The sequence below is a fragment of the Salvia splendens genome, chromosome 20, assembly GCF_004379255.2.
Source record: "Salvia splendens isolate huo1 chromosome 20, SspV2, whole genome shotgun sequence".
Lineage (NCBI taxonomy): Eukaryota > Viridiplantae > Streptophyta > Magnoliopsida > Lamiales > Lamiaceae > Salvia > Salvia splendens.
Genome location: NC_056051.1, coordinates 17,746,439 through 17,818,527, shown reverse-complemented (window position 1 = coordinate 17,818,527; position 72,089 = coordinate 17,746,439). Strand labels below are relative to the sequence as shown.

The following is a 72,089-nucleotide window of genomic DNA, read 5'->3' as shown; positions in this document are numbered from 1 at the left end:
TCTTTCGTAAAAATAACAGTAAAATGTATGAACACGGGGCGTGGTCCTCTGCCGGAGGTATACAGCCTAACAAAGGGGCTATTATTGGTACCCCGTATAAATCCGTGAGTAATATGATGAATTAATTTCAACCACAGATTATGGTTTATGTTCCCAGTGATGGCATTTAGTGAGTTTCTATACTGACATGTTGGGCAGAGCAGGTGACCGTGGAAGGTGGCCACCTTCCCGGCACAAGAATACCTCTGACATGATGGGCAGAGAAGGTGACCGTGCGAGAACACCATCTCGACGGGCATAATGTGATCAGATATGGCTAAGTACCGAAAAAGGGTTGCAACCCAATGTGATATTTTTAGTAAGCTCGGGTCTTTTCAACAACTCCCCGAGTGTTACTGTGATGATGGCTTGATAATATTTTCAAATGTATATGTGTAATTTTTGGCAATGTGTTCACTGAGTACTTTTTGTACTCAACCCTGTATATATTTCTAAATGTGCAGGTTGAGCAGCGAAGTGGTGGAGGAAGTGCTATTGAGACAAGACAATTTATTCAGTCAGATTTTGACTCTCGGAGGTTCATGTCTTCACACATGGAACCGCGTTCATTTGCTTCCGTTGTGCATCTTAAAAGACTCAAGTCTATTTTGTTCAAAACTCTGATTTATTTCGAGTTATTCCCATTTGTTTCGAGCTATGGTCGAATTGTGTTTTCCCCTTTCTTCCCCGCTTCTTTAATCCTCCCCTAGTCGCGATCAACCGTGTTTCTATCCTTAGAAAATGCGGTCGTGACAGAGTGGTATCAGAGCATTCTTCCTAGTTCTGAACCGAGAGTCTTCTTTGAAAATCTTTGGTCTAGCCTTGTTCCACTAGACTGTCTAATCGATGAAAATGCTCTTAGCACTCCCACCAATCGCACTCAACGAGGAAAAAGGTAACTTGTTCTTTTTCAAAAGAAAGTCAAGATGTTTAAAAGTTTGAAATGGAGAAATAACTCATGCAGTTAATTTGAGTGAACAGATGAAAATACTGAGTTTAAAGAAAGATTTGATGTTTCTTGATTGGGTAACGTGCTTAAAGAAAGAGTTAGTATGTCTTTTCTTGGCTAAAGACTGCGAATGTATGAATAAAGAAGTAACTTTCCTAAATGGAAAAAGGTACTGAAATAGGAAAGATATAAAGTATACGAGTCTGGTACTAATTGTTGAAATGATGTCTCCTTTTGAGTTTGTGAAATGATACCTCCTCTTTTTGAGTTAGTCATTGAATCATGTTGCTAGAATGGGGAAATCGAAATTTCCAAAGAACATAGAATACTTAGTTATGCATTCCTTTTAGAACACAATATGAACTCGAACTTAGAAGTACAGTATGAACATTTCTCGCTTTCCCGAGGCGCGAAAGAAAGTACGTAATAAGAAAGAAACTTTGTCACGAGAAAAGCAATCCAGCATAGAACAAAACAAAACGATGTTTCTCGAAAGATGGTAGGGACTAAGGCCATTTTCTAAGTCCAATGACATGAATAATCTGGGTTAGCCATTGTCTTCTTGACAATCCAATCACTCTCAAGGATCGTACCTTTGATCCAACTAAGCGACGTACACATACATAGCAAGAGAATAGTGATTACAATGTAAACAAAGAACCTAGCTTTACAATATAAGTAAACAGAAATGACGTGTTACGAGGATGAGCGTTACGACGAGCCGGGATTACCAAAGAGTCATAATCCTCACATATGGTCATCTGACGTGATCGTAAGGTGCAAGTAGCTTGTGACCAAAGTTTTCCATAACTCATTTACCATCTATAAAGAGTTAAACAAGGGAATACCACCATTGTAATTAACCAAAAAGATTCATCAACAACGCTCACTTGGATTCCCATGAATTTCATTTTCTCGCCTCCTCCCTCTTGATTCAAAATACTTTTGTTGAATTAAGAACTTAAATGACTCCTTTTGCAGGGTAATATGCCATTATTTTTCCCTCTTCTATGTCAAGGTTGTGAATCACTTTCAGTTTTGAGCTTGCTCCCCTCGTGTTTCAGTTTCTACTCGTTCTCTGAAGAAGCAATATTTTGACTCACTGATTTCCTGCCACCAAACTCCTATGCTAGAAGTTGATTTAGTTATGGTCTTCAGAATGGTCACGCTTCTTAAGCAATTGTATCTTCAATGATACTATGTTCTTTAAAAATCGTTAGTAGACCTTTTGTGATTTCAAAAGTGCTTGTTGACAAGCTCTTTAATTTATAAAGAACAATCCCCTCTTCTTAATTCCACTATGATTATTCCATCAAGCTGTGAGATCTTCAGCAACTCCAGGTCCTAAAGCAAATTACTCTCTCCCTGAACTAGTTTGCTCTTATTTGTCTTCTCTACTAGTTAATTTCCGTGATTTGGTTATAAACTGTGAATTCGTTAAACATGATATAGTATCACGATATTGTTGACCCAAAAGGGTAGCTGTTTGTTATTCTTCTTTCTCAAATCCAATTGAGCCCCAGTCATTTTCAGTCTTACCATATTGGAGCAGCCATCTGGTGAGACCTTAAATTTTTTTTTAATTTGACCTTTTGTGTTTTCAGACATACTTATTGACAAGCTCTTTCTTTTATATGAGTACTCTCATCTTCTAAATTCAATTATGACTATTATCTCTTGATTTGAGCTTTTCTGCAGCTCATATTAAAGATGGCATATTGCTTCTTCCCTTGGCTAGTTTCCTCTTGTTGCCCTCTTTATTAGTTAGTTTCTCTGAATTGCTTATAAACTCTAAAATTTCGTTGATATGATCTTCTATCACAGTGTTGGTCGAAGCAAAATTGCAATTGTTTGTTTTTCCTATTCTTTTCAAATCCATTTGTAAACCAACCATCTCAGGTCTTCCTGTTATCATCTGGAGATACTGGAAACTTTCTACTTCACTGTTCATTTTGATATTTTATTGGCAACCTATTATTGGTATCTGCATTCTATTCATTATACCCCCCAATTTTGCAATTTTATTCCATCTGACAAGCTATTCCTACAATAAAATTTTCAAACTCTATGGGTATAGCTCAAGGCCTTTGAAGTTATATCTTTTTCTTTTCTGGGAGTGAGCATAATGAGTCCAATTGAGCCTAGTCTTTGCACTTCTCTGAAAATCTTTGTTGCAAGCTACTGATGATGTTTGCGGTGAACCAAACCCTCACGTAATTGAAATAATTATAATCCGTTTTATTTTCATGACTACTTTGGAGCCTACACAAAGCAAGAACGATACGAATATTTCTCTGGAATCCCAAATTCAGTTCCTATCAAAGTTAAACAGGTTAGATCAACTCCATATTTCCTCGCGTGAGACCCTCATGGGAGGCAAGACATTGACCACTGGCAGAAAACGCAAAAAAAAAAAACTAAATAATCTGAAGTTGACATCCATAAAAATAATGAGTCGACCAAATGTGTCAAGACTAAAACGACAAGTCGAAGGTACGTGTTCGACCCAAAACATGTGATTCGCCACGAAGAAAATCGCCCTACGAGGCCTAACCTGAGTTACGAAGAAATGCGGTAGAAATACTAGACCGAAAGGTTGCAGCAAGTTCGGAACAAGTTCAATTACTACATTGAAGGTTTTGTGGAAAAACCACGGACAGGAAGAAGCTATATGAGAGCTAGAAGAGAAAATGAAGAAGAAATATCCTGAACTTTTTGCCTAAATACTTCTAAATTTCGGGACGAAATTTCTTTAAGAGGGGTAGAATGTAACGACCGCTTAAACCAATATTATTAGAAACAATATTATTAGCCTGATTATCTATATAAGTGGCTTTTATGCGATTAAATCTGATATACGTTAGATTGTCGTTGTTCGTTTGACGATAGGGAAGTGAAAAAAAAATAATTAAGACCCCAAAATTTATTTATTTTAATGTCCGATACATCCAACAAAAGTCCAACAAAATATAATTTATACATTGTATGTTTTAAGAAAGCGGGTACTTCAACGCGGACGGCCACGAACTTGAACCGATTATACCTACACCAAATTAAATAAACAAAGTAAACAAATATTCAAATAATTATTTTTTTTAATAAACAAATAACATATTAAAAGAGAGAGGGCCGATCTTTTCGGACACAGCATTAAATGCTGCGTTAATGGTTTGCAGAGAAATCATATCCTCTGACACATATGGATAACATCCCTCTGACAAAGAATATTTAATGATACATGTCCCACTTGCCATCTTTTTCTATATATGTACAAATCATTTTTTCCAGTCACACACATCACCATTAGACATCCTAAATTCTCTATACACACTAACACCACATCGGATAGAGGAGTCCGAGTAGAGAGATTTGCACACAAGTCATGCACTACAATCTAACAATACTTTATTTCCACATCAAAAGGTAAATCACAAACCCTTCTTTTCCTTCAAATATGTAAGAGCATGCATATATAAATATGGTTGGAAGTAGAATCTGGCACATCAAGTTAAACAGCATATTTCAATTTTAAATCTTCATATAACAAGGCATATACCACTCCCAAATTCACCAAATTTAGTAAATCAAATAAAATAGAATCCTACTGCCTTAACAACTAGAAAGAAGGAGAAAAACTTACCTCTATGAATCTGCCGGATTTCGGCAGCGAGCTCGGCAGCCCGGAGACGACGTAGGCAGCCTCACACCTCTATGACTTTCAATAAAATCTTGACAAATCTATAAAGTTAAAACACAAAACAAATAAATGAAAGATTAAATCTTTTTAGAAGATAAAAAAAAGAGAGAGAGAAGAAGAAGAGAAGGAAATTTAAGTATTTACCTTCCGGGAGTTCGGCGAGGAGGCGGCGGCCGGGGCTGGAGTGACGCCGGGAAGCTGCTCCGGCTGTGCGAGACGTGGAGGAGGCCGAAGCCGCCACCTGTGCATGCACAGTGGCGGAGGCGGCGGCGGCTGATCTGAACGGGAGGAGATCTAGAGGTGGCGGCGGCGTCTGTGTTGCGCACGGTGGTGACGGTGCGTCGTCGGGCTCGCTGCGGTGGTGGTGGTGGAGTGGTCTCTGAGAGAGAGATAGGAGAGGGAGAGAGAGGGAAATCGACACAGAGAGAGAAGAGAGAAGAAAGAAGGTGAGAAGGGAGAAAGAGGGGAGGAGGAAGGAGGACCACCGCCGGAGGTGGCGGTGGCGCGACGGCGGCACCGGAGGGAGGCTGGCGGCGGCGGCGATGTGAGAGAGAGAGGGAGGCTGCTGTGTTCTTTTAGGGATTTCAATTATGAAGAATGTGATTTGGGGAAGGGAAAGTCACGTATAAGAGGCAGTGTAATTTGGGCTTCTCACAAATTAATTAGTTGGGCCTAGAGGTTATAAGTTGGGCCAAATTAATTATCTTTGGGTTAGTTCTTCTTTAACTTGGGCTAATGAATTAAATGGTTTTGGGCCATGAATATAATTAGCAATAGGCTATGCAAAATAAATCCGAGCTCAATCCCCTTCAAATTAATTTAGGGCTGCAATACATAGTGAGTGTGAGGCCCATTTTCGAATTTATTTAATTTCTGGGCTTAATAAATTAATTGGATGATCTATTTAAGTTGGGCTCCCCTTAAATTGTTTTGGTGCTTTAAAATATTAATTTGAGTGATAAGGTGGAGAATTTGGGTTTTGTAAATAAATCATTGGGTTGATAATTGAATTAATTGTGGGGACTTGTTTATTTAATTTTAGAATATTTTTCCAAGGCCGAAATAAATATATATTCTCGGTGGGAAATTATTACGATAAGTTAATCATGGGATTGAATAAATTTTTAGGAGTTATTTAATTAATTTCGAAATAATTTTGAAATGTGAATAATTTATCCCAAGCCCGGAAAACATATAATTTTTCTTAGCAAAGGGGAAATAGTTGCGATAATTCAATTATGCGCTTAAATAAATTTTGGGATTTTTGTTCGATATTATGATGGAAAATACGAGGAGCTAACGGAGGAATTATGAGCGTAAGCGGCCGACCGGCATCGCCCCGCGACGCCTCGGGCGGCCGCTAAGGAAATGGAAAGAAAGAGGGAAACGACGTTCTCAAGTCACAGAAATAATTAAGTTTAATAAAGAAGTGCTATTAATTAAATTTTCTAATTTAATTAATATACAAGTTTCTAAAATTTTCTAACGGTGAACAAATGATAAAAGAAATAAAGTAGGGGCATGCATTTCTATAAGTATGTGAATTTCTATTAAGTACGTTGTTTGTTTTCAAAAAGCTATCTCCGTGAGTTAAGGGTGGAGTCGGAACGAAAGATTCAAATGAAGGAGTTTTAAGCGAACGAGGTGAGCTTTCTTATACTAAAATACAAATCGTATTTTATGAAAACACGAATACATGTTCGTGATCTTTAAAGATGTTGTCATGCCATAAATGTTTTGTGTATGATGCCTATCTGTTTGGCTAAGGCCAAGTGAATTATGAACGATGGTATAAGTCGAATTCGGGTCCCAGTGAGGGTGATGTCCCCGCTCGGACTAGTGTACACAAGCTACCTCTGACATGTTGGGCAGAGCAGGTGACCGTGGAAGGTGGCCACAAGAATACCTCTGACATGATGGGCAGAGAAGGTGACCGTGCGAGAACACCATCTCGACGGCATAATGTGATCAGATATGGCTAAGTACCGAAAAAAGGGTTGCAACCCAATGTGATATTTTTAGTAAGCTCGGGTCTTTTCAACAACACCCCGAGTGTTACTGTGATGATGACTTGACAATATTTTCAAATGTATATGTGCAATTATTGACAATGTGTTCACTGAGTACTTTTGTACTCAACCCTGTATATATTTCTAAATATGCAGGTTGAGCAGGGAAGTGGTGGAGGAAGTGCTATTGAGACAAGACATTTAATTCAGTCAGATTTTGACTCTCGGATGTTCATGTCTTCACACATGGAACCGCGTTCATTTGCTTCCGTTGTGCATCTTAAAAGACTCAAGTCTATTTTGTTCAAAACTCTGATTTTATTTCGAGTTATTCCCATTTGTTTCGAGCTATGGTCGAATTATGTTTTCCCCTTTCTTCCCCGCTTCTTTAATCCTCCCCTAGTCGCGATCAACCGTGTTTTCTATCCTTAGAAAATGCGGTCGTGACATCGGCGAAGCGGTCGATGATGTTATTCCCATTGCGATTGCAGATAAATTCGGGGAGAGATTGGCCTAGCAAAGGGCCGAGACAAGTATCGCTCATGAAGAGGTTGAGCAGAGGAAGAAAAAAGGCTCAGCAAACAATATGTAGTGTGATTCTTGCAAACAAAATCATTTTTGGGTATTAGTGTATGATGACATTAACTCAAAATATATAATTGATGTATATTACCGAATAATGAAATGTCACTCCATAATAATGGCAAATAGGAAGACAATAAAGTAGAACAAGTTAACTATATTTTAATAATAATGTACAACAAACTGAATAAAATGGATGCAATAAACCGAATAATGAACGTAATGTGCTTATTAATTAACTGTACTAGAATATTAATGTACAGTACATTAAGTGCTTGTGAATAATAATGTACAACTGTAACATCCCAAAATTTTGCGACTTTATTTTAATATGTCGATTGGAAATTTCATTTATGGAATTAAATTGTTGCTACGGGATTGAGTTTGATTATGTGGAATAAATTGTCATGGATGTTTTGGAATGAAGTGCTTTATATTTTTTTATGTGGGGGATCAATTTAAATAAAATCATGCATTTAGTTCTAGCCAAGTAAAGTGGCTATTGTCGGCCACTCCCATTTATTGGAAATTTTATTCTTTCTTGGATTTGATTAATTGTTTTGGGATATTCATCCAAATCAAATTATCCCTAAATTGTGCGACATGAAATTCGAACTCTAACCTATCGTTTTTGTGAGTTTCGAATATTCTCTATTTTAATTAGGAGGATGGATTAGTTCTTTTGATTTAATTGGTACCTTGTTAATTTTCTTAGTTATTTTAAATCCAATTAAATCTTGCACATTTTATTCCCTCACCCCAAATTAAGTTAAGAGTTGAATTATTTCCTTGTGGCTAATTAAGCCAATTTTCGCCCCCCCCCCCCCTATTTGTAGAGGATAAAATATTTGTTTCCTATTTTGTGGAATTTCTTTTATTCAAATAAATACCCTATTTAATGCCTATGTCTAATTAATTGGGGATGTGAATATTTTCCTTCTATTGTGTCTCCATCCCACACGTTTTTTTGGCTTAATTTCCTTGTGGAAATTTATTTAATTGTTGCCTATTTTATGAGAGTCTTTTCCTATAAAGAAATTACCAAATTTAAATCCCATTCTATTTAATTGAGGATTTAAATAATTTTCTTGTGCACATCATCAAAATTTTTGCCCTCCCTCATTATTTTCCTACTTGGATATTTAATTTATTTTGTTCCCTTGTTTATGTAATATTCATTGGTTTATTTCCTAAATTGTGGATTTATTTCTCTCCAAGTAAATACCAAATAATTCTATGTTAATTCCCAGCCATAATTTTCAAAAATTAGTCTTCTTTAATTGTGGGATTTTAATTATAGGCCTCTATTTTATTCCCCCACAATTAATTAAATTTTGGATTTAACCTAGAACTATAAAATCACCTAAACTAAACCCTAGCCCCCATTTTTCTTCCTACCCTAGCCGTCCACCCCCTCTCTCCCTCTCTCACACGCCTCTCCTCTCCCTCTCCATATTCTCTCCAAAAATCCACCATTCATCCTTGTTCTTGCATCCGTTGGAATTGATTTTTCAAGAGTATCCGACGAATACATCAATTCTTGTTTCTACCGATTCGTTTTTATCAAGAAAGGTATATTTGATTCATTCTCCCTCTTTCTTTTCATTTAATCATTGTTCTTGAACCCTACATGCATATAGTGAGTGTAGGAATCATAGATCTCAAAGTTTTATTGGTGGGAATTTGTGTTTGCATGAGAACTTGGATGAATATGCGATTTTGAATGAGTTTATGTGGAGTTTGTTTTGAATCCTTGGTGAATAATGTGAGTTTATGTGAGAGCATGATAGTGATAAACTTTTAAGCATGATTGTGTGTTATAAGCATGGAAAAAATTGTGTTTGGATGATTGAGGAAGAAACCTATTTTCGAAATTCTTAAGCCTGAAATCTGTGATGTTCGGACAGTGGATTCCGACTTGTGTTTGACCAACCAAACGATTGAATTTTGACACGAAATTTTAACTGAGTAAAGTTAAGGTGTTTTCTGTGTTGTGTGTGAATTTCAGCCCTTGTTGATGAAAGATTAATTTTTAATAAATATTTGAAGTTGACTGCGCAAATCTGCCAGAAACTTGTATTCACTCCCAGAAAGTTTCGTTTTCTATTTGACCGACCAAATGGCCTCCTTTTTGATGTGAATTTTGTACTAGATGAAATTTGAAGTGTCTTCTGAGTTTTGTGAAAATTTCAGCCTCATTGGACATCGGATGAAGTTTTGGTAAATTTTTCAATGGAACTGCACAATGCTGCCAGAATTTTTGTGTTCCTACCAGAGAGTTACATTATTGTTTTGACTGACCAAATGACGTGATTTTGGTGTGGAATTTTAACTGGATGAACTTGAATGTGTCTTCTGTGTTGTGTCCAAATCTTAGTCTCATATGAGGTCGTATGGAGTTTTGGTGATTTTTACAAACCAACCGCGCAGTTCTGCCAGATTTGTTGTTATGTGGAAATATCACTTGTTGCCAAGTTTGAGTGAATTATATGATGCATGTATGATTTAGGAATGTATCCTATGACGTGATTATGTGTGACATGTTGAGAAATATTATGACATGTTCTCCTTATGTTGATGAATGTTTGGGATGGGTAAATTTAAGAGAATGATAAAAGGAACGATAGGACATGCATGATAATGTGAATTGATGGGAGGCTGATTTGTATTGTGGTTTGGCAAGGGTTATTGTGAGTACGTGAGGAAAAGGAACGAGGGTTGCCTTAAGTGGATATTGAATTGTTTAAGCAAACGAGGTGGGCTTTCTTTTTCAAATCTCTTTATTTTCCAAAAATACGATGTGGTGTTATAAGGGTGGTATAATTTGTTATGCCATGCCATGTTATTTTATTTGTGAGATTGTTGTCTGATGCCTAGTTCGTCTGAGCTTGCTCCGTTAGGCTATATGGTTGTGTTGTGAAACGAATTCGGGTCTAAGTAGGGCCGCAAACCCTATCAGGCTGTGTACACTAGTGGGATCGTGAGCCGTCCTTGCTAGTCGGCCGGTCTCGTGGGCGAATAGTGTGGCCACACTTTCGTCGCACTGTGATATGATGATTGTGATTGATGGATTGATGAGAAAAGTGGGGAGATAAATTGTCTGGCCAGACTTTGAAAAATTTTTGTGTTCTCGTGATATTTCTTACTACATATAAAACTCGAGATCACTGGTATGGATGACATAACTATATTAAAATGTTTTCGGCATGAGCCCATTGAGTACAAGAAGTACTCAGCCCTGCATATTCTTTTTCTTTATGTGCAGGTTGAGATGGATGTTGCGGAGGATGTTGAGTTGGCCCAAGAACTTAGGATGCGTTGTGTCTTCATAATATAGGCGTTATCCTCGACTCCCTTTAAACCTTAGTTCCGCTGCTATATTTTTTTAAACCATGCCTCAAGACTTTATTCCATTTCGTACTGTGTTTGAGAATGTTTAATTGTGTTAGGCTTTAATCTGATGTTTACCTTGATTCTCTAAAATGGTTTCTCGTGAACTAAACCAAATGTTATCTTTTGGAAGTTAATTGTTTTTTTTAATTTTCTCCGCTGCTTATTTTGAAAAACCTTTTTGTCTTAAGTCGTTGCTAATTAATAATAAATTTATAACATTAAGTTCGTTAAACTAAAAATTTGTTGTCTAAGCTTTTAACGAACCAAAAATATTATTCCTTTAAGCTAATTAAGCTTTCATAAACTGTTATCCTAGTAAGTTGTCGTTTTTGTTGTCCCTTGGTCACGATCGCCTCGTTTGTAGTACCCCTAGTATGGGCGGTTGTGACAACAACTTCATGAATAATAATGTACATTAACAGTTTCATAATGCAATGTATAATTTACAGAATGTGTCTAATAATGAACTGTACTCGAAAAATTGTGAACAGTAAGTTAAGTGCTAGTAACCAATAATGTACAACTTTAGTAATAATAATGTACGTTAACAGATTAATAAAGCATAAATATTATGTAGAAAATGTTGACAGTGGTAATACTAATAAGACTAAGACAACGAATTGATTCATAAGACTAAACCGAAAAAAATCCAATAATGTTGTGAGGTGCAAAATACATCAACTTGTACTCTTGCCCTTCCGTAGCTCATTCCTTATTTGCGCGTATCAAAACCAACAGAGCGGGCATATATATCGTAAAACGCGAAAGCGAAAGCTAGTGTTTGGAATTTCTGATCGAAGACTGGCTTCAATTCTGGAGAACATTAAGGTACAACCACCACTGTTTATGAGTTAAAACTACTCCCTAGCTGAGATGATATCTAAACCCTAGATGAATGACTGAAACACGTGAACATTGACGACGGTTTTGTTACTTACAACATACTACAACCTAGCCCCAAGGATTGCTAAACCCTTGGGGAATACACAAAACGTGCGCCGAACAATCAAACATGGCCAATGACAAAAAAAAGGCTCAGCAAACATATACATTACAGATCATAAATCATCCATTACTGAGTAAAAAAAGCATTACAATGTAATATATGTCCATTATGTTTATGAGTTAAAACTACTCCCTAGCCGAGATAATATCTAAACCCTAGATGAATGACTGAAACTCGTGAACATTGACGACGGTTTTGTTACTTACAACATACTACAACCTAGCCCCAAGGATTACTAAACCGTTGGGGAATACACGAAACGTGGGCCGAACAATCAAACGCGGCCAATCACAAAAAAAAAGCTCAGTAAACATATACATTACAGATCATAAACCATCCATTATTGAGTCAAAAAAAACATTACAACGTAATATATGTCCATTATGTTTATGAATTAAAACTACTCCCTAGCCTAGAGGATATCTAAACCCTAGATGAATGATTGAAACTCGTGAACATTGACGACGGTTTTGTTACTTACAACATACTACAACCTAGCCTCAAGAATTGTTAAACCCTTGGGCAATACATGAAATGTGCGCCAAATAATAAAAAACTGTCAATCTCATATTACTCATGAATTTGTGTAACACAACAAAACAATACATGTTGGCATATACTACAACGATCGATTACTCCAACAAATCGAAATTTCAGTTAACAACTCGGATTAATAATCAATGAAGGCAAAAAATTGATTACCTTCTTCCATTGTTCAGTAAATACGAAAGCAATGACCGAGACCTCCCACCAATCGGTATATTTAGTGAACGAAATATACCTGGTCTTCTTCGATTTAGAAAAACAGACAAACCTGTCTTCCTCAATGGAGAAGAGACGTTGAAAGTTTAGGGAGAGAAGACGGATTGCAGCTTGAAGTCGTGGAGAATAACCGCTGAGATCTTTGATAGAGATAATCAAGGAAGTTACCATAACAAACTAATTTGTGTATCCCAATTTTGACCTTTTTGAATTTTTTAATTATTTAAATTAAATTCAAGAGGCATTATATTCGGTCATCAGATCTTGAAAATGAAGGGCCGAGATTCAGTTGGATAATACAACAAAAAATAGAAAAATGATATGAATACATCCTTTTATATATATATATATATGAAAATGATCAATACAAAAATTGATTTCATTACAAAATCCAGACCAAATCCTGACCATGAGATTTGACAATCTAATGGTCAATAATTAAATAAAAACACGGAGGGTCATTATAAAGTAGTTTTAAGTCATATTATAAAATTCGGGTTTGGGTCATGTTAAGATCATTTTATGTCATCATTACTATAATGACGTAAAAATAAGCTTATGATGACTTAAAAATGACCTTTGTTAGCTTAGTTCTGTATTTTTGTATTAAGAATGACTTGCATAGATCAAAACCATATATATATATATATATATATATAGTTTCTCGTTAGTTTTGCAATTAAGAATTAAGGCATTGCAATTAATTCAAGAGTCGAGAAATTGTCTATATTAATAAATTTTCATATTTAAGAATGAGTTTTAAGAGCCATTTAAGAGCCAAGAAAGTGTTTATATTAATATATTTTCATATTTAAGAATGGGTTTTAATACACATTTAAGAGTCAAGAAAATGTTTATTATGTTTTCCCACCACTACAAAAAACTTTCTACTCCCTCGTTCCCTAAAAAGTATGAATATTCTTATTTTAAAAACTTTTTTACTCTCTAATGAATTGGGACTAATTATCCACAAACAATTTTTCAAAAACTTTTTCTATTTTTGTGTCTCTTATCTTACCAATAATACATTAAAACTCGTGCCAAACCAAATGTTCATACTTTTCAAATGACGGAGGTAGTATATTTTGGGAACATAAAACTTGAGGATTTAGGGTTTAGGATGCAAAAGAAAACGTCCTTAAGTTGGTCAAATTATTTTAATTTTTTGCTTTTTAGGACGTTTTTATTTGTGTCCAATTTTAGTTGAAACACTAATAACAAGGACACTTTATAAAACTTTGATGGTATAGTTAGAATCACAAGCGTTCTTAATAGCATTAAAAATGTTCTTTCTTAAAAATAACAGTAAATCTATGCAACAAGGGGCGTGGATCCTCTGCCGGAGGATACACAACAATGGCTATGGTCCCGTAAATCGTGGTAATATGATGAATTAATTTCAACCACAAGATTATGGGTTTGTTTCCGTTGATGGCATTTAGTGATTTTCTATTTCTTAGTTCTCTGCTGGATTTTACTTTTTATAACTAATTTAATTCTTATGACTAGTTTATTCTTTATATATTTCTCGTAACTAATTAATTAATATTATATATTTTTAAAAAATTTCGTACTAGTAAATTTTTTTATTTTATATATTTGTATAAATATTGTTATTACAAGATCATAATGTAATGATATTTCGCTTTAAAAACTCTATTCTTAATTATTTCACGTCGATATGTCATTGTATGGATAATCTTACAACTTAATCCTAAAGTGATAATCAAATGATATTGAGTCGTAGCAACCGAACGACAATATAATGTCGTGTAGTCTTAAGCATCTTCAATGGATTCTGATACTGTCTAATTAAAAAAATAAATAATTTAAAAATAGATAAATAATTAATGAAGTAAGTCTTTTATTATACGACATATAAGAAACCATAAATTAACAATCATATTTGCAAGTACACAATCTGGGGCCAAGAGTTCCAGAACAACTTGACTGGGGTCCGACATAAGAGTATTTTGTTTCACACTTAAATTTACAGCATGCTTCACCACAAATTCCTGCACCACAACATATCTTATCTCCACATGCACCCAATCCAATTAAACATTGTTTAGCACTTCCAACTTCAACTGCCAAAAAAATATCCATAATCTTCATATATCATAAATTCATCGTCTCACAAAATATTAATTTGAAATAAGAACTAAAAATTTATGATACATAGCATAGACCATGTCAGTACAATTTAAAACAAGTTTTATGAGCACAGAGAGCATTCGAAGATCAAAGCATGTATTTTGATTTCGATTTTCTTTAATGTCATTAATTTTCTTATTATAGTAGTTGACTTTAGTATAAATGTAATCAATATTTTTTTTTATATGTTTCGTTGTGATTAATTATAGAGGCATTTGCACGACGATTACACAAAATACCAAAATTGCGATAAGTATACAAATTATAAAAAAAATTAATAATAATAACTTGGCAATGCCCCTCATTTCTTGCATGTTTCTATTCCATTGGATGCAGGACTAAACACAAATAATATTTAAAAAAAATTATAAACAAGTTTTAATATACAACTCAAACCATAGACTGAAAATGACTGGATTAAAAAACTAGTATTGTATAATATGTTGAAAATGTGAATATCTTAATAACTTACATGTGGCAAAAGCAAGAATCGACAGAATGCAAATGAATTGATATATTGAAGCCATTTTCGTAATTAGTTGATTATATTTAAGAATTGGTAGACAATGATACCATTTATATAGTGTCTAGAAGTTTTGCAATTGAGAGTCAAGAAACTATTTAGATTAGCATATTTTTCCACATTTAAAAAATTGGATTTCTATTCAAATATTTCATAACCACATAATTAACAATTATATCTTTTTATCGTTGTATAAATTAGCTTACTAGTGTGAGTCGGTCTTCGTAATGATTGTTAGCTTCCTAGAATAATACAATAAAATCATAGTACTAACTTATTTAAAGAAGAATAAATTGAATATTCCATAACCACATAAATTAATAATTATATCTTTTTATCGTTGTATAAATTAGCTTACTAGTGTGAGTCAGTCTTCGTAATTATTGTTAGCTTACTAGTGTGTTGGAATAAATTATGTGTTTTAATTTTTTTTATTAAATTATGTGTTTTTTTCTAATTATTTTTAGTCCGAACCCTATATACATATGGAGAGAGAGTGTGTATTAAATTATGTGTTTTAATTTTTTTAAAACACAAAATTGTATGGGAATAAATTATGTGTTTTTTTCTAATTATTTTTAGTCTGAACCCTATATACATATGGAGAGAGAGTGTGTATTAATTTATGTGTTTTAAATTATGTGTTTTAATATTTTTAAAACACAAAATTATGTGGGAATAATGTCACGACCCAATTCTCATTAAGGATAACAAGAATGGGTGATTCGCGACTAATGGGGGATTAAAGAAGCGGGGATAGAAAAGGGGTAAAATCTGAAGAACTTGTCGAAGGACAAATGTGATATTACCAAGATAACAGTCGAGTATTTGGTACAATCTCAAAATAGAATGTTTGATATGTCAACTGAATCAGAGTTCAATGATGAGACAATACAATTCTCATTCAACAAAACACAGCGGAATAGGTCCCTCTGAACGACTTCGTGTATGGAGACACGAATCGTCGAGAAATCCTAAAGCTTATTTATTAGCATCGACTCCGATCAATCTTTTCTCCATCCTGACGTCCAACCTGCACGTTTATAAATACATGCAGGGCTGAGTACAGGAGTACTCAGTGAATACGTGCCGAAAACAAAACATACAATATAAGTTGTCACCCATCCACAGTATCACCCGGGGGTTTTTCTTAAAAGGCCCGAGCATACTAAATTCTTTTGTGATCTTAAAAGTCCGACTGCAGTCTAAGTTCTTTTGTATTCTGCCATGTCTGAGAAACTAGTGTGCCGTGAAGGTGGCCACCTTCAACGAACACCCTCGCCGGCCAACCTCTCTCTAGGATGGCTCACAGCTCTTGTGCACTTTATTCCGAATAGGATTTGCGGTCCTATTGGGAACCGAATTCGTTACTAAAACCTTTTGGCATCGCCAAAAGTCTCGGCATATAGCCCTATCAGACAGGTCTCAAAAACAAATATTTTCTGGCATGACAACAACTTTAAAAGAGATGATCACATTCTCATTTTTTCAGAAAAGATATTTCATACTTCAAAACATTTGCTTTATATCCACACTATAGTGCTGGATATTAAAAGAAAGCCCACCTTGTGTGCTTATCTTCACTTAAATTCCCTAGTTAGGCCTCACTTGCCCTTGACTGTTTTCTCCCTTGAAAATAGCGTAACACGCTAATTAGTACTTGAACTATTTTCCTGAGAAAAGAATGCATGCATCCTATCTCTTAGTCTCGGCTTACAGGATTTCTCTTTAAATCCTAACTCGGCTTTACTACTCTGCAGCACTTAATTATTTTCTTTACTTCCTTTGGAGAAATTCTATTTTCTCAATAGTTTTGGATTCTTAAAATCCCTCCTTAAATTCCTTTTTCTTCGGATTTTTTTCTTAAGGCCGCCCATGGCGTCGCGGGGTGACGCCGGTCGGCCCTCGCTTCTCCGCCTTAAATTTTCCATCCCCAGGAACCCAATAAATTATTCAGGAATTAATTAAGCTTCAAGCTCAATTTCTTAAATTAATTCCACTCCACAATATAATTTTTCCCAAGTCCACTAAATTAATTAAGTAGCCCATTCCCATAAAATCTCATGGCCCGAAACCTTTTTAATTCCAGAGGCCCAAATCCTCAATTTAAATTCTTGGGCAGCCCACTTATTTCCTCCATCTAATTTCAAGCCCAAATTAAATAAATGGCCCCATTAACTAACTAAAGCAAGAGGCCCAACTCAATAATTCCAATGGCCCAGTTCAATTTATTAGTGGCCCAAGAAAAAAAAATAGAAGGAAGTCCACCATATACTCCCTCCTACCCACCGTATTCCTCCAGAACCCCTCCCCAATTCTTATTCCAATTCTGGAATCACAAAGAAGACAGCGGCGCCCATCTCTCTCCCTCGCGGTTTCCGGTGAAATCACCGCTCCACCGCGTCGCCGTCTCCACCGTTCACTCCTCACTCCTCTTCTCCAATTTCCCCCAAATTTCCAAATTCCTAAATTGGGGATCACAGCAGCGGCGCTCTCCTCCGTCGCGGCCTCCGGCGAAAATGCGCCTACCTCGACGGAAATTTCGGAGTCCCGTCAGCGGGTACTCTCTCCTCCATCGTTTTCTCTCCCTCCGTCGAGTTCGGAGGAGTCCTCAGCTCCTCGACGAGCAGGGCTGCCGCCTGCTGCGTCGCTCGGCGCCAGCTCCAGCAACTCGCCGCCTTGCCGGTCGCTGCTCTGGCAACGTCTCTCTCCCCCGTAATCAAGCTAAGTCCCCTACCCCTTCTCCCGATGTGCTCTTCTTTTAATCGGAGCACGCAAAGTATCGTAGGCTATATTGTGGTATTATTCCATTGGGCTTGATTTCTTGGTTATGGTGTTAATGATTCTGACTTTTTTTTTAATTGGGAGCATTTTGGCTTATTGCACAGAGCCCTTATGCTTAGTCTTAATCCGTGTGGGGGAGTCTCTGGTGGTTTGCTACTGTTTTCTGGTTGGTGTGAGAGTCCTATGGAGAACTCTATGTTCTTGAGTTATCTACTTGTCTATATGATGCAAGGAGTGTTGTTGAGGGGGTTACCTTGCTTGGTGATCCCTCTCGGTTCTCCCTCCTCACTGCCGCTACTCCGCACCGTCGCTCCTCACTCCGTCGTCCCTCGCTCCGTCGCACTCTTGTGCGAATTTGGCAGCAGAAGAGTGTGGAGTGGGGAGGGAGTGACAGTGGTATTTATAGGCAATTTCCTCATCCTTGGTGGCAGGTTTTGGGGAGTGTAACTTGCTACTTTGAGCTACATGTTTCTCCTTCTTTTGAGCTTGTTGTTTAGGCTTCCCTGCCTACTTTGGTGAAACTCTTGAGAATAACAAAAGGGCTGATTCCTAGCTCTAATTTTGGGCGTGTACAGTGGCTCCTTCCACTATGATCCCTTGTTTGACTCCTTCTTTGGTGTAATTGGAATGGTCAATATGGCTGATTTCACAGCCAATTTCAGCAGCCTCTTGGCTGTGCTATTTGCCTATTACTTCTATCCTCTTAATCGAGCTTGCCTCCCCCTCCCCCTTTTTTATGTTTCAATTTCTGACCCCTTTTTCATGCTAACTTTGCAGGTTTTTAGGGCTGCCATTCTTGGAGTTTTGGGGCTGGAAATCGAGAAGAGAAGGGGGTGGAAAAGGAGGGAAAAGATTCCTTGGTAGCTACTTGGTTTCCCCCACCAAAAGAGCTAGCTTCTAGTCCTTCCGACTAGAGTGGTTAGGATGTAGGATGTAGTGTAGATATGTGATGTCTCTTTCCCTCACATAACTTGTATAACTTGTATTGTTGACTTGTATTTTGTTACACAAGTATTCTTCTTTTCTCTAATATAGCATTTCCTTTACTTTCATCCTTGGAAATTTTTCTTCTGCACATAATTTCTTCCAACGAGCTTTATTTATTCCAAGGCCGGAAGCCATAACAACATCGTATACCTCTAGACGAGGATTAAACAATCTAATCAATTCGGCTTAATCAAATTAAAAGGATTAAAATTTTCGGGGCGTCACAAATAAATTATGTGTTTTAATTTTTTTGTATTAAATTATCTGTTTTTTTCTAATTATTTTTAGTCCGATAATTTTAATTCTAATTGAATTAAAATATACAATCAGTTGATAAAATAATGTGACTTGTGGCTTGGGAGTGTCCACTACTCTCTAACTCCCACGTGGCCTCTTCTTGCCCGTGGTGCCCCCATAGCACTTTCACTGAAGGAATGGATTTATTTCTTAACTGTTGTACTTTTCTGTCCAGAATTTCCTTCGGCTTTTCCTCATAGCTCAAGTCTGGGTTTAATACCATCTCTTCCTGATGAATCACATGCTTCGGGTCAAACACATATTTCCTAAGCTGTGATACATGGAAAACGTTGTGAACGTTTCCAAAGCTTGGCGGTAACGCCAACCGATAAGCTACCGGTCCGACCGCTTCTAGGATCTCATACGGTCCAATATATCGGGGTCGGAGTTTTCCCTTGACTCCAAATCTGGCTATCCCCTTCGAGGGTGATACTTTTAAGAACACTTTATCTCCCACCTTAAACTGCAAATCAGTCCGTCGGACATCTGCATAGGACTTTTGTCTGTCCTGAGCCTCTTTGATTCTCCCTCTGATCTTTCTGAAAATTTCTATCATTTCTTCAATTACTTCCGGACCCAAAATTTTCCTCTCACCGACCTCGTCCCAGTAGAGGGGCGATCTACACTTTTTCCCGTACAGTGCTTCGTACGGAGCCATATCAATCGTTGCCTGATAACTATTATTGTAGGAAAACTCTATTAGTGGCAGTACTTGTTCCCAATTGCTTCCTCTATCAAGCACTACTGCTCTCAGCATGTCCTCGAGTGTCTGAATTGTTCTCTCCGACTGTCCGTCGGTCTGTGGGTGGAATGCCGTGCTAAAATTCAATTGTGTCCCTAGCTCTTTCTGTAAGCTCTTCCAAAATCGGGATGTGAATTTGGCATCTCTATCCGACGTGATCGTTGCCGGTATACCGTGCAGGCGAATGATTTTCTTCACGTATATCTAGGCTAACTTCTCCGATCCGTATGTGATAGGGATTGGTATAAAGTGAGCGCTCTTAGTGAGACGATCGACTATCACCCAAATTGCAGTATTTCCTCTCTGAGACTTTGGCAGTCCCGTGACAAAATCCATGGCTATGTGTTCCCACTTCCATTCGGGAATTTCCAACGGCTGTAGCTTTCCATATGGTCGCTGGTGTAGTGCCTTAACTTGTTGACAGGCAAGACACTTCTCGACGTAGGAATCTATATCTTTTTTCATGCCGTCCCACCAGAATTTCTTCTTTAAGTCTTGATACATTTTCGTACTCCCTGGGTGGGCAGTGTATGGGATATCGTGCGCCTCGCTCATTATCTCATTTCTGAGCTCCTCTTGGTCGGGCACACACAGTCTCCCTTCAAACAGGAGCGCATTGTCTGCCTCCTCCTGGAAATTCCCTTGTTTGCCTGTTCTTGATTTCAAACGCCATTTCTCTAGAGTCTCGTCCCGTCTCTGGGCCTCCACAATCCTGGCCCTTAAATCGGGAACAACTACTAGAGTCGAAATTATACTTTCCGTCGTTTCGAGCGCTTGCACCATCTCCAAACTCATCCTGTCAAATTCTCTTAGCAGTTCTTCTTCCTGGGTGAACATGACTGCTAATTGGTGCTGACCTTTACGGCTCAACGCGTCTGCCACGACGTTAGCCTTGCCCGGGTGGTAGTTTATACCACAATCGTAATCTTTTACTAGTTCGAGCCATCTTCTTTGTCTCATGTTCAAGTCCTTTTGTTCGAAGAAATATTTGAGGCTCTTGTGGTCCGTGAAAATCTCACACCTAACCCCATAGAGATGGTGTCTCCAAATTTTCAACGCGTGAACCACTGCTGCTAGTTCTAGGTCGTGTGTTGGGTAGTTGAGCTCGTGTGGTCTGAGCTGTCGTGATGCATAAGCAATCACCTTTCCATTCTGCATCAACACACATCCAAGTCCACTTTTGGAAGCATCCGTATAGACAACGTAATCCGTCCCTGATTCGGGGACTGCTAGTACGGGTGCACTGGTCAATTTCTCCTTTAGTAGCTGGAAGCTTTCCTCACACTCGGGAGACCATGAGACTTTGGTTCCCTTCTTGAGTTGCTGAGTCATTGGCCTGGCGATTTTTGAAAATCCTTCAATAAACCTTCTGTAGTAGCCAGCTAGTCCGAGGAAACTTCGGATCTCATTAGGCGTTGTCGGCGCCTTCCAATTCCGTACTGCTTCCACTTTAGCAAGATCCACTCGGATTCCTTCTGCTGTCACAATATGTCCGAGAAAATTCACCTCCTTGAGCCAAAATTCGCACTTACTGAATTTGGCGTACAGCTTTTCTGCCCGTAGTGTTTCTAGGGCAAGCCGCAGGTGTTCCTCGTGTTCCTTTTTGTTTTTAGAGTATATCAACACATCGTCGATAAAGACTAGGAAAAACTTGTCGAGATATGGATGGAAGAAGCGGTTCATCAAATCCATGAATACTGCTGGTGCATTCGTTAGTCCAAATGGCACCACAGTAAATTCATAGTGACCGTATCTAGTTCGGAAGGCCGTCTTGGGCACATCCTCTGGCTTAATTTTCAGTTGGTGATATCCTGACTTCAGGTCCATTTTGGAGAACACACTGGCTCCCTTGAGCTGATCAAACAGATCATCGATCCTGGGTAACGGGTACTTGTTCTTGAGAGTCAACTTATTAAGCTCTCGGTAATCTACACACATCCTCATGGTTCCGTCTTTCTTTTTGACGAACAGTACAGGTGCTCCCCATGGTGAGACGCTGGGTCTGATGAATCCCAGGTCCAGGAGTTCTTTCAACTGCACCTTAAGTTCATCCAGTTCCTTTGGAGCCATTCGATATGGTGCTTTCGACACCGGGGCGGATCCTGGTTCTAGATCTGTCACGACCGCCCATACAAGGGGTACCACAAACGCGGCGATCGTGACCGACATGCATGGATTACAATTTAAAAAGAACAACTTAATTGATTTGAAGAAAGGAAAACAACTTAGTTTAAAGATTTTAAGGTTATATTTTTTTTTGAAAAGACATAAGATAAAATACTTTTAAAAAGACAAGGGAAAAATTGGACTTAAGAAAATATAATAACTAAAAACTAAAGTAGAACAAGCACTTAACTTAAATTCGGAGAATACCATTTTCAAAAGACAACGTAGATGCACGTTTAAATCCTAACACCACCATACATGTCCCAACACCAAAACGAAAAGCTTACGGTCTTAAGACATAAACTAAAACATAGCAGCGGATAAATAAGGTTCAAGGAGAGTCAAGGATCACGCCTATGTATGACGACACAACGTATCCTAAGGTCTCTAGCCAGCTCAACATCCACCGCAACATCCCGCTCAACCTGCAAAATTTTTAAAAGAAATTGCAGGGATGAGTACTTGTTGTACTCAATGGGCTCATGCCGAAAACATTTATCAAGTTATGTCATCCATACCAGTGATCTCGAGTTTTATACGCAGTAAAGAAAAAAAAAATCACGAGAACACAAAAAAATGTTTCATAGACTGGCCAGTCAAATAATCTCCCCACTTTTCACATCAATCCAACAGTCACAACCACAGTGCGACGATAGTGTGGCCACACTATTCGCCCACGAGACCGGCCGACTTGTAAGGACGGCTCACGATCCCACCAGTGTACACAGCCCGATAGGGTTTACGGCCCTACTCGGACCCGAATTCGTTTCACAATACAGCCATGTAACCTAACGGAGTAAACTCATACGAACTAGGCATCAGGCACACAATCTCATAACAAAAACATCATGGCATGACATAACAGTTAAACCATTCTTATATCTCCACATAATATTTTTCGGAAAAGTAAAGAGGTTTGAAAAGAAAGCCTACCTCGTTCTCTTAGCAAAATCACAACCCAACCTAGCAACTCTCGATCCTCGAGTTCACGAAAACACAACACCCTTGTCAACGACAACACAAGTCAGTCTCACACAACAACATATCACTATGCATGTCCTATCGTTTCTCTCTCATCGTTCTCCTCAATCCCAAAACCCAACATGCATCACAAGGGTATAAAACACACGTAACACCTTTCAACTTATCGCAAGTGATTTCAACAATTAAACACGTTCCTTGCACATACATGCATCAAATAACACTTTTAAACTTGAAACTAAGTGTCATTTAATCAAGGCAGAAAATTGGCAGAATTGCGCGATCGTTTTGTACAAATCACTTTAAATTCACCCGACCTCAAAACATGCTAAATTTTGGTCAAGATACAGAGGACACATTCAAGTTCATCCATGAAAATTTTCATATCGAAATCACGTCATTTAGTCAGTCATATCACATATTGAACTCTCTGGTCGGAACATATAATTTCTGACAGTATTGCGCAGTTCATTTGAAAAATTCACCATAAATTCATACGATGCCCAAAAAGGCTGAAAATTTAAAAAAACACAGAAGACACTTCAAATTTTCATATAGTTCAAGAATTACATCAATCGGAGTTCATTTGGTCAGTCAAACAGAAAACGAAACATTCATGGCGAGAACTCACGTTTCTGGCAGATTTGCGCAGTCGTCTTCAAATATTTATTAAAATTTCATTTTTCGATAAAACAGGCTGAAATTCACACGAGACACAGAAAACATCTTGAAGTTTACTCAGTAAAAATTTCGTAGCAAAATTCATTCGTTTGATGGGTCGAATACAGATCATAAGTCACTGGTCGAGCATCACAGAATTCTGGTTCAAATTCGAAAATAGGGTTTTTAAATTTCCACAACGAAAACACCGATTCTTCATGCTCGAAAACACATCATCATGCTTACACATTCCTCAAACACATATTTGCATACCAACTCATATTTTTCACAATTATTTCGATCCAATCACACGTGAATTCAACCAACAACGCAAAACCAAACAAGTTCATACGAACATACAATTCCCTCCCGTTAAAACTTTCGATCTATCAAACCTACACTCTCTACATGCATGTAGGACTCAAAACATGGTGCAAAAGAGAAGGAGGAGGAAAAGTGTGCGATTATACCTTCCTTTTGATAAAACGAAAACGGTAGAAATGTAGAATGAAGTGATCCGTCGGAGGTTCTTGAAGATAACTTCAATGGATGCAAGATCAAAGCTTGAATGGAGGTTTTTGGAGATGGGAGAGTGGGGGAGGAGAGAAAACCGTGTGAGGGAGAATGAGGGAGAGGGTGGCGTTTTTTTTTTAGAGAATGGGGGGCTAGGGTTTGTTTAAGTGTCTTTTTGTAGTATTAGGTTAAAGTTTAAGGAATATTTAATTAATTATGGGAGAATAAAATAATGGTCAAGTGAAATAAAAGTCCCATAATTAAAAGAATAAAATAGGCATGTGGGAGATGAGGGAATTTTCGAAAATTCCATGTATACACAACAAGGAATTTATTTGGTATTTACTTGGAGTATATATTCATAAATTAGGAAATAAAAATAATGAATACAAGGGAACAAATAAATTAAATCTCCAAGTAGGAAATAATATGGTGGGGCCGAAAATTTCAAGAGGAAATTTGTACAAGGGACTTATTTAAATCCCCAATTAAATAGAATAGGATTTAAATTAGGTAATTTCTTTAGGAAAAAGACTCCCACAAAATAGGCAACAATTAATTTAAATTCCCACAAGGAAAAAACATAAGCATAGGGGCGTGTGATATGGAGGAATATAAAAGGAAAATATTCACACCCCCAATTAATTAGACATGGGAATTTATTTGAATAAAAGGGGGTTCCACAAAATAGGAACAATTAAAATATTCTCCAATTTTATTGGAGGGGGCCGAAAATGCTAGGCTAAACAGCCAAGGAAAAATATTCCAACTCTCTATTTATTTTGGGTGAAGAAATACATTATCACATGATTTAATTGGATTAAATTCAAAGGAAGGGAGTCAATAAAGCACCAATTAAATCAAAAGGAATTAATTCTTTCTCCTATAGGAAATTTTCGAACACTCCCAAGGAAAAAAAATAAAATGGAGTTCGAATTTCATGTAGTACAACTTAGGGGCCATTTGGTTTGGATTTAATTTGGATAAGTATCCCAAAATAATTAATTAAATCCACAAGAAGAAGTATTATTTCAATAATTAGGAAGGGCCGAATATTTCAATGAATCGACTCGAGAAAGGATAAATGCATGATCGTATTAATTATTTCCCCACATTGGAAAAGTATAAACTCAAGCTCACCAATCACATTAAACACGATAATTCATTCCACGTAAGGTCACTTAAATCACATAGAAGCAAACGTTTCTAAAATTCCAAAATTCCAATTACATAAAAAGAACTCACAAAAGTTTGGGATGTTACAAGATCTATCGTGAATTCCACTTGTCTGTCTGGCGGTAGGCCAGGTAGAGTGTCAGGGAATACCTCCGGGAATTCACGAGCGATCTCGACTTCTTCCAATTTCCTCTCTTCTTTCTCTTCTTTGTTCAAGTAAACAAGGTATGCCGGGCATCCCTTCTTTATCAACTTGCTGGCTTGCAGCATTGATACTACAGACTTTTGGGTTCCCATGGAGATTCCATGTAAACGAGTGGTTTCTCCTTCGGGGTTTCTAAAGGAAATTTGCCTTTCCTTGCATAAGATGGTGGCATGGTTTTTAGCCAGCCAGTCCATTCCTAGGATTATGTCTACATCCCACATAATCATAACACTGAGGTTGTCTGCTACAACCTTAAGTTCGCCCAGAGTGATTTCTAAGTTCGAGCAAGTGCGAGATATTTCTATCCGCCCTCCTACTGGGGAAACTACTTCCATCCTATGTTCAGATTCTTTTGTATCGAGTTTCAGAGTAGTTACACAATGAGCAGATATAAAAGAATGTGAAGCACCAGTATCAAACAGAAGCATAACGGGTGTGTTGAAAAGCTTACCCATGCCTGCCAAATTTCCCTAGTTCAGCTCGGGCTGCTTCTGCCTCATTGCATAAGCTCGAGCCTGTGTTGGGAGTTTCAACCTCTGCTGCTGATTCATTGGTATCTGCTGTGAATTTGATCCATCCTGGACATTCATTGCGCGCAGTTGCGGGCGCTGAGTTGACGGGTTAGATCTTGCTTCCGTCCCTGAGTTCTTGCTTGGACAGTTCTTAGCAAAGTGTCCATCTCATTCACAATTGAAGCAGGTATCAGCCCCTGCCTTGCAGATGCCACCATGCAGTCTGTTGCATCTAGGACACGGACTGGTTTTTGACGGGTTCCCCTTGTAAGGTCTAGGGGTAGTCTGGTACCCGCCATATTGTGGCCTGCTTGGTCCATATCCCCCTCTTTTTAAATCAGGTTGAGCCTCTGGTCCTTCCCACTTTCTCTTGTCCCTATATGGTTGGGACTGAGTAGGGTTCACGGCTGGGGCAGTCTTTTCCCCTGGCATGGCTGCCTCGATGTCCAGTGCTCGTCCCAGAGCCTCAGTGTAGGACAGTCCTACGTGGCTAGCCAGCGTCATGCGTATCTCATGTCTGAAGCCAGTACAGAATTTCTCAGCCATCTTGGCATCGGTTTCTACCTGATCTGGGGCGTACCGTGCCATTTCACAGAACATTCGGTCATAGTCTGTCACCGACATTCGTCATTGCTTCAGATGATAGAATTCAACCTCCTTTTTCTTCCTGTAGCTCTTGGGAATATACTTCTCATAGATCTCAGTTTTAAATTCTTCCCAAGTCATTTCCTCTACATGCATTGGACCCATAGTCTTTTTCCTTGCTTCCCACCAGAAATCTGCGGGTCCAGTTAATTGGAAAGTCACGCAGGACAACCGCTCCTGGTCCGTGCAGTGTAAGAAGTTAAAGACGCGTTCCAGTGCACGGATCCATGTTTCTGCCACCATTGGGTCTCCCAACCCGTTAAACGTTGGTGGGTTCTGTCTCAGAAACATTTCCTCAATCCGACGATCCTGTGGTTGTGGTGGTGGCGGGGGTGGAATTGGCGATGGAGGTGGTGTTACTTCATCCCATTCCTCTCGTACTTCCTCGTCATAAACCGGAAGGTTGTTTTGGGCTTGTCCTCGGCCCCTTCCACGTCCTCGGCCTCGTGGTCTGCCAACTCTTCGTGGTGGCATCCTGGTGGTTTATGAAACTCCTTTAATAAATGCACAACATTCGCGATGGCTAAACAGAAAAACATGGATTTTCCGAGATATAAATGAACACTGCTTTTCAAGATAACGAGATTTCATATATATCGTAAATCGAGTACATCATCAAGAAGTTTGCTTCGAGAGGTCTTTTTACAAAAGAACGCACATCCAAGTACGCATCATGAAGTCCCGGTACTACGGAACATCACCAAAAGTACTTAGCCACTGCCCTTCTAACAGCTCGGGCCTTACGTGCTAATCAAAACAGTCTGCTCAAATCTCCAAAAGAAAATACTACATCAGGACGTCGTCATGCTAGGACGTTTCTGATGTTACAACCCCCCTACCACTCCTCAGTACCAAACCCACTTCCCAGAAGGGGTGTAGTAGCCACAATCCCGGATATCATCACTGTCGCTATCGCTATCGTTGTCCGGTGAGCGCTCCCTTTTTGGCACTCGCTCCTCCTCACTGTTGACGAGTATGGGGTTGTTCTCGTCCTCTCCGCATGCCCACTCCCAGAGGAGGTGCGGGTCCTCCCTGCTCTCCTCAGTGAAGGCTGGGGGCACGGCCTCATTCCCGGCCTTCCTGAGGTGCGGCCATATATCATCCACACGCACCATACGCCTCCCCATGTCTGGGTGGTCTTCCTCAGTTGCCGATCGGATGTGCGAGTAACTGCTCGGAACTGTGATAGCCTGCAGACGGGAGCTCCCGACTGGTGCGACCACTGGCGGGCGTTCCTCCTTATCCTCCTCTGAGACAGCCGCAGGGGCCTTCCCCTTTCGGGCAGCCTCCTGCGCCTCACGCTCTGCCTCCATGGGGAAAGTGGGGTCCCGCATAGAAGGTGGGCGTGCCGGCGGTGCCCTCGGAGTCCTGCTCCCAACTGGTCGCCGAGATGGCCCTGCTTCGGACTCCCACTGGCTGGGACGTCCTGGCTCCCTTGGCGCCGGAGGGTCCTGTACCTCAGGTGCTGGCGAGTCGATCAACAAGGGTGAAACCGACCCGTAGCACACAAAGCGAGTGAATACTGCTAACAGGAATCTAGGAAAATCCCCTACCAAGTCATAAGCAGGGTAGGCAGTGATTATGTACTTATCGGCCACCATGGTAGCCCACTCTCTCCATCCATCGGGGAGCAAACTCAGCAGACGAACTATGCCGTCATATCCGGTGACGCTGCCATGGAAGGCCGCATCCCACCATAGACGCTGGTAATGCGCCAAAAACTCACGCAGTGAGTCACCATAGCACCTCTGGTAGGTCTGGTAGGCCCTCACATACTCCTCGGGGCTAGCACCTCTCCTCGCCCGTTTCCGGGCGGTAAAACGATGACGAGCCATCTACACAAGGACACGTCTCGAGTCAGAGAAGGCAACGCAAGAGAACAGAACGTGAAAACACAACGTAAAGCGATGCATGCGAGTCTAAGGGGGTCATCCTCTAGGGCCACTATACTGCGTGATCTAGAGTCATCAGACTAAGTTCTCATCTCAAACTATTGTTCCATAAGGCTTTTGTGGTGAAGAACACCAATTTCTTTGGATTTACGGGTGACTTGGTCACCGTGAGGATCTATCTCGCACCATTCCATCTTGTGCTATTTCCTTATAGCTCCGTTCCTTGACTTTATGTCTCAACCGTTGCCCCTCTTGTGCTCTTTATGCACTGGGCGTTGGATTTTCTGGTGAAACTCGTGTTTCCTTAGCTCACACTTTCGTACTCAACCTTGTCTTTTCATCCTTCCGAAAACAAATTGCTCGGGAAAGCAATAATAGGATTTATGGTTCATCCCTCGTAGTTCCAGTTCGAACTACATTCTCTAGGAAAGTTCTTATCCTTTCTCAGTCCTTTCCCTTTGCCTTACGAGGTGGGCATCCTCATCGTACTTTGTGTGGTTATTTCAAAAAGTTTTCTTTCTCTTTCGGCTTTCAACTTGGTTGAACGTCCTGGAGCATTGATCGAGTCGATTGCTTGGAAGGATCTAGCGAACAAGTCTAGATCTTGACTGAAGGAGTGTGTGGATATCAGAGTAAGAAAGAAACTGTGGCTCTGATACCACTCTGTCACGACCCAATTCTCATTAAGGATAACAAGAATGGGTGATTCGCGACTAATGGGGGATTAAAGAAGCGGGGATAGAAAAGGGGTAAAATCTGAAGAACTTGTCGAAGGACAAATGTGATATTACCAAGATAACAGTCGAGTATTTGGTACAATCTCAAAATAGAATGTTTGATATGTCAACTGAATCAGAGTTCAATGATGAGACAATACAATTCTCATTCAACAAAACACAGCGGAATAGGTCCCTCTGAACGACTTCGTGTATGGAGACACGAATCGTCGAGAAATCCACAAGCTTATTTATTAGCATCGACTCCGATCAATCTTTTCTCCATCCTGACGTCCAACCTGCACGTTTATAAATACATGCAGGGCTGAGTACAGGAGTACTCAGTGAACACGTGCCGAAAACAAAACATACAATATAAGTTGTCACCCATCCACAGTATCACCCGGGGGTTTTTCTTAAAAGGCCCGAGCATACTAAATTCTTTTGTGATCTTAAAAGTCCGACTGCAGTCTAAGTTCTTTTGTATTCTGCCATGTCTGAGAAACTAGTGTGCCGTGAAGGTGGCCACCTTCAACGAACACCCTCGCCGGCCAACCTCTCTCTAGGATGGCTCACAGCTCTTGTGCACTTTATTCCGAATAGGATTTGCGGTCCTATTGGGAACCGAATTCGTTACTAAAACCTTTTGGCATCGCCAAAAGTCTCGGCATATAGCCCTATCAGACAGGTCTCAAAAACAAATATTTTCTGGCATGACAACAACTTTAAAAGAGATGATCACATTCTCATTTTTTCAGAAAAGATATTTCATACTTCAAAACATTTGCTTTATATCCACACTATAGTGCTGGATATTAAAAGAAAGCCCACCTTGTGTGCTTATCTTCACTTAAATTCCCTTGTTAGGCCTCACTTGCCCTTGACTGTTTTCTCCCTTGAAAATAGCGTAACACGCTAATTAGTACTTGAACTATTTTCCTGAGAAAAGAATGCATGCATCCTATCTCTTAGTCTCGGCTTACAGGATTTCTCTTTAAATCCTAACTCGGCTTACAGGATTTCTCTTTAAATCCTAACTCGGCTTTACTGCTCTGCAACACTTAATTATTTTCTTTACTTCCTTTGGAGAAATTCTATTTTCTCAATAGTTTTGGATTCTTAAAATCCCTCCTTAAATTCCTTTTTCTTCGGATTTTTTTCTTAAGGCCGCCCATGGCGTCGCGGGGCGACGCCGATCGGCCCTCGCTTCTCCTCCTTAAATTTTCCATCCTCGGGAACCCAATAAATTATTCAGGAATTAATTAAGCTTCAAGCTCAATTTCTTAAATTAATTCCACTCCACAATATAATTTTTCCCAAGTCCACTAAATTAATTAAGTAGCCCATTCCCATAAAATCTCATGGCCCGAAACCTTTTTATTTCCAGAGGCCCAAATCCTCAATTTAAATTCTTGGGCAGCCCACTTATTTCCTCCATCTAATTCCAAGCCCAAATTAAATAAATGGCCCCATTAACTAACTAAAGCAAGAGGCCCAACTCAATAATTCAAATGGCCCAGTTCAATTTATTAGTGGCCCAAGAAAAAAAAATAGAAGGAAGTCCACCATATACTCCCTCCTACCCACCGTATTCCTCCAGAACCCCTCCCCAATTCTTATTCCAATTCTGGAATCACAAAGAAGACAGCGGCGCCCATCTCTCTCCCTCGCGGTTTCCGATGAAATCGCCGCTCCACCGCGTCGCCGTCTCCACCGTTCACTCCTCACTCCTCTTCTCCAATTTCCCCCAAATTTCCAAATTCCTAAATTGGGGATCACAGCAGCGGCGCTCTCCTCCGTCGCGGCCTCCGGCAAAAACGCGCCTACCTCGACGGAAATTTCGGAGTCCCGTCAGCGGGTACTCCCTCCTCCATCGTTTTCTCTCTCTCCGTCGAGTTTGGAGGAGTCCTCAGCTCCTCGACAAGCAGGGCTGCCGCCTGCTGCGTCGCTCGGCGCCAGCTCCAGCAACTCGCCGCCTTGCCGGTTGCTGCTCTGGCAACGTCTCTCTCCCCCGTAATCAAGCTAAGTCCCCTACCCCTTCTCCCGATGTGCTCTTCTTTTAATCGGAGCACGCAAAGTATCGTAGGCTATATTGTGGTATTATTCCATTGGGCTTGATTTCTTGGTTATGGTGTTAATGATTCTGACTCTTTTGTTCATAGGGAGCATTTTGGCTTATTGCACAGAGCCCTTATGCTTATTCTTAATCCGTGTGGGGGAGTCTCTGGTGGTTTGCTACTAATTTTTGGTTGGTGTGAGAGTCCTATGGAGAACTCTATGTTCTTGAGTTATCTACTTGTCTATATGATGCAAGGAGTGTTGTTGAGGGGGTTACCTTGCTTGGTGATCCCTCTCGGTTCTCCCTCCTCACTGCCGCTACTCCGCACCGTCACTCCTCACTCCGTCGTCCCTCGCTCCGTCGCACTCTTGTGCGAATTTGGCAGCAGAAGAGTGTGGAGTGGGGAGGGAGTGACGGTGGTATTTATAGGCAATTTCCTCATCCTTGGTGGCAGGTTTTGGGGAGTGTAACTTGCTACTTTGAGCTACATGTTTCTCCTTCTTTTGAGCTTGTTGTTTAGGCTTCCCTGCCTACTTTGGTGAAACTCTTGAGAATAACAAAAGGGCTGATTCCTAGCTCTAATTTTGGGCGTGTACAGTGGCTCCTTCCACTATGATCCCTTGTTTGACTCCTTCTTTGGTGTAATTGGAATGGTCAATATGGCTGATTTCACAGCCAATTTCAGCAGCCTCTTGGCTGTGCTATTTGCCTATTACTTCTATCCTCTTAATCGAGCTTGCCTCCCCCTCCCCCTTTTTTTTATGTTTCAATTTCTGACCCCTTTTTCATGCTAACTTTGCAGGTTTTTAGGGCTGCCATTCTTGGAGCTTTGGGGCTGGAAATCGAGAAGAGAAGGGGGTGGAGAAGGAGGGAAAAGATTCCTTGGTAGCTACTTGGTTTCCCCTACCAAAAGAGCTAGCTTCTAGTCCTTCCGACTAGAGTGGTTAGGATGTAGGATGTAGTGTAGATATGTGATGTCTCTTTCCCTCACATAACTTGTATAACTTGTATTGTTGACTTGTATTTTGTTACACAAGTATCCTTCTTTTCTCTAATATAGCATTTCCTTTACTTTCATCCTTTGAAATTTTTCTTCTGCACATAATTTCTTCCAACGAGCTTTATTTATTCCAAGGCCGGAAGCCATAACAACATCGTATACCTCTAGACGAGGATTAAACAATCTAATCAATTCGGCTCAATCTGCCTCCCAGGCAAATAGCAATAGAAACGTAGGATTTATCAAACAACTTCACACCATGCCACTAAACTAAACTCCCTTCTCAACTTCACAAACAATTTTAGAATACTTAAATCCCCAACACCACATGCATACTCAAAAGAAAGCTAAGTATAGGGGGGTTGGTGAATACTCCTCCTCATTTTCCTTTGTCTTTGGCTGGTGTATTATTTTAGTTTGGGCTACACTCTTTTAATAAAGAGTTGGATTAAGAAAATTGGGCTTGTTTAATTTATTAGACTGGTCCGAGTAGATTTAATATTGTGATTTGCCTTGCTCTAATTATTAGACTAGGCCTGATTATTTATGTGTGAGCTGTTGGAAGCCTGGTTATTCAACGTGCGGTTGTTTGTGAATTTCCGAAGATGGAAGATATTCAAGTTGGAGCTAAGAAAAGAAAGAAAGAAATAGAAAAGATTTTCAAGAATTCATATTTTATTAAATGATTACCCAAGTAATTAATTTCGAGAATAGAATTTCTACGGATTTAGTTAAGCAAATAATTAAATCCTACCTCCTCCGTCCCATGGTAGATGTCACACTTTCCCTTTTAGTTTGTCCCACAAAAGTTGTCACATTTCATTTTTTACAAAAAATTCCTTCTCACATCAATTATAAAATTATATTTTCTCTCACCACTTAACACACAAAACAACATCTCCTAAAATCTCGTGCCATCTCCCAAGTGTGACATCTACTATGGGACGGAGGGAGTACAACTTGGTAAAGCCCGAGAGAGGATTAGAGATCCTATGAGACGAGACTAAGATATAGGTGCTATCCAATAGGATGCATGCATTTTTTTTCTCAAGAGAATTTAATTCAAATGCTAATTAGCGTGCTACACTATTTAATTTTCAAAGGCAATTTCCCTTGAGAGCAAAGAGAAGCCAACACGAGAGTTGTTAATTGAAGATAAGCACATCAGGTGGGCTTTCTTTTAATATCCAACACATTAGTGTGGATATAAATCAAATACTTGCGAAATTATGAAATGTCATATTTTTCTCAAATAGAGTTGTGATTCTTTTCAAATTGTTGTCATGCCATAAATATTTGTTTTGATGCCTATTTGCGGGCTATATGCCTATTTATTTTGGTTACCCCAAAACGTTATAATCGAATTCGGGTTTGAGTGTAGGTAGAATCTCAACACAGACTTGTGTACACGACGAGAGCCGTGAGCCATCGAGAGGGTTGGCCGGTTCTGTGTCCGTGGAAGGTGGCCACCTTCCCGGCGCGACGAAGTAGATGTTGACCGTGGGAGGTGGTCACCTCCCCGGTGCACGAATGTTCAGATATGGCGAATTATGAAAGAACTTAAACTGATCAGTCGAACTTTAAGCTCACAAATGAATTTAGTAAGCTTTGGCCTTTTAGGAAAACACCTCGTATGTTACTGTTGATGGCTTGACAACTATAATGTATGTTTTGATTTTCAGCACGTATCCACTGAGTACTCATGTATTCAGCCCTACATGTATTTCTAATGTGCAGGTTGAACGTCAAAACGGAGGATTGATGATCGGAGTCGATATGTATTAAATAACCAAGTGGATCTTCCAACTCTGATTTATTTGACGAGATATTATTTCCGATTCCAAGACCATGTAATCAAGTACTTGGCTTCCGTTTTATAATATTATTCGATTTGGCCTTTGGGCAAATTTCTCAAGTTTCTAGCCCTTTCTTGCCCTGGCTCTTTATTCCTTCTTATTAGTTGCGGTTTACTCGTCTTCGCTATCCTTAGCAAAGTGCGGTCGTGACAGAGTGGTATTAGAGCCTCAATTTCTTTCCTTCTCTAAGATCCCAACATTTCTACAGTCAAGATCTAGACTTGTCCATTAGATCATCCAGAGTAATCGACTCAATCAACACTCCAACAAGAGACGTTCAACCGAGCTTGAAAGAGTGAAGTTTGAAGTACTTGGAACAAAGTGTGACATGAATTTTACCTAGTCAATAAAATAAGAAAAACCTAGAGGAAATAAGTATTTTCTCTGCAGAATATAGTTCAAGACGTAACTACAAAGGATGAACCTTTAATCTTATTATTGCTTATCAAAGCGACGATTTAAAGACAATGCTATATAGACTCGAACATGGAAGCGTGATCCTCAGCGACACGGTTTATCGTATGAGAAGGACCAACACCCAGTGCAAAAGAGCACAAGAAGGCAAATATCGAAAAGGATAAAAACAAGGAATGATGCTATAAGGGAATAGCACGAGATATATCCTTACTACGACCGACCGTTCGATTAGACCCCAATAGATCTTTGAGTTCAGCACGACTCGTGAGGCTTTATAGAAACGCTAGAATTGGGATATGAACTAAGCTTTGATGACGATAGATCACATGTTATAGTGGCTCTAGTAAATGATTCCTTTCACGTAGACTCTCATGCATCGATCTTTACGCTTTACTTTCACGTTACGTATTCCTGTGAGTACCTTTTTTTCACTCGAGACATACGCTTGTGAAAATGGAGAGGTAGGACCCCGCTAAGCCCCCGCCGAGTGCACACCAGGTCATGGCAGGATTCGCATTCCACGCGTACCGATCTTACCGACCGCTCGTGGGAGAGAGCGTATTGCAGATTATATGTAGGTTCTATGAGCTATGGGAGTGGGCCCACTCTTACGGCGTCTCTGGATTGGACGGCATACACCGTCTGACTTTCGTACTCTCCGGGCAGTGGCAAACATGGGCCGCTAGATGGCGAGTAGCTACATATACAGGCGGGTTGACACCCAGGAGGAGGAGGGGAACTTTCGTGGCTTCCTGACCTTTATCTTCCTACAATACGTATACTACCAGGATGTCCTAGCTGTCGGTATGGACGACGTGCCACCACCCCCGCTCCAGTGGAGGGTGTCACTCCCTCTGGAGAGCAGTACGCGCGAGCGCCACGACCATGAGGTCGGGTCATCCCGTCAGCCAGGGATGGACCTGCTCCCAGGACCCAGTCGATGGCCAGAGATGCATCGGGAAGATGGCGCCGAGCTTGACCACGAGGGCGGGGCAATGCCCCGATGATTGCTCCGGACGAGGACCCGATGGAGCTAGAGGTGGGTACTGCAGTGGTCGCTCAGGAGAGGATCCCCAAAATGGAGGAGCAGATGTTAGAGAGGCGTGAGCCACCGCGGGCCAACTTCTTCGACGAGGACTTTCATGCCGGCCTCCGCCGGCGGTCGGAGGAGAAGATGGCCTGGCTGGAGGCCATACTGGCCGAGATGGAGCTCGAGGAGCCTCTGTTCCCAGTAGATGAGGTACCCCCTCATGCGCATGAGGACCTGCTAGGGGCGGCCTAAGAAGACCTCATCCTAGTCGAGGACAGTGACGATGACTTCGAGGGGAGCTCTAGGATGAGCTCACTAGGATCAGATGAGGAGCAATAGAGGGGTTGTACCATCAGAAATTCACTAGGATCAGATGAGGAGCAATAGAGGGGTTGTACCATCAGAAGCGTTGGAGTGTGATGACGTTCTGATGTAGCTATCTTTTTCTTTTCCTAGGATTTTCAGTAGATCACTTTTTGATTAGCACATAAGACCCGAGCTGTTAGGAGGGCAGTGGCTAAATACCTTAGTGATGTCCCGCAGTATTGTGGCTTCACGACACGTACTTGGATGTACGTTTTAGGATTCACTTTTTGTAAAAAGTCCTTTCAAGGTAAACTCTTTTATTCCCAGGATGATGTATTAATTTGCAGTATCTATGAAACTTCCTTATCTTTGAAAAGTTGTGCTCGTTTTTATCTTATGATCCAGTTGTTTGTTTCGTTATCGTGTATGCTAGTACTTAATTAGAAATTGCACAAACTATCAGGATGCCACCAAGAAGAGTTGGCAGGCCGTGAGGCCGAGGACGTGGGAGAGGGCCGAGGCCAAACCCGAGGTGAACTGCTAGTGATTAACATGCGCGATGCACAAATTTTTAAACAGAGGTTGATAAAGTAGATCGATCCACAAATTTTTAAACAAAGGTTGAAAAAGTAGATTACCATGTCATGAGAAAGATCTGTGCATCGCACATGTGAATCACTAGCAATTCACCTCGGGCTTGGCCTCGGCCTCTCCCACGTCCTTGGCCAAGCAGCCTGCCAACTCTTCATGGTGGCATCCTGATAGTTTGTGCAATTTCTCAAGTACTAGCATACACGATAACGAAACAGACAACTAGATCATAAGATAGAAACGAGCACAACTTTTTAAAGATAAGGAAGTTCCATAGATACTGCAAATTAATACATCATCCTAGGAATAAAGGAGTTTGCCTCGAAAGGACTTTTTACAAAAAGTGAATCCTAAAACGTACATCCATGTACGTGTCGTGAAGCCCTGATACTGCGGAACATCACTAAGGTACTTAGCCACTGCCCTCCTAACAACTCGGGTCTTACGTGATAATCAAAAAGTGATCTACTGAAAATCCTGGTAAAAGAAAATGATAGGTACATCAGAACGTCATCATACTCCAACATTTCTGATGGTACTACCCCTATACTGTTCCTCATCTGATCCTAGTGAGCTCACCCTAGAGCTTCCCTCAAAATCATCGTCATTGTCATCGACTAGGATAGGGTCTTGTTCGGCCGCCGCTGGCAGGTCCTCATGCGCAGGAAGGCGTACCTTATCGACCAAGAATAGAGCCTCCTCGAGCTCCATCTCGGCCAGTATGGACTCCATCCAGGCCATCCTCTCCTCCGACCGCCGGCGCAGGCCGAAGTGAAAGTCCTCATCGAAGAAGTTGGCCCGCGGTGGCTCATGCCTCTCTAACATCTGCTCCTCTCTTTCTGGGATCCTCTCCTGAGCAACCACCATTGTACCAACCTCTAGTTCCATCGGGTCCTCATTTGTAGCAATCATCAGGGCCTTGCCGCGCCCCTCAGGGTCGTGCTCGGCGCCATCTGTCCGATGCATCTCTGGACGTCGACTGGGTCCTGGGAGTAGGTCCATCTCGGGCAGACAGGATGACCCGGCCTCATGGTCGTGGCACCCACGCGTACTGCTCTCCGGAGGGAGTGCACCCTCCACTGGAGCGGGGGTGGTGGCATGTCGTCCATACCGATAGTTGGGACATCCTGGTAGTGTACGTATAGTAGGAAGATAAAGGTCAGGAAGCCACGGAAGTTCCCCTCCTCCTCCTGGGTCTCAACCCATCTGTATATATAACTACTCGCCATCAGGCGGCCCATGGCTGCCATTGCCCATGGAATCCAAAGACGTCGTTAGAGTGGGCCCCTCCCATAGCTCACAGAACCTCCATACAATCAGCACTACGCTCTGTCCCACGAGTGGTTGGTAAGATCGGTACGTGCCGAGCGCGAATCCTGTCATGGCCTGGTGTGCACTCGGTGGGGTCCTAGCGGGGTCCTGCCTCTCCATTTACACAAGGGTATGTCTCGAGTGAAAAGAAGGTACTCACAGGAAAACGTAACGTGAAAGCAAAGAGTAAAGATCGATGCATGAGAGTCTACGTGAAAGGAATCATCTACTAGGGCCACTATAACATGTGATCTATTGTCATCAAAGCTAAGTTCATATCTCAATTCTAGCGTTTCTTTAAAGCCTCACGAGTCGTGCTGAACTCAAAGATCTATAGGGGTCTACTCGAACAGTTCGGTTGTAGTGAGGATATATCTCGTGCTATTCCCTTATAGCATCATTCTTCGTTTTTCTCCTTTTCGATATTTGCCTCCTTGTGCTCTTTTGCACTTGGTGTTGTCCTTCTCGTACGATAAACCGTGTCGCTGAGGATCACGCTTCCATGTTCGAGTCCATCTAGCATTGTCTTTAAATTGTAGCTTAGGAAAGCGATAATAGGATTTAAGGTTCATCCTTTGTAGTTTCGTCTTGTTCTGCAGAGAAAATACTTATTTCCTCTAGGTTCTTCTTATTTTCTTGACTTAGTAAAATTCATGTCACACTTTTTTCCAACTACTTCAAACTTCACTCTTTCAAGCTCGGTTGAACGATTCTTGTTGGAGTGTTGATCAAGTCGATTACTTGGGATGATCTACTGGACAGTCTAGATCTTGACTGAAGAAATGTTGGGATCTCAGAGCAGGAAAGAAACTGAGGCTCTGATACCACTCTGTCACGACCGCACTTTGCTAAAGATAGCGAAGGCCGGTAAACCGCGACTAATAAGATGGATTAAAGAGGTGGGGAAAGAAAGGGGTAGAAACTTGGGAAATTTGCCCAAAGGCCAGATCGAATAATATCATAAAATGGAAGCCAAATACTTGATTACATGGTCTTGGAATCGGAAATAATATCTCATCAAATAAATTAGAGTTCGACGATTATGTTTCTAACACAGCGACCGCTGAAAACGTCCAGCTGCCCGCTGAAATTTCACCGCAATCCAGTCTAAAAAATTTTAACTTGTTTTTTAATTTAGCTCGTACAGCCTTAGCCCAAAATTTCAAGGTATCTTTATTGCTTTCATAGATTTCTCACGTCCCAACCGACCCTACAAACTTATCATTTACTTAGTTTTGAATAAGTTTGGGGGGATGACGTGGTGGACCATGAGATTATGATTTTTATTGTTTTTCTTAGTTAAAATTTTTGTTTTCTTTTTGTTTTAAAAACCCGAGGTGAATTATGTCATAAACATAGCATGAAGAACTTAGAAACTCGCATGTATATGGACACATTAGACTGAGTTGCCAATGATATTAAATTCTTTCTATCTATGAATAAGTATGACTTAACGTTTTGATTTGATGGTTAGGTGAAAATGTGCATAATTAGTGAATTACTTGTTAGCCTTGAATCATGATTTTACCTTGTAAGATTTGAGCATTATTTCTTTCTTGTGTGATTTATCTGCATGCATGTATATGTTTCTAGAACTTTCTGCTCGTCTGCCTAAGTTTACATAGTGTTTAAGTTGATAAGTAGGCAATCTTTTCATAGCCTACTTTTATATCCAAATTTTTTTACACTTTCAAAATCTATTTTACCGTTTGGAGCCAATTTTGAGTCTTTAAACCTATTATTTGGAAGCCAAATTAATAGGGACAATTCCTTGGGTTAGTTGCTTAGAATTTTTATATCTTTTGTAAATGAATCGGAGAGATAAGGAGGAATGATATAAAATGGAAAAGTAGTGTGTTTAAATGTAAAAAAAGTGCAAGTTATGAAATAGAAAAATTCAAAGTGTGCTTGATCTAGAAAAGATGCCTTTGGTATAAAAAAAAGAAAAAAAGAAAAGAAAGGTAGGTTGTGTAGAAAAGAAAGAAAATCTAAGAATTGAGAAAGTGAGCTGAAGTTAGAATATATGTCAAAAGTGTCTTGGATTTGAAAGAAAGTGGAGTCTATTTTACTCTACTTGGGATTTTTATTTTTAATCATTTTTAGCCAAATATTCCTCACCTACCAAAGAGCCTACATTACAACCAAAATAAAGTCGAACTTTTGATGCTTAATCACACGTGGTAGAGGAAGGATTAGACTTTGAGCAAGCATATGGTAAACTTTGCATGATGTATGATATGAGTGCTTATATACATTGTCATATACACTTTGAGAGTGGGAGATAAACACACTTCCCATCTTTGGAAGTTTGCCCACTTGTGAGTGCATGAATTCAATGTGATATACGAGTTAGTTATGAAAGTGCACTAATATGCTTGCTTGATTTGATTGCGTTATTTCAAGCTTAATCTATTTCTTCCATACTTTGAGGCAATTACGACATCTAGTCCTTATGCAATCTGTGCGTCTATTCACGTTTCTTTTATAATTTGTTTGAGGACAAACAAAGAGTTAAGTTTGGGGGAGTTGATACGCTCGGATTTTGCATTGTTTTAAGGTCATTATTTGGTCCGTTTTGAGTGTCAAAGTTGCATTACATGTCCATTATTTGCATATTTTATCCATTTGATATTTTGACGTGTTGTGTGAGAAATGTGCAAAATAGAGCTGAAAAAGGCATTAAAAAGTCAAAATTCAGAAGTTGGAGAAGAAGCGCAACCCAATGACCCAAGCCAACGGTCGCTGAAACGAGTCTAGAGAGTTCTGAAGCTGTCCAGCGGCCCGCTGGCCATGACCAACTCTAACATGATATAATTGAATAAATTTGGACGCACTACAATCCCCCGATAAAGATTTTATTTCAATTGTGTAATTCTTATTTATCTGAATTCTTTATTTGAATTATGTCAATTTTTTATTTCAATTACATAGGAGTAGTTATTTTTTTATTTCAACTAAATTTTTATTTTTTGATTATTTGAATATAAATTTTATTAGTTTATACCCCCTTGGTTACACAATAAGCAAGTTGTATTCTTTTTTGGTCGCCACCTAAAATGAGTAATTTCCATTTTAGCAAAAAGTAACACTTTTCATCTCTCTTATTTTATTCTTTCTTCAACTTCTTTACTATACTTTCGGTTATACTTTACGCTTTCTTCACATAACTCCTTAAACATTAGAAGTGTCTTGTTTATGGCGGGACGGAGGAAGTATATCATAATTGCAAATTATATGAAATAAGAAATAATTTTAAAAATAAAAAATGAGAAATATAAATAGTTAGTAATTAATGAAAGTTCTCCCGATGTGTGATTATTAAGTGATGAATAGACTCAGGATCCATATCAATTGCTCCCTCCGTCCCATAAAAATATGGACAATGGATATGACACGGGATAAGATAAAATTGGTAATGTAAGAGAGATGAGGAAAATTGTATGGTAAAGTAAGAAAGAGGAGAAGAATGGTAGTTAAAGTAGAGTTAGTGGTTAGTGAGACCTACATTATTTAATTGATATAACTTTCTAAAAATGGAATGCACATATTTTTATGGGACAGACGAAAATGAAAAGTTCACATATTCTTATGGGACGGAGGGAGTATTATATATGGCTAGTGAATGCCCTAAATAAATGATGAAATTTTATTGGAGTTCTAACTAATGATTAATTATATAAGAAATTCGTGATATAAAGTTTCAAATTTTAAAATCGTTCACTAGTTAAAAGTGTTCCTACTTGTTCGCATACAACATAGACAAAAATAGCATATCAACGAAATTAGCGGGAACATATTTAAAAAATTAGCAGACAAAAAAAGGAAAAACAAAATACCAAAGAAATGAGATTTCAATGAACAACACCACACTTATATGTTCAGGTGATATGCTTAGCCAAATAAAATAACGAAAGAAATAAATAGAACACAAAAAAACAATTGGGTTTCCTATTAACAATCAAGGTTTTTTGAATGAAAACCTTCATTTTCCATTTGTTTTTGCTGCATCTGATCTATATTCCTTTCCACCACCATCTTCAGCTATCATTGGCTAAACCTTATCGGGTTTCTGCTGAATGTCGTTACGGTTCATCCCGAACCCTTCAAAATTCAGCAGATGTCTTTCCTTTCCATGAAACCTAAACCATTGATGATTTGTGTGTGCATTGTGAGCAGAAAAAATACTACTACCATATACTCCTTTCGTTCTATGTTAATTGAGTCATTTTTCTATTTTAGGAAGTTTCAAGATAAATGAGTCATTTCTATTTTTGGCAAAAAGTAACACTCTCTCTTACTTTATTCACCATCACTTAACACATCATTCTTAATCTCCGTGCCAAAAAGAAGTGCCTCTATTTACAAGGAACGGAGGGAGTAAGAAATAGGGATGGATCAATTCAGGCAAGTTGGTGAGGTTGTGGGCAGTGTGAAGGCGTTGATGGTTCTCAAACACGAGATTTGCATCAACCAAAGGCAATGCTCTTTGCTTGCAGACATGATGCAGTTGGCCTTTGACACAATCTCAGAGGAGATGAGGCAAAACTTGAAGCTCGACGAGAAGGCCACCAAGTGGAACTCTCTGGAGCTCCCGTTGGAGGAGCTCCACCGTGTCTTCAAGGATGCAGAGTGCTACATCAGATACTGCCTCGACATCAAGGACTGGTGGGGGAAGGCCATCAGCCTCCACATGAGCCGGGACTGCGTGGAGCTACACATCCACAACGTGCTGTCCTGCTTCACCGTGGTGGTTGAGGCTGTTGAGATGGCTGCGGAGATTTCAGGGAGCGATGAGGAGGAGAAGCAGAGAAAGAGGGTCGCTCTTCTTCACAAGTATGATCATGAATGCGATGATCTGAAGATCTTCCTGTGGAAGTTCAGGAAGCAGTTTCTCATCCCTGCAGAGGTGTGCAGCCGCATTGAGACTGCGTGGAGGGAGGACCGATGGCTACTGTTAGACAAGGTTGGGGAGATGAAGGCGGCAGATAGTGAGCAGAAGCTGGCTGAGCTGCTGCTGTGGAAACTGAATGATGTGGAAGCTTCCAAGAAGGTGATGTCAAGCAGCATTCTTGTAGGAGCGCATGATTACCAAGTGAGGCGTCGTCTGGGGTCAGCGTACCCCAACGGGCAGAGCCATCTCAAGGAGATCCATTGGCTGGGGGAGAGCTTCGCGTTGAGGACGTTCATTGGAGACGTTGCCCCTTTACTACCCGAGATCTCGTTTGTGCTTTCCCTCTCGCATCCCAACATATTGCAGCACCTCTGCGCGTTTTATGACAAAGTGAGGAAGGAAGGGTACCTCGTTATGGAGTTGATGAACAAGGATCTTGCTTCTCATGTGAAAGAGCACACGGGGCAGAAGAATCACGTGCCATTCACCATACCGGTGGCTGTAGACATCATGCTGCAGATTGCAAGAGGGGTGGAGTATTTGCACTCGAAGAAGATATGTCATGGAGATCTCAATCCATCCAACATCCTTCTCAGGCCGAGGAACGCCACCACCGGTGGCTTCCAAGTTAAAGTCTCTGGGTTTGGGATAAGCACAATCAGGAGCTGTCCCTCGAGAAGCCCTAGGGCGGTCGCTGCTGATGCTGATATCTGGTTGGCCCCCGAGTTGCTGGCTGAGCTTGGTGGGAAATGCAAGGGGAAATACTCTGAGAAGGCTGATGTGTATAGCTTCGGGATGCTCTGCTTCGAGCTACTAACGGGGAAAGTCCCGTTCGAGGATGGCCATCTTCAAGGGGAGCAGATGGTCAGGAACATTAGGGCAGGAGAGAGGCCTCTTTTCTCCCACCCTTCGCCAAAATACCTGGCTAATCTCACCAAGAAATGCTGGCAGACTAATCCCGCTCTGCGCCCCTCTCTCTCTTCGATATGCCGGATCTTGCGCTACATCAAGAAGATCCTCATCATCAACCCCGACCACGGCCACCCAGAGGCGCCCACGCCTCTTGTGGACTACTGTGACATTGAGGCGGCGTATCTGAACAAGTTCAACGCGGAAGAAGGGAGTGATACCCTCGTGCCCGTCATGCAGATCCCTTTCCAAATGCTGGCCTACAAGATTATTGAGAAGGAGAAAACCAATAACAAGAAATGGGACATGGTCACTGAAGCAAGGATGAAACCCCCTGCATCAATCTTTGATGAGGACCAGTTGTCGGCTATGGATGATCTCTTTCTCGTGCCAGCTGACCGAAGGTCAGTTTGTTCAGACATCATCGACTGCAAGAATTCAGTCGTTGATGTGGATCTTAGGACGGTTATATCAGAGACGATGCACCGCAAACTTTTCCAATCGGACTCATTTGTTCCAGAGGTCTCAAGGAAGAGATACACCAAACCTGCAGCAGCTGAATCTGTCTCACCAGAATATGATCGAAATCTCTCATCTGAATCAGAAGAAAATAGCAATTTCTTCTCAGACAGCAAAATTCCAGAAAGGAAAGGGCTGCAGCTTCAGAAGACATTAACAGCTACAGCCAACCTTTCAGAAGATTATGACAAGCCTGAAAAGAAGCCTACATTTATCAACAAACTGAAAACCATCAAGACCAAATTCATCCCAGGTCAGTTTCTCCTTAATTATTTATGTTTTCTGTTTCTGAGAATGGATTGATATCGATGATCTATATACACAGAATCGCCAAAATCACCAAGATGTGATGCACCATTGTATCCAACAGCCAGGGGAAAGAAGGAGTCGCTAGCAGCGGCCTCATCACCATCACGAGCATTCAACAAGACAGCGGTGCAGAGTCCAAAGAAGGACGTGAAGGGAACAGTACAATCTGGGATGAGGAGCAGTAACTCGCCAGCATCCTCACCCGCCAGAGACTTGAGAGCAAAGAACGAGAGTTCAATGTACTCACCGGGGAGAGTGATGAAGCCTCACTCTCCAGCTGCCTCGCCATCAAGAGGTTACAATGTATGCCCATCGCCAATGCATCCATCGTCTTATCACACAAATGCTTCTGCAATGTCATCACCCATAAATCCCAATATGCGGCCTTCAAGACTTGCTGGTAGGCCGACTGCACTGCCTTCGGATGTCAGCACTCGAACCTCAAAAATAGATCACATTCTCAGGTAGTGTGTAGACGGTTTTGTCCATCTCAAATGAAAAGAAGTGCAAGTATATTTTTTTGTTCTTCCCTTTTTTTTGTGTAACCAAGCCAAAACAGTTAGGCCATCGATTCTTGATTTCTTGGTGTACATTTCATCTCTCATCTCATGTTTCTCTCACTGGCTACATCTTCGTGTGAACTAGTTGAGCCTGCAATGCCATATCATGAACTACAATTTTCTTCAACTAGTTTTTAGATGAAGACAAGCTATGTAACAAAACCCATTGAAATCCACAGCAAATATGACACACGTGATAATTGCTTCATCCAAATGTACATGCAAAATCTTGCTCCAAATGTACATTGGTAAAGATAACTTAGCATATATGAAAAAAATTTCGTCACCTTCTCCTTTTTAAAGAGATAAGAAAAATGTAGTTAATCTAATTGAAAAAGTACTTTTTCAAAATAAAAAGTGTTGTAATGAACATTGATATCATTTGCTTCATGTGTGGTGCAAATAGTGAAACATAAATACCAATATGTGAAGCATTGAGAAGATTGTTTATATGTACTTATAATTTTAATGTGTATTGCATGTAAATTCTTACATGACACCAAATTTGTGTTGCTTAGCAACTTTCTATCTATAAATTACTGAACTATTAATTTGCTTTGTTTTGTAACCAATCAAGATTTCGACGTTGGCATAACTTAATGACTAATATGGTACATAAGTAAGTCACTAAGTTATGTCGGCGTTGAAATCTTAATTGGCTGCAAAATCAATAATTCAATAGTTTGGTAATTGAAAGTTGTTATGCAAACTCGAATTTGGCAAACTTTAAAATTTATAGAAAAATTACCCTCGTCTGAAATTAATCTAGATGTAGTCTGTTTGGTTCATGAGATTAAATCACACAACTCAATCTCAGATGGATAATCATGTGATAATTAGTCATAGCCAACCCCTCTAACTAAAATAATCTCACAATTCAATCTTAAATTATATCTTGGTACTATTTTATCTAGGAAACCAAACACCACAACTGAGTCTTGCTAAATTATGACTCGATGTTTATTCTTGATTTTAATTGATTAAAAATTAGTACTCCCTCCATCCATGAAAAATAGGCCCATGGATGGACGGCATGAGTTTTAATTAAAAATTGGTAAAGTAAGAGATGAGGAAAAATGTGTAAAGTATGAGAGAGAAACTTTTCCATTTTTGAAATGTGACTATTTTTTTAGTCACTCTAAACTGGAAAAATAATACTATTTTTCGTGAATGGAGGGATTATTATTTAAGTGGGAAAAGGAATTAGAATGGAAACAGTTAATTTGATCATCCACTAGTCGATCACCATAGAGGTTTTTGGTTGACCGCCGTAAGCTGTCATACGTCATTCATAACATTGATTTTTACAATATATAGTTTATAATAATAGTATTAGTACTCCCTCCGTCCCCTAAAAATATAAACATTTGAAATGATACTGGTTTTAATGCAAAATTGGTAAAGTAAGAGAGATCAAAAGAAAAATGTATTAGTGAAAAATGAGTCTCACCCCATTAGACAGAGAGAAATTTCCTAAAGAGGAAAGTTTCTATTTTTAGAGAACGGGCCAAAAAAGGACTTTCTATTTTTAGAGGTCGGAGGGAGTATAATTTTATTTAGATATTTCAAATAAAGTAATTACTAGATAATCCAATTAAACTTTTGATATATTACTAAGTAATTTCAAGATATATTAAGCTCAACTAATATCGTTACATTAATGAGTCAGTTATAAATTTTCAGTGCTCAATTATATAGCAAACTAATCGATCTTCAATTTGTCGACATTCATCTCAATTATTTAGACTGATCCTACGAAAATATTGACAGACAACTTCATCATCATGTCTAATTCCAATTACCATCCTAAAATTATAGGGTCAAGACTATAATTGTTGCCAATGTGGTGGTGGTGACAAGAGCCTCTAAAAAGGAAAAAAGTTAATTATGTAGCACCGCATGAGTTCATTATTAATCTTTTCATATAAATTAGAAGGGATTTCTTCTTCTATTTGTAACACAGTATTAGCACATAATGTTCCCTAAATTCAAGTAAACAAAAAGGGAATAGTACATAAATTGTGATCATTTTATTCAAGGACAATATTCAGACACAAAATCCTGATTTCATCTCTCCACCTTTCCTACACCCCTTTTGGTTTGAGGATTTGTAAATTCATTTGCATCTTCACCATTTTCTCTCTCATGATTAGGGTAATATTGTTCTTAACATGCATCTTCACCATTTTCTCTCTCATATTCAGGGGATTTGAATTTACTTAGGAATTGCCAGAAAACTTTTACCTGAAATCATGATAAATTCTCCTGATATTTTGTTCATATCCATTGATTTTATTTGAAAGGCATATTTATTTCAGATATAATAAATGAGGAATAGGTCTCTCAAGTCTCAGGTGATCCGTTCATGATATTAGTGAGCATTAAAGAAGATAAATTAATTCATGCAAAAGTGACCATAATCAAAATCATGCATTAATCTTTATAGGGTGGTTATTATTGTTGTGTTGTTGTAATTATTTGTTTAGATGGCTAAAATTGTGGAATATAATGCTGCAGGTTAACATAGCAGACGTTTGGTTTAAAGAGAGAAAATGAGATAAACAAAAGGGGTAAAGGGAAAGGCATACCTTCTTTAGCATTCTGGGTGAAGCAGAGATGGCAAAGCAACAATGGAGATCCAAGTCCTTTTGCAATCACATTGCTCCTGACAAGGAAGAACAGCTCAAACGAGTCAAAATAGGCACACCATCTTATCTTCAACTTTGATATTTTCATGAAATGTGATAGATCATTTTTATGGTTGTGTATTGAAGCAAGAAAATTGACATGTTCTATGCTGTGTGCAGCGGTTGAGGATCAAGTGAACAGCATTCTTAAGATCATGAATGATATAAACCACGGAAACAAAGAGAGGAACTTGAGGAAAAAGTCGGAAGCTATCAAACTCATCCAAGATTTCAACAAGCAGTATGAAAAACTCTACATCCTCTATGAAAATTTGAGAGAAGAGGTAAAAAAAAGTGTTGAAGTGGAAGACTCTCCCCCCGGTCAGGACTCGGATGCAGAGCCAAATTACTGGAATCGAAACGATGAAGTGAGCAGTGGCAGTTCAAGAATGTCAGCAAGAGAGAGCCAAGAATTTGAAGCCTCTGACATAGAAGATACTTTGACTAGTGTGAGTGAGGTGACTAAGATAATGAACAGCGAACCAGGGTCGCCTTTGGACATTCTGAGTGACCTTGAGATTCAACGGGAGAAGGCTGGGAAGACGAACCAGATGTTGGTCGAAATAAGAGATATGGAGGCACTGGTTGCTGAATTGAGGATCGAGGTTTCCACCCTCCGCACACACAAGAAGCGACTGGAAGAGCAAGTGGAGTTGAAGTCCAACGAAACTTTGCAAGCACAAGACACGATTTCTGGACTGGGGGCTCAGATAATGGAAATGGAAGCTGAGAGGAGAGAACAAGAAGACCTCCTTAGCTCCTTCAGAAAGCAGTTTGAGGATGACAAGCAGCTCAACAAGACTAGAATCACAGAGATCAAGACTGAGGCGGAAGGAATGGAGCTCGAATTGAATAGTTTGAAGCATCAGAAAAGTGAATTGCAAGAAGGATTGTTGGAGGAAACTAAACACTGGTCAGCTAAAGTTGATGGCCTAGCGGAACAAGTTAGTTTTCTGCAGGAACAACTGGAGACTGTGCATAGCCACAAGGAGGAAATGATGCTGGAAATAAAAAAGAAATCAGAAGAAATATCACATTACCTGCTCCAGATTGAAACTCTGAGAACCAAGCTGAGTTCGAGCAAGCAGCGAATAGCACAGGAGAAAGAAAGCCTGCAAATTAAGGTACATGATTTAGAGTCAGAGATTGAGTCATTAAACAGCAACTTGGAAGAGAAAATTAGCCATGAAGCATCTCAATCAAGTTTAGAAAGAGAGAAACTAGAAGAAAAAGTGTCTGAACTGCAGAGAACTATTGCTATGAGGGAAAATGAACTATCAACTGGACAGAACAAGTTGAAATACCTAAAGGAAGGCATTGAAATTCTCACGAGCAAGTTGGAAACTTCAGAAAACGAGAGAACCGGTTTGCAGGTGGAGTTGGAAGCCTCGAAAAATGACAAGAAACTACTGCAGCGTGAACTGGGCAAGGAGAAACAGCACTACAAATCCCAGTTGGAGAAAATCACCAAAGCAAACTTCCATAATGTGGAAAGAAAAATAGAAGAAATGGCTGTGGAATTCCGGAAACAGTTTGAAGACCAATACAGGATCCTGAGCCGGAGGATAAGGGTTGCAGAACAGCTACAAGCCGAAAACAAGGAATGGTGCCGAAAGACAAGAGACTCATACGAGCAAGATAACAGGGACCTCAAAATGATGACAGACAGAACTGCTACTGAATTAAAGAATGTGAAGGACTTGACGGTTACAGCAAATGAATTACTCACAATGATAGACTCAAAGACTTTGAAATTCAAGGAATGCACTGCCAAATTCCAGAATAGGATATTAAAAGCCTCACGTGGCATCAACTCTGTGAAACAGTGGGCAGAAACGAAGAACAAATCCATGTCACACTCGAAAAACAATTTAGACTGCTTGCTAGCTCAGCTTGATGACAAGGAAGCCGAGATATTGGCATCCCAAGAGAAGATCTGCAAGTTAGAAGATAAGGTGACTTTATTAGAGAAAATAATAGAAAAGAATGAAGACGAAATGCAAGTACTTACAGAGGGAAAGAGGGGAGCCATACGGCAGCTATGTATTTGGATAGACTATCACAGAGACCGATCAAATTTTTACAAGGATTTGTTGTCTGAATACAGGAGGCAGGAGAGCATCTTGAATGAATTGTGAGAATTTTGTAACTCAGTAACCATAGCTTCAAACAAATCCTCTTCTTTTGTAATTTTATTCTTCTAACTGGGCAGCAGTGATTGTAGAGGACAAACTTCTTCGCGGAACCATCAAGCATCATTCATCTAAACAGCAATGTAAAATATAGACTTATAAACTGAGTTTTTTAGTCGATTAAACTTAGCACGAGAACTGCAGAACACAGTTTTGCATTGTCACCATTTTCCTCTCTCAGTCCCAAAGCTTATATCAACTGAGTAGAGCCAAGACAAAAGCTCCCATCAAGAAGGCACCTAATTAAGCAACAGAAGCTGAAGGAAACTAAGCATTCAGAAGATACTCCGAGGCAGACATAGTTTCATTCAACAATCCATTACAACATCAAAAGGTTAAGCAAATCGATCATAGAACAACACAACACAACACAATCTTATCAAATGTACCCTGTATTTCGCATAAGATTTGCACTTGCAAAACATCAAACATTACATATTTAATGGTCCATGTCAGTTTCTATGAGGATAAAGCTCCCATCAGTTTGCTTTCAGCTGAGAATGTGACAGCATTGCAAAATGCAAATTGCATGATGATATTTCAGTATAGCCAACGCATTCCCTTTTTGGTAGTAATATAACCTAACCCTGTGATCCCAGCCAGCAGTGGCAAAAATTTTACCATCTCGCCTTATCGAGGTGCCTGTGATACCGTGACTCTCCAAAATAGATTTTTTCTTGACCACATGACCCCGTCGAAGGATCCAAGTTAAATGTTAGTAAAAAAAAATTTCAAACCCCTCCTCCACATGAACCGTCAATGGACAAGCTTAGGACTGTCTCTGAGTGAAATTTCACATTAGTAGCAGCAAGGCAGGATTTCACAAATCCCCACAACACCATTGATCCATCCTCAAAGCCAGCAACAACATGTGCATATATCTAAGATTCAGATGGTAAAAAAGCCCCCACTGTCATTCACATTCCTCGTGACTTAGTAGAACGATCCATGGAGCTCGGAAGCAGTTTCACAAGTTTTTCAGCAGTTTTAACATCCCAAATTTCAACCAACAGACAAAACGTCCCCAGCTGTGGCAACATAATTAAGCCCTTCAGCCTAAGAGCCTCTATCCAGCTTCGCCGGAGTAATCTCACTCCCTGAAACCTCAGTTTCGTGGCGATTCTTGGATACAGAGAGGCTGCAGAAGTGATTTAAATTCGTATCAAGCTTAGCGACCAGGCATCCAGCTTCTGCTAAATTCCAGAGCTTGACTAATCACTCTGTTCTCCCCAGCAGCAGTAATGCTAATAATGCCATGAGCTGCACTGTGAAGCCATGATGATGAATTGATCCTACGCTGCAATGTGTCCCAAATCGGTGGATCCACTGAAAAGGGTGGTCTTGAAGGGATGGAAGAAAACATCCGTAACAGAAGCGCGGTAGCCTCGAGAACAGCCACCGGATCAGGAGGAGGCTGCTTGCTCATTTTTCTTTATTTCTTCTACCTACTGCTCTGTGAGACAATATGTCGAACAGTTCGGCATTCAACCCACAAATATATGGCGGTAGAGGGCAAACCTTTGGTGGTTACATAGATTTCAATTAAAGTATAAAATGGTGAATTTGTTGTTCCAATTTTATAGTCGCGTGCATCCTATTCGAATTTGCAGGTTTTCTAGAATCACAGTGACATTTCATCACGAAATGTATGAAAAATAAAAAGAATTGTCGGTTTGTTGTTGAAATTTCAAAGAATGGTCAGTTTGTTGCGGCGCCTCCGATTCGTAAATCTAATTTTTATTCTCTCTTAACATAAATTTCTTAAATTTCATATAAAAAAAAACATCTGAACTAATTTGAGACTTCAACAGCATCAATTTCAATTTCTGTTGAAGTATCAATTTCTTAAATCTCATGTTTAAGAAAAACCGTCTTAACTAATTTGAGACTATTATAATGTTCTACTGCCTATTAAAACTGATAGCTATCATTGTTTGTTGATAGCAAATAATGTCAAAATTGAATTAAAAAATTAAATTATAATTGTATGCTAAAAACAAATTAGAGTAAAAATCGTTATTAGCTATCCGAGATTTTTTTGCCATATGAATTTATTTGCAAAAGAAATTAATTCATCGGTAATTCAGTTCCCAATATATAGCTAGAAAATACAAAATGAAACTAGACAAACACAGTTTTAAAATAATTAATCATATATAATTATTACTATTATTATGGTTTAAAATCAACAACTTTACGCAAATATTACTGTAACTTTAAAATTATGGATCATACTTGCGAAAAAAGGGAAAGTAGAGGAGGCTCTTAAGGTAGCTGATACATTTGGAGGAGTATGAGCTTTATAACATGCTTGTCGTGTCCCTGTCCCGAGCCGGGAAGCATAAGGTGTCCGAGGAGATGCTTAGGATTAGGAAGATGCTGGTTCGTGAGCTGAAGCCGGCTTGAGAGCAAGTAGCATTTCGATGGGAGGGTGCTTGATGGATATTTCTTGTTTCAAGAAGTTGAGAAGTTTGATATCCATTGATGATCCTGATGTTTACTCGATCCTATCGGGCGTGCCTTTGTCAAGAAAATCATCTCACAAAAGGTGGAAGCCTGGTTAATATCATGGTCTAGAAAAGGATTCATGAAGAACCTTGTTATTATGAACATTTAACAAATCTTATGAGTTTCTGAAATTAGTAGGGATTCTGATCAATCACAGTTGAAATGTTGAATCTTCCTCATTTATTATGTGGAAGTAAATGCCAGTGTGTAAAAAAATGAAAAGAGTGACTAGTCCTTTTCTTTGCAATGCTGGAATCATGAGAAGCACATCATAGTTTGTTAGTTATGAATCATGGAGAAGTGTTGAGAAAGTGGTTAATTTCTCAAAAAAAATTCTTTCTGCTTTTGAACTGGTTGGTAGTTAGTTAGTTCTCAGCCATTTCAGTGAATATCAAATTTGTGATGTTAGTTTGTTGGTTGGTTTTTCAAGTGTTGGTTCATGTTGTTGCTTTCAAATAATGATCTCAAGGCAGTCTTTTTTTAATCTCTCTTCTTGTTATGCTGGCTTATAAAATTCCAAGTTAGGCTCTATATTTTTGTAAAAATTATCAACCTTTGATATTTCATGGTTTCCTGTGAATTATCAAATAAGTATGTCACTAAGAGTGAGTGTACAAAGTCTATAATCGTTTTGGTAATATGTCAATAATAAAGTAGTTTAATGTGGTATTTGTAATAGAATACTGGTAAGTCAGTGGACACTGGTATATATGTCATTTCTGGAATATATTAATGGGGCAACACTAATCAACTCTGATAAAAATTAACTAAAAGTAGTAAGTACATTGATAAAGTAAGTATCACGGGATAGATTTGTCAGTTGGAATATTAACCAAAAGAAGTGTAAATGATATAGTATGTATTTGGGTGGAATAGATTTCTTAGTTGATTATAAGTAGTAAGAGCATCCACCGTGGGGCGGAGGATAGCCTGCCTGATGCATCCTCCGCACCCTATCAGCCAATTTTCGCATCCTCCGGCCTATCCTCCGCCCCATTACGTGGGTCTGGACGATAGGTCCGGACGATGCAACACATTTTCCTATTTATTTTTTAATATTTTCTTCAATATATATCACCATTTTTTTTACTGTATTTCACATCTTTCACTCCATTCTCTTGCCCAATCTCAATTTTTCTCTAAATTCAAGAATGAATTCCAAATATTTTCCATATTTGCAAACATAAAATATTAAAAAATAAAAAATAAATACTAACAATAGGGTTTGCCTTTAATATGTGGTGTTTTTATATTTATTTTGCTAATTGACATATTTACAAACATAAAAAAATAAATAAATACAAAATAGTACTCCCTCCGTCCCACAAAGATTGTCCCATTTTACTATTTCGGTTTGTCCCACAAAGTTTGTCTCATTTTACTTTTTACCATTTTTTGTAGTGGACCATATATTCCACTAACTCATTCATACTCACATTTTATTATAAAACTAATATACAAAAGTAGGACTCACATTCCACTAACTTTTTCAACTTACTTTACATTACATTTTTTTAAACCCGTGCCGAGTCAAAGTGAGACAATCTTTGTGGGATGGAGGGAGTAGTAGTTAAATCTATAGGGCGCTTCACTGCAGATGGATGAGATGGAGGATAAAATGATGATGTGGCGGAGGATAGGGCTCCCCATTATAGATGCTCTAATATAATTAAACTATAGCATAAGCTGAAATCGAAGGAAAATAGCTCAAATATATAAAAAATGAGAAATTGTACACGGGCGGATGGAGTAAAAAAAAAAAAATTAAGAAGTTGTACACCAAGTTTGGTACTATAATACTTCCTCCATCCGTTAAATTTTATCACATTTTTCCATTTATGCCCGTTCTGTAAAATTTGTCACATTTTAATTTTTACCAATTTAGGTAGTAAACATATTTCACTAACTCATTTGAACTCACATTTTATTATAAAACTAATATATAAAAGTAGGACTCACTTTTCACTAACTTTTTTAACTCACTTTTCATTATATTTTTTAAAACTCGTACTCAGTCAAAGTATAACAAAATTTAAAAGATGAAGGGAGTACACGGGATAGTTTAGTACTCCCTCCGTCCCGGACTACTTGCACTTATTTCCTTTCTGGGCGTCCCAAGTTATTTGCACTATTTCCATTTTTAGTAAAAATTTTCAGCTACAGCCGTAATATTTGACTTTGCTATACACTCATTCCTTAATCTCCGTGCCGAAAATGAAACGTGCGAGTAGTGCGGGACGGAGGGAGTACTAGTTTAGTACTCCTACGTTTAATTTAAAGATCTTAAAGTTTTTCCTAAAAGTTTAGTACAGTTGATTTGAAGAAAATGAGATCATAGAATATAAGAATTTGAAAAGGAGATCATAAAAAATTGAAAGTGAGATACCAATTTTAGAAAAAAGATTCCAAGGAATACAAAATTTTGAAAGTCAGGTTGGTACAGTTTAATTGTTCACAAAATTTTGAAAGTCAGGTGTCAAAATAATAATGTGATGATGTGAGAGGAATGATTCTTAGTAATTAAATTGACATCTAAGTACAATAGTGAATCACTACTACATGTATTTAATTTCATAAAAACGTAATTCCCTCATAAATATCATCGAAGAATTAGCCACTAAGTTCCAGCTGGACTCAATCATAGCATTTTTATTCGTATTAATATATTTTTCAAAGCAACATAGACACAGTAGAGTAATTCTTTCTTCTTCCTTGAGTAATTCATCTCCTAAACCTAGACAATTTGCAACACAGAAATGCCGAAGCAGCGCTGGCGCAACTCGTTTAAATCCTTTATCGATCCCAGTGAAGACGAGCAGCTCAGAGGAATCAAAACAGGTGCACAGCATACACTAATTGCTTTATTTTACCTTCTTAGATCTTCCATGCCTACTATTTTGATTGCTCTTTTTCTTTCTATTCTTCTGTTAAACTGCAGAAATTGACGGAAATGTGCAGAAAATCGTCAATTTTCTGAAAGAAAAAGACGGTGATGATAGGAAAGACGAGGTGGCGGATTTGATTCAGGATTTCCACAAACAGTACGACTCGCTTTATGCTCGTTATGATCATCTATCTGGAAAACTGAGGAATAAGTTTCGTGCCAAGAGCGGGAAAGACAGTGCCTCCTCGAGCTCAGATTCGTCGGATTCTGATGATTTTCTGGCAAAATCATTGGCGGCCGCTGCAGATGAGAAGGAAGCATTGCATAAGGAATATCTGTGTTGGTTTCTCGGATTACAAAGATAACTACCGGGCGTAATACAACCCAAAAGAAAGGAAAGGAAGAACTGAACTTAAAAATACAACGTATAATCGAAACTACTAAACCAGTGTGATTAGCCGAGTCGAGGAGGCCTCTTCCCGCAAGACGAGATACGCCCCGGTAGTGCTCTTCGGTTTGGCGTGTCGTCCCCAAAGGTAAAACGGCTACGTCTCTATTGATGCAGCACCGCAATCAACAGAGCTCCGGCGAACTGGATGGAGGAGAGGGCAGAGCTTCGACAGAAAAAACTATGCAGGGAGAGGGAGAGAGCTTATGATGCAGAATGCTTTTTGAATTGTGTAGTGATGCATGGAATGGCTGGCCTATTTATAGGCTCAGTCCACTGCAGGGGGTCAACAGCCATGATGGCTGTCATCATGGCAATTCGTAACCGACGTCGGTTACAGACGTGTGGCAGGAGTGTGCCATCCGTGTGTGGAGCGTGTGGATTTCTCACGTGGCACCCGTGACTGTGCCTCGCTTGACGACGTGTCAAGCCACTTGGATTGCTGACTCGGCGGTGGTCCAAAAAGAATAGTTTGGGCCAAGCACCAAGCCCAAAGACCACCCAAAGACCAATTGCCAAGATCCAAGTCCAAGTCCAAGATCAAGATCGAGATCGGGATCGGGATCGGGATCGGGATCGGGCTCGGGCCCGGGCCCGAGGCCCGCGGCCCGCGCCCGCGACCACGACCACGAGCACGAGCACGAGCACGGGCTCGGGCTCGGGCGGGCGGGCGGCGGCGGCGGCGCGCGCGTGTGCGCGCGTGTGGGCTCTTTCACCCATCTTGGTCCACTATAATTATTAAGTAACATAAAGTCACTTAATTTATACACATTAAAGATGTGTTAATCCTCCAATGTGGGATAATTAATACTAGTTAATTATTCCCTAAGCTCCATCTCCAAGCTTTAATTAAAAGCTAATTATGCCCAACTTTAATCCACTATTTCTCACTCACCGGAAATCGGATTTGAGAAAGTGAATATACTACATTTACCTACGTAAAATGTAGATCGACGCTATGTCATTTAATTTCACAAAATTAAATGTCTCGTCACATTTATTATTTGGTCAAAATCCATTGACCGGGCATATTTAATCCATGATTTTTTACAATCCCCCACATGAGTGGAAATAGCCGAATGCATATGCATGCAGACACAAGCTCAACCCTCGCGAGGTATATAAGCATAAGGATAGGTAGTTGCTGACTTTGAACCCTCCATAGTCGACACCATCGGATACACAGGCGGCTTAGTAGCGCGATGCTTTGAACTAATCCCCCACGGCGTGCACCGAGACAATGGTGTTAACACTTAAACACCTCAACCTCATCCGTTCTCACGTTTTGTGTCCATTGCGGTCTTGGACACCACTTTGGATTCATAAGTGCGTTTTTTTACGAAGCGACCACACTTCGCACTTACGTAGGTGATTCTTAGTCAAGTACCTTGCCATACTTGGTCTCTTTGAGAATTCCATCTCTTTGAGATCCTTAAGAACCATTAAAAGTCATAGACTTAGCCTTTACCACGAGGCAAGTTCTCCAACACTCTATTGCTCTCTAGGGAATAGATATAGTTTGAGTGTTTTTCCATGAACTCTCATAGCTTAGTTGTCCCTTTGAACCAAGTTCTTGGGATCTCCAGTCATCATGGTTGGGTTACCACTATGACAATTCTTTAGTTTGTGGATTTCAAACCCATTCCCTCTAGCAACTTATTCATTTGATCACGGTTTAACCCTTTGGTTAGCGGATCCGCTAGATTATCTATTGACTTCACATAGTCAATTGTAATCACCCCTGTTGTGATCAAATGTCTCACGGTGTTATGTCGTCGACGTATATGTCGAGACTTACCGTTATAGAAACCATTGTTTGCCCTTCCAATAGCCGCTTGGCTATCGCAGTGAATCAGCACTGGTGGCACTGGCTTAGACCAACATGGAATGTCTTCAAGGAAGTTCTTAAGCCACTCGGCTTCCTCACCAGCCTTATCCAAGGCAATGAACTCCGATTCCATTGTTGATCGGGCTATACAGGTCTGTTTTGTGGATTTCCACGATACAGCACCACCCCCAATAGTAAAGACATATCCACTTGTTGAAAGTGAGTCTCTATTATCGGATATCCAATTGGCATCACAGTACCCTTCAAGCACCGGGGGGTATCTCGAGAAGTGTAGCCCAAGATTTTGAGTGTGTTTTAAATATCTCAAAACCCTCACAAGAGCTCTCCAATGCTCTTTGCTTGGATTGCTCGTGTAACGACTTAACTTGTTCACGGCACAAGCAATGTCAGGTCGAGTGCAATTAGTCAAGTACATAATGCACCCGATGACCCGTGCATACTCTTCTTGTGCAACGGGCTCGCCTTTGTTTTTGCTCAAGTGAACGTCGAGTTCAATTGGAGTCTTAACCGGCGCGCCATCATAGGCTTTGAATTTATTCAATATCTTCTCAACATAATGTGATTGTGTTAAGATGATTCCATCATTCGTTCTTAAAATCTTCATTCCAAGAATTACATCGGCTAGACCCATGTCTTTCATGTCAAAGTTTCTCTTTAACATGGCCTTTGTATCGTTAATTACTTGAGTGTTGCTACCCAAGATTAACATATCATCAACGTAGAGACACACTATAACATGACCGTTATTAGTGCTCTTGATGTAGACACATTTGTCGCACTCGTTGATTTTAAACCCATTTGATAACATCACATTATCAAACTTCAAGTGCCATTGCAATGGCGCTTGTTTCAATCCATATAGGGATTTCACGAGCTTGCATACCTTTTTCTCTTGTCCAGGTACTACAAACCCTTCGGGTTGTTCCATGTAGATTTCGTCTTCTAGTTCACCATTCAGAAACGCGGTCTTTACATCCATTTGATGAATCTCGAGATTGTGCAATGCAGCAATAGCGAGAAGCACCCGGATAGATGTAATCCTTGTTACAGGTGAATAGGTATCGAAGAAGTCATGTCCTTCTTTTTGTTTAAAACCCTTTACTACTAATCGGGCTTTATACTTATCAACTGTTCCATCGGCCTTAAACTTTCTTTTAAGAACCCATTTGCATCCTAAAGGTTTAGCACCTTCGGGCAAATCAACCAACACCCATGTGTGGTTTAGCAAAATTGAATCAATTTCGCTTTGAACAGCTTCTCTCCAATGCAGCCCGTCTGGGCCAGCAAAGGCTACTTTTATCGATGTTGGTTCTTCATCCAACATGAAAGCAATGTAGTCAGGACCAAAAGTTTTTGGTGTTCTGACTCTATTACCACGTCTTAGTACTGTATCTTTTGGATCGGGCCTTGCACGCTTGCGCGATTCAGGTTCCGCATCTGTTGATTTAGAACTAGTGGCTTCTTCTTCCACTTGTTTAGAACTAGTGGCTTCTTCAATTCTTGTCTCAGAATTGGTTGATACTTTTTCCTTATCTTTGCAAGGAAAGGTATTTTCGAGAAATACAGCATTCCTCGACTCAATTGTTGTTCCTACTGTGATAGTCGATATTTCAGACTTGTGAACAACAAATCGATATGCACTACTGTTAAGTGCATATCCAATGAAGATGCAATCAACCGTCTTAGGTCCGATTGTAACTTCTTTGGGCGGAGGAACCATCACCTTTGCCAAACACCCCCACACTTTGAGGTATTTGTAGGATGGCTTCCTTCCCTTCCACAACTCATAAGGAGTAACATCTTTTCCTTTGAGAGGGATTTTATTCAAGATATAGTTTGCTGTCAAAACAGCTTCCCCCCACATGTTATGTGGTAATCCTGAACTGAGTAGCAGTGCATTCATCATCTCTTTTAGAGTTCGATTCTTGCGTTCTGCAACACCATTGGATTGTGGTGAATATGGAGCAGTTGTTTGATGAATTATACCACTTGCGTTGCATAACTCCTCAAACGGGGCTACATATTCGCCTCCTCTATCGCTTCGAATCATTTTGATTTTACAACCAAGTTGATTCTCAACTTCGTTCTTATAATTTTTGAACGCCTCTATTGCTTCATCTTTGCTTCTTAAAAGATAAATGTAGCAATATCTTGTGCAATCATCTATGAAAGTGATAAAGTACTTTTTACCACCTCTAGTTTGCAACATCTTTAAATCACATACATCCGTGTGAATTAATTCAAGGGGTTTTGTGCTTCGTTCAACCGAGTGAAACGGCAACTTAGTCATTTTTGCTTCAAGACAAATTTCACATTTATCTTGGATATCCAATTCATTAGCCTTTAGTAAATCTAAATTTACTAATCTTTTAATGGCTTTTGAATTTACATGTCCCAATCTACAATGCCACAAATTTGAAGACTCAATCAAATAAGAGGAAGTAGATGCTTTATTCTTATTGGCCAATGGCTTCGCAACACTTCGAGTTGCTACACTAAGCTTGAAAAGCCCATCGGTTACATAACCTTTTCCGATGGATTTTCCAAACTTATACAAGACAAACCTATCGGACTCAAATACAAGTTTAAACCCTTTATTAACTAGTATTGATCCTGACACTAGGTTCTTGCGGATGTCCGGGACATGCAGCACATCCTTCAAAGTGATAGTTAGGCCAGACGTCATCATGAGAATCACGTTGCCAACGCCGAGGACTTCTGACGATGCTTGATTCCCCATGTTGATCTTCCTCCCTTCAACAGCAGTGTAGGAGGCAAACTTGCTCCTGTCGGAGCAAACATGAGCAGTAGCGCCGGTGTCGATGTACCAGCCTCCCTTGTTATCAACAAGGTTAACCTCTTCAGTGACCACTGCAATGAGGTCGTTCTCATCCCAGTCCTTGAACTCCTTCTCAACGACGTGGGCTGCCGGCTTCTTCTTCTTGCTGCGGCAGTCTTTGGCAAAGTGGCCCGGTTTGCCACATTTGTAGCAGTCGCCTTCAAACTTCTTTGAAGGCTGCTTTCCCTTCCCTTTGTCGTTTGGACGGTTTGGGCGAGGGCGTTTGTTGGAGGGACCGCCCCGCTCCAACAGGTTGGCTTTGGCTTCATTTGGGGTGAAGCCCTTAGCCTTTTGATCACTTTTGCGCACGTCGGCCTCAATGCGCAACTTCACGATCAAGTCTTCAAGGGTCATCTGCTTTCGCTTGTGCTTGAGATAACTCTTGAAGTCCTTCCAACTTGGAGGGAGCTTGTCAATGATCGTGCACCTTAGGAATTTATCGGGCAAGGTCATCCCTTCAGCCACTAATGAGTGGATGATCATTTGGAGCTCTTGGACTTGCTCCATGACGGGTCGAGAGTCGACCATTTTGTAGTCCATAAACTTGGATGCTACAACTTGTTCCGTCCCAGCAGCATTATCTATGCTATACTTCTTTTCTAGGTTTTCCCACATTTGTTTAGATGTGGTTACATTGGAGTATACATTGTACAAACTATCATCTAAAGCACTTAGAATGAAATTTTTACAAAGGTAATCTCCTTTCCTCCAAGCTTCATAATCTGCCATGACTTCGAGCCTAGTCTCTTGGTCGCTTGGTGCGGGCGGCTCGTTCTCCGTGAGGAAGTTGGCGACGCCCAATGTTGTCAAGTAGAACAACATCTTCTGGTACCACCGCTTGAAGTCAGATCCTCCAAACTTTGGTGGTTTCTCGGCAGGTGGCATCATTCTTGGTGCCAAAGGTGCCGCAGTTGGTCCTTGGAAGGAACCAATTCCGTTGCCCCCGAAGGAGCCAACAACTTGGTTGGGCATAGAGCCCCCACCATTCATGTTGGGCATAGAGCCCGCCATGGTCGTACCAGCCCCGAAGGGACTAGCACCCGCATGAGACCCGAAGGCCCCAGCATTCGTGTTGATCCCGAAAGATCCAACACTAGTATTGAGCCCGAAGGCACCAACACTCGATCCATTAAAGGATCCGAAGGAACCACTAAAAGTGGAACCAACCGAACCACCAAAGGTGGAACCAGTGGACGCCCCGAAGGGGTTGTCCCAAACCCAAGGGACGGTGGATGAAGCGGCTGGGAAGCCAGGAGTTGGCATCATCGAGGGAATCGATGAAGTGTTGACCGGTCCAGTGGTCGCCATGGTGGAGGGAATGGCGGCGGTGGCGTTGGCAGCAGCAGTGTTGGATTCCGTCGACATCTCCAGCAAAAGGTGTTTAATATTTCGAAAGTTTTAGTTCAGTTTAGAAGTCCAAATTCCTTCAAAGGCAAGCTATCTCGTCTTGCGATTGTTGGTTTCTCGGATTACAAAGATAACTACCGGGCGTAATACAACCCAAAAGAAAGGAAAGGAAGAACTGAACTTAAAAATACAACGTATAATCGAAACTACTAAACCAGTGTGATTAGCCGAGTCGAGGAGGCCTCTTCCCGCAAGACGAGATACGCCCCGGTAGTGCTCTTCGGTTTGGCGTGTCGTCCCCAAAGGTAAAACGGCTACGTCTCTATTGATGCAGCACCGCAATCAACAGAGCTCCGGCGAACTGGATGGAGGAGAGGGCAGAGCTTCGACAGAAAAAACTATGCAGGGAGAGGGAGAGAGCTTATGATGCAGAATGCTTTTTGAATTGTGTAGTGATGCATGGAATGGCTGGCCTATTTATAGGCTCAGTCCACTGCAGGGGGTCAACAGCCATGATGGCTGTCATCATGGCAATTCGTAACCGACGTCGGTTACAGACGTGTGGCAGGAGTGTGCCATCCGTGTGTGGAGCGTGTGGATTTCTCACGTGGCACCCGTGACTGTGCCTCGCTTGACGACGTGTCAAGCCACTTGGATTGCCGAGCCCAAAGACCAATTGCCAAGATCCAAGTCCAAGTCCAAGATCAAGATCGGGATCGGGATCGGGCTCGGGCCCGGGCCCGAGGCCCGCGGCCCGCGCCCGCGACCACGAGCACGAGCACGAGCACGGGCTCGGGCTCGGGCGGGCGGGCGGCGGCGGCGGCGCGCGCGTGTGCGCGCGTGTGGGCTCTTTCACCCATCTTGGTCCACTATAATTATTAAGTAACATAAAGTCACTTAATTTATACACATTAAAGATGTGTTAATCCTCCAATGTGGGATAATTAATACTAGTTAATTATTCCCTAAGCTCCATCTCCAAGCTTTAATTAAAAGCTAATTATGCCCAACTTTAATCCACTATTTCTCACTCACCGGAAATCGGATTTGAGAAAGTGAATATACTACATTTACCTACGTAAAATGTAGATCGACGCTATGTCATTTAATTTCACAAAATTAAATGTCTCGTCACATTTATTATTTGGTCAAAATCCATTGACCGGGCATATTTAATCCATGATTTTTTACAATCTGAGTGGTGTGGAGAGGTTAAACGTTGATGTCTCCTTGTTGCGAGACGAGAATGCGCAGCTGCAGTCTACGAATTCTGAGATGGAGAAAGTGTTGGCGGAGAAAGAGAGTGAAATCTCGAAATTTGGGGAAAGAGAGAGTGAGTCATCTGCGCGGATTGTGGCATTGGCTGCCGATGTGAACAATCTCCGAGAGCAATTAGGGCATACAAGTGATCAGAAAAGTGAGGCAGAGAGGGTTATTGAGAAACAGCGTGGAGAAATGTCAGAGGCCTTGATTCAGATTGAGAATTTGAAAGAGGAATTATCGTTGGCGGAGAATCGGAACACTGAATTAGGGCACAAGATTGTAGAACAGGAAAGAGAGATGGAAGAACACAGAGATGAACTGCTGAGATTGAGTGAGGAGCATACGCAATTGGAAGTCCGGTTTAGGGATTGTCATGAGAGACTCGTTATATCGGAGAAGAGGACAGAGGAGATCTCTGATCAATTCCGAGGTAGCATGACTGTTAAAAATCAGGACATCGATCAGCTTGAAGAAACTATAGAAGACCTGAAAGCAGAGCTGGAGATTAAAGAGGATGAACTTAGCTCATTGGTAGAGAATATGAGGGCTACTGAGGTTAAGCAGCGGCTGTCGGGTCAGAAGCTCCGGATCACGGAGCAGGTATTGAGTGAGAAGGAAGAGATCCACCAGAAGAGAGTTGAGAAGTTGCAGGAAGAAAAGGAGTTGCTTGAAGGGAGGATTGCTTCGTTGGCCGGGATAGTTTCTATATACAAGGAAGCTCAACTGAGTCTGGTTGGAGAAATCTCTGAGAAGATGAATGAGACCTTGAATGGGATTGACACATTTAGTATGAAGTTTGAGGAGGACTACGGCCACTTGGAGTCGCGGGTTTATGAAATCGGGAATGAGCTCAAGGTTGTGGTGAACTGGATTACTGGGAACAATGCTGAGAAAGATGAGATGAAGAAGGAGATTGGGAGTTTAGTTGAGCGAGTGCTGGTGTTGAAAGAGAAGGTTAATGAGATGGAGATGATAATGCAGAAGAACGAGGAGGAGAGGAAAAACCTAAGTGAGACGGTGCGACAACATGAGGAGAAGGCGAAGGAGTTGAAGATGGTGATAGAAGAGAGGGATGGGAGGTTGGGAGAATTGGAGAGAAAGATGAATGAGAAAGACAGTGGTATGTTGAGCTTGAGCGAGGAGAAGAGAGAGGCGATAAGACAGTTGTGCATTTGGATCGATTTTCACCATGATCGGTACGAAGATCTGAAAGACATGATGTTGAAGAAGAGGGGTGGAACAAGGCAGATTGCTGCTTGATGTGAATCCAGAGAATGTTAGTAGTATTATTTGTTTGTAAGTTTTTTTGTATGTGTTTGTGGTTTGAAGTTTGGATGGATGGTAAATGCTTGTTTTGTGTCAAGATTTGATTGTTTGGATGATGTGTTGTGTCTATAGGCAAACATTCTTGTGTTTCTTTGACTTGAGGAATCGATCTTCTTTCTTTTTCAGAAACTTGTCTCTTATTATATGTCGAAATTTTTCGGTGGTATAGATAAATTTTGAAGAATGCTATTTATTCTTTGTCTTGTGGTAATTGAGTCATATTCTTACTTTTTTTGAGCTCATCTATATTATCTTTAGCCTTTTCAGCATTTACAAATGTGATATGCAGCTTATCTATATTATCTTTCGGAGTAAATTGAGTTTTTGTGAACGTTATTTGGGGTAGGAAAATTGGAAAACTAAGAGGGAAATTAGCATATTGATATTTAAAAAAAAGGTATTGTTTTCATTACTTCCTAAAACAAAGTTGTGTTTTAACATGCATTTCAAATTGAGTTTGTTTGACTACTAAGTTATTTAATCTTTTTAAAGTGCTTTTTTAGCGTCATACTGCATTCGTGCCTAGCAATTGGCAAACACGTCTACTTAAATAACATATGTATGTAATAAAATTATAAAATTATACTCCTACTATCGACTAAGAAGCGTGTAACGAACATAAGAAATATGACTAATAAAATTATAAAATTAAACTTAGTTTCACCATGAAACAAATGTGTTCCGTATATGTTAAAAATTGTTGCAAAAAAGGTCACTAGTCCGACTTTTATAATTTTTACAATTTACAATATCGATCAACATTTTATAGATTGAGGCAAACTGAAATTTCATAAAATTGATCGGTTGATAAGGGAAAATTTTGTGAAGACAAGCATTACAGGGGGTGGTGTTCGATTTTTAAGATAAAATAATATCAAGATATGATCTAAAATTGAGTTATGAAATTATTTTAGTCATAGGCGGTTAGTTACCACTACTTATCCCATGATTATCCACTTAGAATTGAGTTGTGAGATTGAATCTCATGAACTAAACACACTACAAATTTAATCTCGGATACAATCATGCAAACCGAATAGTCAATAGTGTTAATATGTCATGCCAGTTTGCCCGGCCGACTACCACGTGACAAAATAGTAAAACTAAATATTTTGTGCAACAATTTAAAAGTACCATTGTAAATACGGAGTAATAAAATTTGTATAATTGATGACTTCATGTTATAACAATTTTAGCAGAGAATGTATTTGGAATTATTAAGAAAACTGCTAGGATATTCTTAACCTATATTTAGTTATATTCTAATCGACTAATAGGTGTACTAATTAAAGCAATAAATTTTAAATTGTGAACAAATAAAGTATTAGTATTAATATTTTTTTGAAGGAAAGTATTAGTATTAATATTAATAATAACTAAACATAAAGCATGATCCATGACTTTAGAAGCTACATTAAGTACTTAATATTTTATTAATTGGAACACAATAATCTAATAATCATAAATGAATTATTATTATTATTATTATTATTACCGAAATTATGTTTAATTCTTAAATTTAAAAGATATTTTGCTTAGTAAACTCTTCACTAATAATATAAAAATAAAAAATATAAATATAATAATTATTGTTATTATAATTAAGTATAACTACCTAACTCATAATTATTATATTAATTATTTTTAATTAATATTAATATTTAAATTTGGTTAAAATAATATAGAATACGTATATATGAATATGTAACGTAATAATCTGTTAGCAGGAAAAAGAATATCTAAGAAAAAAAGAATAAAACTCTTGGAAAATTGCACCATTTTATTTGCTTTCAAAATTCCTATTACTTTTCTTATTAGATAAAGAAAAGCAAACTACATATTAAAATTTAAAATGAAAGAATCAGATTATTTTTGCATGATTTAATCTTTGCCAAATAAATTGCCCTTTGAACACAAATTTGGAACTTTTAATTTTCCAAACCGGGTCATCCTTTTTCTTTTCGCTCATATCCAAATAGTTATTTTCTACACTCCATCTTAATATTCATTCTATAAATTGAAAACAAGATAAAGGTCAATGACACAATATTCCGATGGAGACAAAAAAAAAGAAAATTTAATTTCTTCTCACCTAGTTAATGGACTTTTGAAATTAATGCATATTCGTTTCGACTATAAATTTATTTGGCTTAGTTTTATACTCCCCTCTGATCCATATTAGTGGAGTTATTTTGTTATTTTGGTACGTTCCATAATAATAGAGTCATTTTTTTTTATAAAAGTTAACACATTTTTTTTCACTTACTTTACTCTCTCTTTTACTTTATTCACTCTACCTTTTTTCTTTTCTACTTTATTCTTTTTTACTTAACTCATTTAACACAATTGTTCTTAATCTCCGTGTCAAAAATAAATGCCTCAACTACTATGGAACGGAGGGAGTATATTTTCAATCACACCCATTTCTTTTTCTTATATATTCAAATATTTTTGCACACTAAGAGCATCCTCAGAGGTGCTCGCTAGCACGGCAACGCTGTCCGCCGCTGGCACGGCGCAGCTCGATGCATCGAGCACGTCTGTGCCGCTAAGCAGGCGACGTGGCGCGTTTCTATTCGCCAACAGATTATCCGTTGGATTTTCTTCTTCTTTTTTTTTAAATCGAAAATAATACCAAAAATTTTTAAAAAAATATTTTCAGATTCCCAAAAATATATCCATTTTATTACCGTTTTTATGATTTTTTTTTTATAATTTTTTTAAATCTCAAAATCATCTATAAATACACACATTCATCATCCATTTTTCACATCAAATTATCTCTCATTCATATTTATACAACTCATCTACATCTTCTTCTCTCACTCAAACCCTCTCTAAAAAATTCAAAAATGGATTTCACTGATATCATTGCGGAAGCGGAGCGCGAAGAACAAGAATACTATGAACAATATCGTGCCGCCTATAAAGCCTATGTCGCCGCCACTACTCCCGCCCCTCCTCCTCGACCAACTAGATCAATTCGCCGCTACCTCCCTCGTGACCGGGAGGGAGCCAACGAAAGGCTCGTTGCCGACTATTTTTCTGACCAGCCGTAGTTTCCGTTTTCGCATGTCAAAATGGTTGTTTAAGCTTATTGTCAACATATTGTCCGCCCGTGTTGAATACTTTCAATCACGTAAAGACACAACCGGTCGGCAAAGTCTCTCGACGTTGCAGAAGTGTACTTGTGCCATCCGACAACTTGCTACTGGGCAAACAACTGACCTCTTCGACGAGTATTTGCATGTGGGTGAGTCAACTGGAATCCTATGCCTCAAAAAGTTTTGCGACGGCGTTCGTTCTGCTTTCGGTGAGGAATTCCTTCGGGCACCCACCACCGAAGATTGTCAATGGTTGCTTCATCTTTACGAAACAGTCCACGATTTTTCCGGTATGCTTGGCAGCATTAACTGCATGCATTGGAAGTGGAATAATTGACCGACTGCATGGAGGGGGCAATACTTAAGCGGCCACAAAGGCGGCGACCCAACGCTTATCCTTGAAGCGGTCACCGACTACCGCCTATGGATTTGGCATGCATATTTCGGTGTTTCCAGATCTAACAACTACTTGAACGTGCTCTATTCTTCACCACTCTTCAATGATGTTTTGAATGGTGTAGCGCCGGCGATCGACTTCACCGTCAACGAAAATGCATACCACATGGGTTACTATCTCGCAGATGGTATCTACCCAAGGTGGTCGACTTTCGTGAAGACGTTCAGCAATCCGCAAGACCCGAGACAGGTTCTTTTTGCGCAGCGTCAAGAGTCTGCTCGAAAAGACGTCGAAAGAGCTTTTGGGGTTCTTCAAGTCCGATTCAACATTGTGAAGGCACCGTCTCGGCTGTGGTACGTTAAGAATATCTCCGACATCATGTACGCGTGTATTATCTTGCACAACATGATTATAGCTGACGAAGGACCAAGGGCGGCTAACTTTTATGACGAGGATGAAGCCGGAAGCTCAACCGCGAGGTCTCCCCCACGCCTTGGTGTGCATACGACGATGGGCGAGAGAATCGAAACAAGACACACACTGCGGGATACCAAAACTCACATTGATTGATAAGGCTCATTTCATGCATCGATTTAGGGGTAAAATGTACGCTACTTGATCAGTTTATCGCGCAAAGCAAGTGTTAAATATGCAGGAATACCGCTTGACCAAGGCAACAAGGTCAAACTGATCAAGCGAGTACAATAGGCAAAAAAGGCCAAATATCGGGGGAGTTGATCAAGGGGAGTAATCAAGCAGTCAAGGAGGGGACCACTGTTTCCAGAAGAAGGACACATGAGGCTATGAGCTGGTGGTGTGCATCATTCTGTTATCAAGGACAACGTTCTAGAAGGGGACACGTGCTGATAGATGAGACGCAAGGACAGAGCTGAGTCACGAATCTGTTACTGAAAAGCGTCGTCATTCTAGAAGGAGAGCACGTAGCAGTCAATGAGTCGTTCACTCTCAGCATGAGCGAATATTCCCAGCTAAGATCGTTATCCAGCTGGAGGTCGTGCCGAGCCTATAAATAGAGGATGTGTCACCACATTAAAAGGGGGATCCTTTACTTTCCGTCTTTAGTTTAGTTTAGTTTAGCTCTCTAGTTCAGTTCCCTATATAGCTTAGATAAAGTAATGCTTAGTTAGAAATGGCGATTGAAGGAGCGCTGCAGAATACTTGATATCTGTCGGCGTATTCTTAAGTTTCCTGCCGAGGATCTCATCGGTTTACTTGCTTTCGTAGTTCCGAAGTGTTAGCTTAGTCTAAATTTCACGTTGTACTGTTCTGAGTTTTAGTTTTAATCAAAGTTGCTTTCGTTTTCATCATCGTGTTTACTGTTCTGAGTAGTTAATTTTCATTCCAGTCTGAGATTTACTTGACTCAGTAGTTAAAGTTCCCTTGAGCAAGTAGTTAGTTACTTTTCTGCCTAAGCTAAAATCAGTAGTTAAAAACTCCCAAAAGTAAAGCGTGGCAGCAGCCAACCCCCCTGTTCACTACTCACACACTTGATACACTAACTTCTCTGTGGGATCGACCCCGAACTTGCCGCTTTACTGTTAAAGTAGTGCAAAATTAGGAGTTTATAAATTACATTGGTGGCGTGTGAAAGCGAGATCAACTTGATCAAGTGGCAACGACATTTGAAAACTGATCCATCCGGTTCAATTATCTCTTCCATATAACTTGAATCAAGAATTCAAAGAAAACCCGCATTTTCGCAGCCCGCCATTGAGCTACAAGAAGACCTAATCAAACACATTTGGGCGAAATTTGGCCACGAGTAGTGAGTTTTTTTAATTTTATGAATTTAATTATGTAATTTTAAATTTTTAGGATTTTAATTAAGTAATTTTTAATTTTTAGGATTTTAACTATGCAATTTTTTATTTTTTTGTAATTTGTAATAATATTCCAGGTATTTTTAATGCATTTAATATTGTGGAAATGTTTTTATTTAAATTGAATAATAGAATGGTGGGACCCTTGAGTATGTCCTTGAGTAAGATCATGGATGTGAGTATTATGCTCTTAGGGAAGAGCAGAGAGTAAAAAATTAATAAAAGTGGATCTAGGCCGAAAGAACATCAATGTGGATGCTCTGATAAACATATCTTTCAGTTGTATTAATTTTTGTAGCATTTACTCTGCCCTTCGCCGCCTCACAAGATCTTGGCCCAAAATTTTCCAGGTGAGTTCGATTTCATGACCTTAGAGTTCAACATTATCAAAATAATTAAATAGTAGTAGTACATAAATTCAATTGATTTGTGCTTTTTATGATTATCAGTTTCTTTTCTAATGGCATTGAATGATTCCATTTTATGATTATCAGCTCTCTGAGTTTTTTCCCACTCTCCTTTTTTACTTTCTCTAGATTTTGAGAGAAATCACAAATTATAATTTTGATATTTTCCTTTCGTGTTTATTTGGTTTTTGTTAACCTTAAATTAAAATAATTTGCCGCTTTTTTCCAAAAGAATTTGTTTGTACCTCTCTTGTTTTCACTAAGATGTTGACAAGAATGGGTCATTGCATATTTGCATGCAGTCAGAGGGGAAATGAAATTAATTGAAGAGACTTTTTTAACAAAGAAACCGAAAGAGAGAAAACAGCCCAAACCAATTCACAAGAAATTTTGTCGTACAAAGTTTTTTTTACAGCTATAAAATGGTTAGTAATAAAGGAGATGACTCTATGATAGATTTTTTCTTAAAGACAAAATTATATTATCTCAGTTTATAAATATTTGATATGAGTTGGCACCATAAAGTATACCAATTTTTTACTCAATATCAGTTTGCTGATTTGTGATCATCAATTTTGTTCTGAGCTACTGATGTGTTTTGTGATACCAATTAATATTAATGTGTCGTATTGATTATCGAGTAAAAAATTGGTATCTTTTGTGGCGTCAACTGATGTCATCATCAGAAATAATTGTCCTTATTTTATTTTGCTTTTGTTTATCTTTGAAATTTTGTTTGTTCGTTGCTAAACGATTTTCTCATGATTGAGCATTTTATTTTAATCGAAAAAATTAATATTTAAATCATATACAAATTATAGTATTAATCTTGATTCTAGTAATCTATTCAAATTAAAGAGCTAATGAAGGCGTTGAATCTTATTGAATACACAATTAAATGCATTGATGCCATAATTATATTTTTAGTAACTGACAAAATATATATTTAGTCAACATATATAAAAAATCTATATATCTGTGATTTTGTCACTCTCCATACTTTCTAGTTTCTTGCGTTTGAGATTTTGACCTTATTTTACCAACTGTTATATACGCCCTTGAAACACTCATAAAATCAAATTAGTTGAATTGAATCTATACACATTGTATATGTAACTATGGAGACGAAGAAGAAAGAAGGTTTGGTGAGTGTGAAAGCAATAGATGATGTGTGGAACTGTGGGACTCCACTCTATGATGCTTACGAATTAACCTCAATCACATATATCATCGACAAGCATATGATCACTTCTCAATTTCACAGAGAGGAAACTGCTACGAGGAGGAAGAAGAAGAAGAAGACAACTCGATGCTCTAAACTCTTTTCATGGATTTGTTTTACAAACAAATAACGTAATAGATGTCATATGAGTTCAAAAATATTGTTTGTTATTACTTATTATTTTTTCTTTTGGAGGGGAATCCAACCTTCTTTTACTAAGAGATACCTTCATGACAAGTTTTTAATTTTTTTGCAAATTTGGATTGTATGTGAACTTGGTGAGGATTCTTCTGAAGAGTCATTTGCAACTTATATGAGTCCCTCTAAGAATCATCATTTTGATACATTTCATTGTCTTGATGTGATTACTAAGAGTCCCTCTAAGAATCATTCCCTTTCCAATAGAGGATTAAAACTCAGCATTGAAATCTTGTCCAATCTATTGATCAATACTTTATCCTTATGTTTGTAGTTCTTGAACTTCATCAAGATCTACCATATATACCTTGTCGGGGATATACTGAAAATCACCGTTTCTAAGAATCTCAAAAGATGTTTTCTGAAAAATACTTCAATGAATCCAAAAAATCAATACCCAATCTAAAATGTGAACTGGCATACAAGACC

The 72,089-nt window shown here is 39.6% G+C and overlaps 5 protein-coding genes, 1 long non-coding RNA gene and 1 pseudogene across 6 annotated transcripts; 4 read left to right on the top strand and 3 right to left on the bottom strand.

Annotated features, from left to right (window-relative positions):
- Nucleotides 1-3,986: 3,986 nt before the first annotated feature.
- On the bottom strand, nucleotides 3,987-5,265 carry LOC121782148. Its single transcript, XR_006046256.1, has 3 exons — nucleotides 4,830-5,265; nucleotides 4,629-4,726; nucleotides 3,987-4,031 (listed from the first exon to the last, which is right to left on the bottom strand). It is a non-coding gene; the product is annotated as an uncharacterized LOC121782148 (long non-coding RNA).
- A 20,122-nt stretch (nucleotides 5,266-25,387) lies between these two features.
- On the bottom strand, nucleotides 25,388-26,080 carry LOC121781584. The gene is made up of 2 exons (XM_042179307.1): nucleotides 25,571-26,080; nucleotides 25,388-25,450 (listed from the first exon to the last, which is right to left on the bottom strand). Exons 1-2 carry the CDS (start codon nucleotides 26,078-26,080, stop codon nucleotides 25,388-25,390), a joined length of 573 nt encoding a protein of 190 aa, XP_042035241.1.
- A 16,224-nt stretch (nucleotides 26,081-42,304) lies between these two features.
- On the top strand, nucleotides 42,305-45,232 carry LOC121783015 (CBL-interacting serine/threonine-protein kinase 20-like). The gene has a single exon (XM_042181048.1). It carries the CDS (start codon nucleotides 42,351-42,353, stop codon nucleotides 44,580-44,582), a length of 2,232 nt encoding a protein of 743 aa, XP_042036982.1. The 5' UTR covers nucleotides 42,305-42,350; the 3' UTR covers nucleotides 44,583-45,232.
- A 2,710-nt stretch (nucleotides 45,233-47,942) lies between these two features.
- Nucleotides 47,943-49,973, top strand: LOC121781583 (COP1-interactive protein 1-like). Its single transcript, XM_042179306.1, has one exon. The coding sequence runs from the start codon at nucleotides 47,943-47,945 to the stop codon at nucleotides 49,971-49,973; it is 2,031 nt and encodes a 676-aa protein (XP_042035240.1).
- A 513-nt stretch (nucleotides 49,974-50,486) lies between these two features.
- Nucleotides 50,487-51,453, bottom strand: LOC121781582 (annotated as a pseudogene).
- A 3,781-nt stretch (nucleotides 51,454-55,234) lies between these two features.
- LOC121781581 (COP1-interactive protein 1-like) lies at nucleotides 55,235-55,784 on the top strand. Its single transcript, XM_042179304.1, has 2 exons — nucleotides 55,235-55,373; nucleotides 55,474-55,784. The coding sequence occupies exons 1-2, from the start codon at nucleotides 55,292-55,294 to the stop codon at nucleotides 55,782-55,784; spliced, it is 393 nt and encodes a 130-aa protein (XP_042035238.1). The 5' UTR covers nucleotides 55,235-55,291.
- A 7,297-nt stretch (nucleotides 55,785-63,081) lies between these two features.
- On the top strand, nucleotides 63,082-64,425 carry LOC121781580 (COP1-interactive protein 1-like). The gene has a single exon (XM_042179303.1). It carries the CDS (start codon nucleotides 63,082-63,084, stop codon nucleotides 64,423-64,425), a length of 1,344 nt encoding a protein of 447 aa, XP_042035237.1.
- Nucleotides 64,426-72,089: the final 7,664 nt, after the last annotated feature.

Bases quoted from the DNA above. Each gene is read 5' to 3' on its own strand.
- LOC121783015 (XM_042181048.1), top strand. From the start codon at position 42,351: ATGGATCAATTCAGGCAAGTTGGTGAGGTTGTGGGCAGTGTGAAGGCG.
- LOC121781581 (XM_042179304.1), top strand. From the start codon at position 55,292: ATGCCGAAGCAGCGCTGGCGCAACTCGTTTAAATCCTTTATCGATCCC. The intron at 55,374-55,473 runs GTGCACAGCATA...GTTAAACTGCAG, and splicing joins GCTCAGAGGAATCAAAACAG to AAATTGACGGAAATGTGCAG.
- LOC121781584 (XM_042179307.1), bottom strand. From the start codon at position 26,080: ATGGGTAAGCTTTTCAACACACCCGTTATGCTTCTGTTTGATACTGGT. The intron at 25,451-25,570 runs GTATTCCCTGAC...TTGGAATTTTAG, and splicing joins TCGCTCGTGAATTCCCGGAG to AAACGTTTGCTTCTATGTGA.
- LOC121781580 (XM_042179303.1), top strand. From the start codon at position 63,082: ATGATTTTTTACAATCTGAGTGGTGTGGAGAGGTTAAACGTTGATGTC.
- LOC121781583 (XM_042179306.1), top strand. From the start codon at position 47,943: ATGCTGTGTGCAGCGGTTGAGGATCAAGTGAACAGCATTCTTAAGATC.